Source organism: Macaca fascicularis, chromosome 14 (genome assembly GCF_037993035.2).
Source record: "Macaca fascicularis isolate 582-1 chromosome 14, T2T-MFA8v1.1".
Taxonomy (NCBI): Eukaryota; Metazoa; Chordata; class Mammalia; order Primates; family Cercopithecidae; genus Macaca; species Macaca fascicularis.
Window position 1 is genome coordinate 32,736,126 of NC_088388.1, and position 68,875 is coordinate 32,805,000.

At 38.7% G+C, this 68,875-nt stretch overlaps 3 protein-coding genes across 5 annotated transcripts in view; 2 read left to right on the forward strand and 1 right to left on the reverse strand.

Moving 5' to 3' along the window:
- Window positions 1-307: 307 nt before the first annotated feature.
- PRRG4 (proline rich and Gla domain 4) lies at window positions 308-22,204 on the reverse strand. The gene is made up of 6 exons (XM_005578266.5): window positions 21,820-22,204; window positions 21,366-21,490; window positions 14,873-15,036; window positions 12,539-12,587; window positions 11,139-11,271; window positions 308-878 (listed from the first exon to the last, which is right to left on the reverse strand). Exons 2-6 carry the CDS (start codon window positions 21,466-21,468, stop codon window positions 647-649), a joined length of 681 nt encoding a protein of 226 aa, XP_005578323.1. The 5' UTR covers window positions 21,469-21,490; window positions 21,820-22,204; the 3' UTR covers window positions 308-646.
- Window positions 21,606-33,354, forward strand: LOC135967037 (uncharacterized). 3 transcript variants are annotated; one of them, XR_010580840.2, is made up of 4 exons: window positions 21,606-21,777; window positions 22,894-22,989; window positions 24,293-24,364; window positions 33,137-33,354. XR_010580840.2 is itself a non-coding variant. In XM_074013993.1 (2 exons), exon 1 carries the CDS (start codon window positions 21,735-21,737, stop codon window positions 22,491-22,493), a length of 759 nt encoding a protein of 252 aa, XP_073870094.1. In that variant the 5' UTR covers window positions 21,606-21,734; the 3' UTR covers window positions 22,494-22,556; window positions 22,894-22,963. The 3 variants fall into 3 exon arrangements, 1 of the variants encoding a protein (XP_073870094.1); XM_074013993.1 differs by lacking the exons at window positions 24,293-24,364; window positions 33,137-33,354 and having other exon boundaries at window positions 21,606-22,556; window positions 22,894-22,963; XR_012423346.1 differs by lacking the exons at window positions 21,606-21,777; window positions 22,894-22,989; window positions 24,293-24,364 and adding an exon at window positions 25,524-25,612.
- Window positions 33,355-61,580: 28,226 nt separating this feature from the next.
- CCDC73 (coiled-coil domain containing 73) overlaps window positions 61,581-68,875 on the forward strand; it is a 156,696-nt gene continuing 149,401 nt past the window's right edge. The window contains exon 1 of the mRNA XM_005578269.5: window positions 61,581-61,848. The gene's annotated coding sequence lies outside the window, so the exon portion shown is untranslated. The remainder of the gene's footprint in view (window positions 61,849-68,875) is intronic.

Below are 68,875 nucleotides of genomic sequence, written 5' to 3' on the forward strand. Positions count from 1 at the left end.
TTATCTGTACAAAGGATCCACAGAGTTCACTAATTCTACCTATGCTCTTTATAACAAAGATTTTTTTGAACTATTAAAAAAAATTACAAAAAAGTGCTTTCTTCTTAACTGCAAGGATATAGAGTCAAAAAATCTCTTGTCAAGCTGATAATGGTCAAATTCAGGTCCAAGATGCAGACAGAACTTCTGTGGTATAGTACATGGACTTATTCTTCCTTTATTCCTTGCAGTTTGTCATAAAAAGTTGACTAGTCATGTCTTTTTTGGTTTAGGGAGAACAAACCATTCAAATAACATGAATTTCTCCTTCTTCTTCTTTTTTTTTATTATTTTTTTTAATTTTTGAGATGGAGTCTTGCTCTGTCGCCCAGGCTGGAGTGCAGTGGCGTGATCTCAGCTCACTGCAACCTCTCCGCCTCCCAGGTTCGAGCAATTCTCCTGCCTCAGCTTCCCAAGTAGCTGGGACTACAGGCATGCCCCACCATGCCTAGCTAATTTTTGAATTGTTAGTAGAGAACAGTTTTCACCATGTTGACCAGGCTGATCTTGAACTCCTGGCCTCCCAAAGTACTGGGATTACAGGCATGAGCTACTGTGCCCGGCCTATCAAATAACACAAATTTCTTATACCAAGATGGCAAGGTAGTCAGTGAGATGGGAGAGACATAGATTTTTTAAATACCCTAAATCCTTTTGTGTACCCAGGATATGGAGGTGGTGGTGAAACACTGTGTTTTCGGGTCAGTGCCACTGCCTGTTCATAAGAAGGTAATCCTGCGTCCTCCACAGAAGGCGGCAATGGAGACAAGGCAGCCTCCTCATGTCTTCTGAAAATGATGGAGGGAGTGTGCCTCCCCCTTTCATAGACGGCTGACGAGCTAAGCAGAGAGACAACGTTTAGGTCTAGGAAAGGTAGCATTTTTAGGTTGAGATGATGATATTTAAAAATCCAACTGACTATCTTAATAAACATTAAACACAATGTATTAACACAGCAGTTTTATTTTACCCCCAGACTCTGAAAGTCTTGGTACAGTGGAAAGACCAAGAGCTTTGAAGTCAGACATGGGTTTGAAATCTGATCCTGTCATTTCCCAGCTATGTGACCAAAGGCAAGTTACCAACCTCAATTTTCTCCTCTCTCAAATGGGGCTAATAACAGCTGTCTCCACAGAGTTGGTTTGTGTGGATTGAGCAAGATGCATGGAAAGCTTCTAGCAGTGTCTGGTGCACTAGAATAAGGACTCAAAACAAGTGAATTTCCTTTTCTCTTACTCCTGGATTAAAACTTTTTGAAAGTAGGATGTGAAACCAAAACCAAATTCAGGCTTTGTTGAAAGGTAGCACAGTTCCAGACCAAGGAAATAGATGTCACAGAGGTAATCACAACAGGTTGATGCCTGTCCCTCTCCTCCATTCCCTCCTGCAGTCCTGCTGCCTGGCCAATCCTTCCTAAGCAGTCCTTTCTTCATGTCATTCTTCTCAGAAGCCAAACCCGCAGCGTACTTCCGGCTGAGTCAAGTTCTAAGTCCCGTGCCTTCTCTTCAAAGCCTCTTTTATTGCAGCTGCACCTTATTTTTTACAGCTCTCTGCCCTACCAAGGCAGCTTCTTTACACTCCCCTGTATGGGCGGTAAGTTCTCAGCCCTTCTCTGTGCTTTCACTGGTATCATTCCCTTTCTCGAAATATCTTTTTCTCCCCTCTACTCTAATCTAAGCCTAACACTTAAAAATATATATATGGATTGAGCATGCATCTTAATATATATATATGGATTTCCATGCATCTTGCTCAAGTCTCACCATTTTCACTAAACCTTGTCAGCCAGTGAAATGCAACATGGGTCTGGGGTCTTAAACCTATGGTTTTCCTTTCTCACTTGTGAAGTACAAATTATGATTTAGACATTAATAAATCGATCTATTTAGGCTGTTTATAAAGTATCTATATATACATTAACCTCCTATAGTTATGGCTAATGAAATAATTAAGATGCATAGGGGATGAATAAGCCATTCTCCATGATGTGCTTATTTCACATTGCAGGCCTGTATTAAAACATCTCATGTACCCCATAAATACATATACCTACTATGTACTCCAAAAAAAAGGAAGAAGGGAAAAAATGCATAGATAACCCCTAACTTCTAGTCAATATTTATAATATTCTTCCCATCAAGAAACAGTTTAGCAGGCCCAAAATACTGCCAACTTTTTCAAATTAAATCAGTCAATATGTCTCTTAGAGCACCATTTTTCCTTTTGAGGTAATAATGAGATCTGATTTGGAGGGAAAGAGAGAGAAAAATTGCAGAGAAAGAAGAAAAGCAAAAGGTCTGTGTAAATCCAGGAACTGGATAATCAGCCCTTCAATAGTTGAGAGGTGACTGAGAGGATCACAAGTTTACTTAGAGGGCTCAACACAATTCCTCCTCTGTCAGAAGTCTGGAATGTATTCATGGTAGGCAGTCACTTGCCACATTCATTACCTCATGACGAAAAGTTCTATTTGTTGGCTTACAGGATAAAGGAGGAGACAGATATTTCATCTGAATGAATAAATTTTTCCATGTTGACTTTCAAAATTTAATGTATGGAAACAATGTGATAATTACATCAGTCATTAAATATCTACACAGTGTTTTCTTACACGTCACAATCTCACATGACTGAAATCAGAAAGTATGCACTAATATCATCTCCAACTGGCAACATCCTATGATGCCTGTTTCCCTCCACAAAATATAGGAACTAAGAAATGAAAAGGTCTTGTTTTTAATTTCTTGGCTTATTATTATTATTTTTTTTGCGACTGAATTTCACTCCTGTTGCCCAGGCTGGAGTGCAATGGCATGATCTCAGCTCACTGCAACCTCCACCTCTCGGGTTCAAGTGATTCTCCTGCCTCAGCCTCCTGAATAGATGGGATTACAGGTGCTTGCCACCACACCTGGCTAATTTTTGTTTTTTGTTTTTTGGTTTTTTTTTAGTAGAGACGGGTTTTCACCATGTTGGCCGGGCTAGTTTTGAACTCCTGACCTCAGGTGATCCACCCGTTTCGGCCTCGCTCAAAACTCGTGTTGAAACTTAATCCTCTATGCAACAGTATTAGGAGGTGGGGCCTTTTGGGAGGCTTTTAGGTCACGAGGGTCCTGCCCTCATAAATGGATTAATGTTGCTGTAAGAAAGGGTTGCAGGAGTAGTGCCCTCTCTTTCTTCTGCTCTTCTGCCATGTGAGGAACAATGTTCCTCCCCTCTAGAGGATACGGTGTTCAAGGCACCATCTTGGAAGCAGAGACTGGGTCCTTATAAGACATACAGCCTACTGGTTCGTTGATCTTAGACTTCCCAGCCTCCAGAACTATGAGAGATAAATTTCTGTTCCTTATAAATTACCCAGCCTCAAGTATTCTGCTATAGCAGCACAAATAGACTAAGATATTCCTATCCTCCCAGCCCAAGGTAATCTCTAATCTACTTTTTGTCTCTATGAATTTGCCTATCCTAGATATTGCCTATCCTAGGCATTACATATAAGTGGAATCATACAATAGTTGTTCTTTTGTGTCTGGCTTCTTTCACTTGGTATCATGTTTTCAAGGTTCATCCATATTGTAGCACACATCAGAACTTCATTCTTTTTTATGGCTGAATATTCCATTGCATGGATACACCACATTTTGATGGACACTTGGGCTATTGCCATTAACCCTTTTGTATATTTGAATAATACTACTATGGACATTGGTGTACAAGTATCTGTTTGAGTTCCTGTTTTCAATGCTTTTGAATACAAATCTAGAAGTGAAATTGCTGGGTCATATAGTAATTCTACATTTAACTTTCTGAGGAACTGTCAAACTGATGTCCACAGTGGCTATACCGTTTTACATTCCTACTGGCAATGTGCATATGAGGTTTCAATTTCTCCATATCCTCGCCAATACTTGTTATTTTAAAAATTATTATGCCAACTATTCTGGAATAGCTGGAATTACAGGTGCATGCCACTGCAGCTGACTCTCACTGTGGTTTTGATTTAATTTTCCTTTCCTTAATGTCTAACAATGTTGAACACCTTTCAAGTGCTTGTTGGCTATTCATATATTTTAAGAGAAATGTCCATTCAAGTCCTTCATTAAAAAAATGTGGGTTATTAGTCTCTTTGTTGTTTTATCCTTTCTTGAGCTATCTTTAAAATATAAGCTATTTTGGCCAGGTGCAGTGGCTCACACCTGTAATCCCAGCACTTTGGGAAGCTGAGGCAGGTGGATAACCTAAGGTTAGGAGTTCAAGAGTGGCCTGAACCAACATGGTAAAACCCCGTCTCTACTAAAAATATAAAATCAGCCAGGCATGGTGGTGCATGCCTGTAATCCCAGCTACTTGGGAGGCTGAGGCAGGAGAATTGCTTGAACCCAGGAGGCGGAGGTTGCAGTGAGCGGAGATCGCGCCATTGCACTCCAGCATGAGCAACAAGAGTGAAACTGTCTCAAAAAAATAAATAAAATATGAACCATTTTGTCCTGTCAAATCCAAATTTTGTTTTCTTTCTCCCAGCTTCCATATATATTTCTTCAGCACAGAAGCTTAGGTTCAAGTCATATTCTTCCAACACTCCCAAGTTCTTTTTTTTTTTTTAATTTATTTTTTTTGAGACGGAGTCTCACTCTGTCGCCAGGCTGGAGTGCAGTGGCGTGATCTCGGCTCACTGTAACCTCTGCCTCCCGAGTTCAAGCAATTCTCTTGCCTCAGCGTCCCGAGTAGCTGGGACTATAGGCATGTGCCACCATGCCCAGCTAATTTTTGTATTTTTAGTAGAGACGGGGTTTCACTGTGTTGGCCAGGATGGTCTCAATCTCTTGACCTTGTGATTCGCCCACCTCGGCCTCCCAAAGTGCTGGGATTACAGGTGTGAGCCACCGTGTGCGGCCCCAAGTTCTTTCTAATCAGGCATCAAGTTCTTCAGCTTCTTTTTCCTTGAAGACAGGTCCAAACTCATGACCTCACATCTGAATTACCACACCAACATCCTTGTTGGTTTTCCTCTGTCTTCCAGTTTCTCCCAGCTCTAGTACACATTACTTAAGAAAACCAGAGTATAAGACCCATGGGGGCAGGCACTATGCTTGTTTTACTCACCACTGTGTTCCTAGAACCTAGCATATTATCACATTTTCCAAAACCTTCCCCAAAGGCTATTTTTCCTTTTAATCCTCTGCTTAAGTGGTCCACCTCGTGTCTGGCAACTCAAATGTAAATTCATGGCTGCCATTCCAATGATCCAACAATTTCCCCAGTCACTCACTACTCTTTATCGCAGCTCTTAAATCTCTGGTCAAGGGCTTGGCCCCATGGCTCATGCCTGTAATCCTAGCACTTTGAGAGGCAGAGGCAGGAACACTGCCTGAGGCCAGGAGTTCCAGATCAGCCTGGGCAACATAGTGAGATCCTGTCTCTATAATTATTATTATTATAATTATTATTTTTATTATGAAGACAGGGTCTCTCTCCCAGTGTCCAGGCTGGAGTGTAATGGCATGATCACGACTCACAGTAGCTTCCACTTCCTGGGCTCAGGTGCTCCTCCCACCTAAGCCCGCCTAGTAGTTGGGTATAAAGGCACGCACTACCACACCTGACTAATTTTTGTTTTGTATTTTTAGTAGAGACGGGGTTTTGCCATGTTGCCCAGGCTGATCTCAAACTCATGGGCTCAAGCGATTTTCCTGCCTCGGTCTCCCAAAGCTGGGACTACAGGCACGAGCCACTGTGCCTGGCCTTGGCCTACAATTATTTTTTTAAAAAATCTTTGGTCAAGACTATTTTGCTTATCATCTCCTATATGAGCCTTGGTAGTACCCACTCCTGTGGGTCCACTTTCTTGAAACACCCCTTCCTAGTTAATTCCTCTAAAACCCATGTCTGCCAAAGTGACTAGTTATATCCCACACTTGTGGTATGCCTGCTTGACATTCCTAACCATTTATAAGAAGAGTGTTCTCTATCTTACAAGTTTATATCCAAGTTGCTTTTTTGTTATGTAGTTGTGTCACTCAAATGGTAATCTCTCCATGTAATCTCCTTTATGTGCCATAATACACTATACAAATAGTGAGAGTATTAAAGAGAAGGTAGTGTGAAAGTGGTGTACAGTATATGGTTAGCAACAGCAGGTGATGTGGAAGACGGTTATAAATACAGCTTAGGGAGATTTTTTTCTTTTTGTTTTTTTTTTTTTTTTACAAGATCATAAAGGCCAGGTAAGCTAGGGAGATTTCATATGCCAAATAAAATTTTTGTAGATCTACCAAATTTGAAGAAAACTTATTTGCAATATAATACTTTCTGATTACCTATATTACCTTCTGATAATATGTTTTAATTTTATATGAACACTGGAGAATCTGCAGTTCATTCCCAGTCCAGACATATTTTTAAAGAAATACAAACATTGGATGGGAATACATAAACATTCCAGTGAAAGCTTTTAGAAAAATCTTAGTTTGCAAATTCATAATAATAATAGCTGGGCCTGGTGTGGTGACTCATGTCTGTAATCCCAGCACTTTGGGAGGCCAAGGCAGGAGGATTATTTGAGGTCAGGAGTTCAAGTCCAGTCTGGCCAACATGATGAAACCTCGTCTCTACTAAAAATACAAAAATTAGCTGGGTGTGGTGGCAGGTGCCTGTAATCACAGCTACTTGGGAGGTTGAGACAGAAGAATAGCTTGAACCCAGGAGGCAGAGGTTGCAGTGAGCCAAGATCACACCACTGTACTCCAGCCTGGGTGACAGAGCTAGACTCCATCTCATAATAATAATAATAATAATAATAATAATAATAGCTAACATTTATTGAGTACTTGCTACTCTTGCTACCAAGCACTCTCTTAAGTACTCTTTGTATATCACATCATTTAAATCCCATAAGTCCCTTATGAGATACATACTGTTATTATCTGAGCTACCATATTGCACAAAACCAGGAGGTACCGCTCATACTATAGCCCATGTGAATGACAACTCTCTGGAACTATGTAACGTGGTGGCTCAGATTATTACCTTCAATTTACTCACAGAGAAACTGAGGCAGAGTATAAGTTTAAGTAACATATCCAAAGTCAAATGGCTAGTTAGTGGCGTATCAGGGTTTTGAATCCAGGCAGTCTGGCTCCAGAGCTCACACAGTGAACCACTATACCATATCTATTTCTAGGACAGGGAGAATACACCTTGGTGGTCTCTCCCAGAAACAGGAGCTAGGCTAGGACTAATGTATTTTAGAAAGGAATCACATCTTACTATATTTTAGAATTTTAAAAAACTTCATCAAACATAAATGAAATGCTGCAATAAAACATTCTGAAGAGACTCTATTAATGGTTGAGAATTACTGTGCTAGATAAACCAGTCAAAAATAGACTAATACTGTATGATTCCACTTATATGAGGTGTTATTGTAGTAAAATTCAGAGACAAAAAGTAAAATAGTGGTTGCTAGAGCCTAGGGAGAGGGGAGAATGGGAAACAGTTTGTTCACTGGGCACAGAACTTCACTGTTGCAAAATTAAAAAAAAAAAAAAATAGAAAAACAGGAGATTGGTTACACAACAGTGAATCTACTTAACACTACTGAACTGTATACTTAAAAATGGTTAAGATGGTAAATTTTATGTTACATATATTTTACTATTTTTAAAAAATGTACTGCACTGGAAATATATTTAAACTACATTGTTCAGTGCCAAAGGCAAGTTGCAAAGGAGGACATGTAACAAACATTTCTTTTTAAAACATAAAATATGTTATTAGGTTGGTGCAAAAGCAATTGACATTACTTTAAATGGCAAAAACTGCAATTGCTTTTGCACCAACTGAATAGTAAATGCATAGGAAAAAATCTGGAGTTTTACATACCAAATTCATAATGGTGGTAATTTTTGAAAAGTAGGATTATGAGGACTTTCATTTTTTATATTATATTTTTCTATAACATTTGAATTTTAAAATAATGCATGTATTACTTTTGTAGGCAAAAAACAGGATAAAATCTTTTTAAAGACCTTAGCCTCCATAATCAGCACATTTTCAGATGCTCTTATCACAATGGAAATGATTTTTTAAGCAATTAATACTAGATGAAATGAAACAACCACTTTAAACTTTCTTCTGGCTAGGCGTGGTGGCCCATGCCTGTAATCCCAAAACTTTGGGAGGCTGAAGCAGATGGATTACTTGAAGCCAGGAGTTGGAGACTAGCCTGGTCAACATGATGAAACCCCGTCCTACTAAAAATACACAAATTAGCTGGGTGTGGTGCCACACGTCTGTAATCCCAGCTACTCAGGAGGTTGAAGCAGGGGAATTGCTTGAACCTGGGAGGCAGAGGTTGCAGTGAGTCAAGATCACGCCATTGCACTCCAGCCTGGGCAGCAGAGCAAGACTCTGTCTCAAAATAATAATAATAATAATGATAATGATAATGATACTAAACTTTCTTCAAGAGAAAATATTTTTATTAAATTTTAGAGGAAAATGTATCTTTTATATTTACTAATTTCATTTACATGTGTATATATGTAAAAGTTTCTTTTTAGTTTTTAATTAATTAATTAATTTTTTGAGACAGAGTTTCACTCTTGCTGCCTAGGCTAGAGTGCAATGGCTTGATCTTGGCTCACCAGAACCTCCACTTCCCGGGTTTAAGTGATTCTCCTGCCTCAACCTCCCGGGTAGCTGGGATTACAGGCATGGGCCACCATGCCCAGCTAATTTTGTAGTTTTAGTAGAGACGGGGTTTCTGCATGTTGGTCAGCATGGTCTTGAACTCCCGACCTCAGGTGATCCGCCCAGCTTGGCCTCCCAAAGTGCTGGGATTACAGGTGTGAGCTACTGTATCCGGCCAAGCTTCTTTTTAATAAATAACTTTAAAAACTCTAGTTCTGAGAATATAATCAGGGCAAAAAATTTATTCTCATCTTTGGCAAAATAAAAAAATATTAAGGAACTTTAAGAGGAATCACAGTCTATTCCCTTCATTCCTCTTTTAGATGAGGAAAGATCTTTAAAAAATCAATGAATTTGCTTCAAGCTCCATAAGTAGTGGCAAAATTAATATGAGAGTTTTTGCCTCCAAATTCTGAATTTGGTGCCCTTCCTATACATGTCATTTTATTTTCAATTTATATCTGATACGAAACAATGAAGAAAAACCTTAAACCAATTAAACAGTTATGATTAAAGTCTTCTAGTTTCTTATAGGCCATTTTTATATTGTATTTAGACTTGAATAGTTGCACAATCCTCTCTTAAAATGGACAAAAACTCTATATATTTAACTAATTAAACATAATTTTTGATGCCATGTTGTAATTAGCTTCTGTTTTTTACTGTGACTGCCACAAGAATTTTAGAACCACTACAGAATGAAGTATTTTGAAAAGATCTTCACATAAATTCGGAATATTTAACATTGGTTCATTACTATTATCTAATATGTAGCTATATCCAAATTTTCTCCTAAATTTTCCTTTTTTCTGTTTTTTGTTTTTTGTTGCCCAGGCTGGAGTACAGTGGTGCAATTATGGCTCACTCCAGCCTTGACTCCCCAGGTTCAAATGATCCTCCCACCTCAGCCCCACAAGGGGATGGGACTACAGGCTCAGGCCACCGTGCCCAGCTAATTTTTAATTTTTTTTTTTTATAGAGATAGGAGTCTCACTATGTGGCCCAGGCTGGTTTTGAGTCTTGAACTCCTGGCCTCAAGCGATCCTCTCACTTTGGCTTCCCAAAGTGCTGGGATTATAGGTGTGAGCCACCATGCTGGGCAAATTTTCCTTTTTAGCAATTTATTTTTTTGGTCTAGGATTCAGACCAGGATCACACATTGCATTAATTGTCATGTCATTTACTTTAATTTGGAACAGTTAGTTCTTTAGCCTGTCTGTGTCTTTTATGACACTGACATTTTTCTGAACAATACAGGTCAATTGTTATGTAAAATTTAAATTTTAGTTGATATGAATTGAAAACTATTATTAATTTAGAAGACAAAGAGTCTTCTAATATATATGATAAACAATACTTTCCATTCTTTTGGAGGGATACAAAAACACTGCCCATTTTGCTGAAAAGATAAGTAAAATGATCGTTACCATAAAAAAAAGTACACATGATCGCCACCTTGAGCTTGTTCATAGAATTTGAAAGTGTGAATAGGGATAAATAAGTATCAATTTCTAATAGCCTGTTTAGCATCTGCTGCTTTTTTTTCTTTCTTTTTTTTTTTTTTTAAATAAGATTGTTTCTACACCTACTCAGCCATACTTAACTGGGAAGATAATCAGTACTTTTTATTTCAATAAGGATGCTGAGCTTCTATTATGCAACCAATTATGGCCTTTATGAATCTTTTTGAAGCTTTATCAATGTGCTGTGATCCTCAATTGGTAATCATTTCATTTTATTAACTTCAATTTAAAGTGTTAATAAAAATAGTTGAATTTAAAAGCCAGTTACACTGTTTCTGTTTGGGTAGCCATGTGGATCTGTTAACTCTGTGGCTCAGAGTAAACTACAGGACTTATTGCCTCTGGAAATAATGTGAGGACCCTGGTATCTGCCTCTTGCTTAAGAAGGAAATACTGAAAAATGAAGCTGACATATGTGAAACTTCTTGTATTCTTTCAAAGGACCTTAGAAATAGCATCATTAGGTACTTTATGTAAATGTTAAATTAGGACACCAAACAATTGTCACAGACTAGAGAGGCTGGGAAGACATGACAGCTAAATGCAATGTGGTACCTTGACTGGATCCTGCAACAGAAAGAAAACACCAGTGGGAAAACTGCTGAAATCAAAGTCTGGAGTTTAGTTATATAGTCATGAACCAATGTCATTTTCTTAGTTTTGATAAACCTACTATGGTAATATAAGATATTAACAATGTGGGAAATTGGGTGATGGATATATGGGAATTCTCTGTACTAATCTTTGCAACTTCCCTATACATCTAAAATTCTTCCAAAATAAAAGGCTTATTTAAGAAAATAGGCAGCCATTTGCTTGACCCATTGTTAAAATAATAATATAGAATGTCTAGTAATGAATTAAATAATTTTACTTAGTACTTACTGTGGATGTTGTAGCCTATTACACTTAGTGATACAAAGATAGTAGCCAAGTAATCCAAAAATAACCAAAAATACTCCAGCAGCAATCAATCCAGTCAGAAGGCCCATAACGTCAATTTTCTCTCTGTTGCCATCTTAAAATAAATAATTAAAATAACATAAATATAACCACTATATAGCATCACCTGTGATTTCAACAAATTTAATCCTGGGTCTAAACACATTATACAGCATCTAATCATTGATGTTGACTTCCTTCAATTCTTTGTGCTAGAGAATCTACCTGAAAAAAATTTAAATGTCACTTCTAAAAGCCCTAGTTATGGTTATTCATTTATTTATTAAAATATAAATATATTTTTTTATTTTAAATATGTTTATTTAAATATTTAAAATATACTATTTATGTTTTAATAATATTTAAAATGTACTATTTATGTTTTAATAATATTTAAAAGTTACTATTTATATTTTAATAATATTTAAAAGGTACTATTTATATTTTAATAATATTTAAAAGGTACTATTTATATTTTAATAATATTTAAAAGATACTATTTATATTTTAATAATATTTAAAAGGTACTATTTATATTTTAATAATATTTAAAAGGTACTATTTATATTTTAATAATATTTAAAAGGTACTATTTATATTTTAATAATATTTAAAAGTACTATTTTATTTTAATAATATTCAAAATGTATTTAAGTTTATGTATTTAAAAATTATTTATTTAAAATATTTAAAATATCCATTTATTAAATGAATAATATTCAGCATTAAGTGGGATAAACATATTCGCTGCTCAACTAGACATACTTCGGTATTAACCACTGAGATAATATTTATTAAGCAACTCAGGGTAGCTATGCAGTATAACCTGCCATGGAGGAGGCCCTACCTAAGAGGAATGAAAGAATAGCTGAAAAAAAAAAACACCTGACTAAAATGCAGCTAAAGATGATCAATACAGATGAGATAAAGGATCTCCCCCCTCTACAAGTTACTTAATTCCATCCAACAATCTTAATTTATCTAGCATAAATGTTCCATCTGCCTTTAATGGTAAAAAAGAAAAAAAGGTAAAATAGCTTACATCTTGAAACGAATAGAATCTATTTTTATTCTCTGCAAGTCTTGACTTAGCTGAGCTGTTTAAAACAGCTTTAAGCCCATTATCTCATTTCCCTAGTATCTCACCAAACTTGATTTTCAGTGTGTAAATAGATGAATCTGTCCTTTTCTGTCTGAGATAGCCCAGTGTATAGTTGAGAAATCTCCTTGGGTTTATAAGGTATGTATGTTGAGCAACAATCAAACTCAAACAATAAAACTAAAATGTATTACAATAGAGAGAGGGTGAGAAAAACATTAAATTTGATCAATTCTTGTTTTACCTGATTTTGTGGTTGGTCCTTTAGCTGAATATTTCTGCCAAAATGCGATCTAAAAAAAAGGTAAAATTCCCAAGTTTATTCAATATCTTTATTATCATATTTCATTTGGTCCTAGTGACCTAGACTAGGGGTAGTAAGCTCTTGGCATGTACCATAGGTAGGAGACCAGTTCATTCAAGCTGGAGGGTGTGACTCACTCTAATTAAAGCATTACCACCCACAACTGCCTCTGCCATCTAATTGTCAAGGGATTACTGCCAGTCTCAGCTCTTTACTACTTTGCCTGCTATTTTCCCTTCACCTGACTGAAGCCCCCACTAAGGCACTGGGGGAAATTATTGCATTAGAGAGTAGGTGAAAGTACCAAAGGTAGAAGTTGACGCCGTGGGCCCACTATCAGGTTTGAAAAGGAGACTGAAGTTTTCTATGGGAGGTAAGCCCTCAGTTTGTCTCTGGAGATTTTTTTTTTTTTCTTTTCATACAGATTGCTCTGTTGCCCAAGCTGGAGTGCAGTGGTATGATCATGGCTCACTGCAGCCTTGACCTTCCAGGCTCAAGCAATCCTCCCACCTCAGCCTCCTGAGTAGCTGGAACTACAGGCGCATGCCACCACGCCCAGGTAATTTTTTCTTTTTTGTGGAGATGGGGTTTCATTATGAAGCCCAGGCTGGTGTCGAACAAGCATGAGCCACTGTGCCCTTCTGGGAGATCTTATTGAAAGGTATTTATTGATTTGGGACGACATTGTTGAGACAATTTTAAGTTTAGTGCTACTTGAGAGAATACAAATGAATTTTAAGGAACTATGATAAAATTATAAAAGGTTTGTGGAAAACAGAATAAAATTCCAACAGGCACAACTACACAGTATGTGCTTCGTTTTCCTCCTTAATAGAAACAGCAAATACTTGTAGGGAATGGGAGGGTGGGCACAATTATGGAAAAGTCAACTAGGTTCCATTACCACCTGCATCTGAAGGATGCCTAGGGAGGTTCTTATTAACCAAAAAGTAAAATAGGACTCTTAAGAAAGGGAAAAAGGAGCTAGGGTTATGAAATCTACAAAAGTAAAGAATTTAGGGCCAGGCATGGTGGCTCATGCCTGTAATCCTAGCACTTTGTTAGGCCGATGGGGACGGATTGCCTGAGCTCAGGTGTTTGAGACCAGCCTGGGCAACATGGTGAAACCCTGTCTCTACTAAAATACAAAAAATTAGCCAGGCGTGGTGGCATGTGCCTGTAGTCCCAGCTGTTTGGGAGGCTGAGGCAGGAGAATGGCTTGAACCTGGGAGGTGGAGGTTGCAGTGAGCCAAGATTGCTCCACTGCACTCCAGCCTGGGCGACAGAGCGAGACTCCATCTCCAAATCATCATCATCATCATCATCATCATCATCATCTCAGTTACTTAACATTTTTCAAGACTATGCCAGATTATCACAGGAACAATGCTATCTGTTTTGTACCTTATCAAGATGAACAGAATTTAGTTATATTCTAAGAAAGAACTTTAAAAAATATTTCCCTTAAATTACACTGGTAGACAAAATAATACAAGGGCTATATATTTTGTATCCTCAGTGCCAAGGAGAATACCTGGCACATAGCAGACTTCCAGTAAATACCTCAAATACAAATATGGGTCATCAAAAAAGTAAGGTCACCGATAGGACAAATTACTCAGTCATAAATGATTGAAGCTTGAGTTAGAGCACTAACCACAAAATCTTGGAGTTAAATTCACTTTGCCCCATGATTAATTTTTTTTTTTTTTTTTTTTTTTTGAGATGGAGTCTCGCTCTGTCGCCCAGGCTGGAGTGCAGTGGCCGGATCTCAGCTCACTGCAAGCTCTGCCTCCCAGGTTTATGCCATTCTCCTGCCTCAGCCTCCCGAGTAGCTGGGACTACAGGCGCCTGCCACCTTGCCCAGCTAGTTTTTTGTATTTTTTTTAAGTAGAGACGGGGTTTCACCGTGTTAGCCAGGATGGTCTCGATCTCCTGACCTAGTGATCCGCCCGTCTCGGCCTCCCAAAGTGCTGGGATTACAGGCTTGAGCCACCGCACCCGGCCCCCCATAATTAATTTTAAATATAACAAACATTAAACACACAAAATCACAACAGTCAATAATTTAGTAACTAATATGAATTAGGTGTAAAGTTAATTAGGTGTAGAGCCAAGTCTAAATAGGTTAATTATCATTTTAAGGAAGTAGAAAGAGATAACAGGTACATAATCCTGATTTTGTTTAAGGCACAGCATCGCTAATAACTCAAAGTGCCACTTTCTTAGTACAATTTAACATTTGCAGCCAATTAACATAATCAACCACATTACCGTTTTATCTTCATCCACAAAAATCTCTCTGGCTTCCTCATAATTGCAAAGTTCTTCATTGCACTCTCGTTCTACGTCACCGGGAGTGAAGAGCTCCAGATCAAATCTATTATACAGGAGGCGTCTACGTATGAAAAAGTTTGCTTCTTCTTTTGATGTAAACACTAATAAAGTAATAAAAAAAGACTTAAACATTGATGGAAAATAGTCAAAAAATTCCTGTTTTAATTGTGGAAAAAAGTGAAGAGTTCTCTTGATATGGCTAAATTATACCAAACTTTTTTGTAAAGCTTTAAAATCTAACCCCCCCCCCAAAAAAAAAAGCATCAGTGAAGATCATTTCTGATAAATATGAAATACAAAATTAGCATAATTTCACTGGAGTTGGTTATGTCCAAAATTAGTAGTATAAATAAAAATTATTTAAATATCTCTTTTTCCCTCCAGATAATTATTTTTCCAATCATTGACAGGTCTATTTCTAAAGAATTGGTTCCCTATTATCTTGACTGAGGAAAATTAGTGGGGCATCATGGACAACATATTGAATTGAGAGTTAGAAGACAGATTTTTGGTTCTGATTTAGCTTAAGCTATCAGCTGTGTATTCTGAGATAAGTCACTTATATTCTTTGGGCTACCATTTCCTCATTTATAACATTGGGAATTAAATAATCACTAATATCTCTTTGTTATTAATTATTATTATTATTATTATTGAGACAGGGTCTCACTCTGTTGCCCAGGCTGGAGTGCAATGACATGATCTCAGCCCACTGCAACCTCTGCCTCCCGGGTTCAAGCGATTCTCCTGCCTCAGCCTCCCAAGTAGCTGGGACTGCAGGCACCTGCCACCACGCCCAGTTAATTTTTGAATTTTTAGTAGATATGAGGTTTCACTATTTTGGCCAAGCTGGTCTTGAACTCCTGACCTCATGTTCCACCCACCTCAGCCTCCCAAAGTGCTGGGATTACAGGTGTGAGCCACCGCACCCTGCCAAGTTCTTAAATTACAAATTAATACTTTTATATTAAAATTACTGTATTCAAGTTTACGCTAAAACATACAATTCTAAACTTCTAAATCAATAAAACTATAAGCTAATTATAAGATTCAACTAAAGACATTTAGTCCTTTCCAAAATAGTAGCTCCGTCTACTGTACACCCCAAATATGTGTCTATAATGTTTTATAAGGTTCCTTTTACATTTGACGGGGGAAGATAAACAGTAAACACTACAGGTTAAGAATAGGTTGACACAAAACCAAAGCATCCAACCATGGCAGTATTTTCAAAACCCACAAACTTTAAACTTGTTCTGGTGTCACACAAACAAAGCTTAAGAGATTTTGCTTCAGATCATATTACTGAGACTGGAATTCAGAAACTGAGAACTACATCACAACGCTTAAAAGAATTTAAAAGTGCAGATACTTCTCACTGCTCACCATTTCTAAAGAAAGAATGTATTAACGTAGGCAATTGAAAGACTGTTCATGAGAGATCATGGTCTGGAAAACTCATGCTGATTTGTGAGGGACCTCAAGTTGTTTGGCCCTTTGAGGACAGTCACATTTTGTCCAAGATATTTTTCCCACAAATGAACTGTCTTTCCAAACAGGTCCGAATGTTCTAGAACTATTTTGTCTAATACGATAGCTATTAGCCACAGATGGCTATTGAGCACTTGAAATGTAGGTTGTGGCTGGGAGTGGTGCCTCACGCCTGTGATCCCAGCAGGCTGAGGCAGGTGGAGTAGATCACTTGAGCCCAGGAGTTGGAGACCAGCCTGGGCAACAAAGTGAAAACCCGTCTCTACAAAAAATACAAAACTTAGCCCAGTGTGGTGGTGCATGCCTGTAGTTCCACTACTTGGGAGGCTGAGGTGGGAGGATCACTTGAGGCCAGGAGGCAGAAGTTGCAGTGAGCTGAGATCACACCACTGCCCTCCAGCTTGGGTGACAGAGCAAGATCCTATCTCTAAATAAATAAATAAATAAATAAGAAACGTGGCTTGTCTGAATTGAAATGTGCTGTAAGTGTAAAATACACATAAGGATTTCAAAGACTTAGTGTAAAAAAAAAGAATGTGAAATGTCTCCATAATGTTTTATATTGCTTATATTTTAAAATGGTGATAGTTCAGATACTAGATTAAATTAAATACATTCTTAAAATTAATTTCACCTATTACTTTTTAGTTTTAAAATGTGGCTATTAGAAAAATTTAAATTAGGTAGGTAGTTCACATTATATTTTGGGGGAGCAGCACTATTCTACAGTGTCCATTTTTATGTTATAAATAACAGATATGGGCTATTCGAACCAAGTGGGAAGCTACAATGGGATAATTGGTGATCGTTGTTTTAAAAAGTATTCTAAAAGGTAGATAGAGGGGCTAGTGTGATGAAATATTTCTATTCTGTTTCCTCCTTTGTCTTTTTATAGATTTTATATTACCACTAAATGGAAATAGAATGAAAAATTTTCCAAGCCTCTGTCACCCTTCATTGGGATTCCTACAATGGTCTTCCAAGGGTCTCCTTGCTGCTCTACCGTCTGTTTTTAACATAACAGTCAAAGAGGGCCCTTTAAAAGATAAGATACACTTTGTTCCTACTTTGCTTTTTAAAAACTTTCTAACAGCAATTCCACCTCCTGCAGAGTAAAAGCCAAAGTCATTACAATGGCTTACAAGGCCCTTCTTGGTCTGGTCCCCAAGCCCTTACCCCTCTAACCTCATCTCCTGCCACTATCCCTCACATATTCTGTTGTAGCTATGCTGGCTTCCAACACACCTGGTTCTCTCTGGCCTTTGTACTTACTGTTTCTTCTGAACAAAACTTAATTCTTTCAGTTTGCTCTCTCACATCCTTCAGGATTTTGTTCAATGCTACCTTGAACCCCCATCCCTACCCACCCACCCCTGGCACTCCCTGTCCACACTCTGCCTTTCACCATAGTATTCATCACCATCTGGTTTTCTATATGCTTTACATATTTGTTACCACTCTGTTCTCCTCACTAGAAGGAAAGCTCCATTAAAGCAGGGATGTTGGTTCTTGGCCTATAAAAGGTGCTCAAAAAATTACTTAGTGAATGAACAAACTCAACTTTGCTATAGCGGGAGGAAACTCTTGGACCTAAAGTCTACCAGTTGAAGCAATTCATAGGTATAGTCTGGTGTTTCTCAGCTCAGCATAGGTTTAAAGTATCAAACTATTGATGAAACAACGCATGGCCTGCCTTACTTAGCTATACTTACTTCATGAAATCTAAGTTCAGAATGGAGAATTAGATATCTGCCTCTGCATACTTCTCAAATATGTCCAGATCCTTACATTTTATTGGCTAAAAAGAGCAGTGCCAAATTTCTTATGACAGTCTTCTGTTCCAGTAGGCTGAGTTATTAAAAATACACCCCCATGGAACTCAAAAGCTACTATGATAGGGGAAACAAAAAAAAGGAGAGCCACAAATATTTTTATTTTTCCTGAAATAATATTTATGCCAATATCATAAATATGATATTTATGATTAATCATATTATGATTAATACTGTATTAAATGTGCCTTCCAGGGGCTGCTGTTTGCCACTTCCCTGAGTGTGCAAGTTCTGATTCTGTCACTGACTGACCTTTAGTGCCAGATCAGATTTTTCCCTGCATCCCTTATGATCTCAGGAGAAATACTGTCTTTTGCTACTGGATTCTAAGTAAGCCTGAACTTGCTTTTAATGGAAAGGAAGTGAACTTCCCTGCCCTTGAAACACCCTTGGCTTTCAGCAAGAGCTCCTATTTTCCCCTTGACCATGGCTGGAGGATGCAATGGCCTTGGCTCTGCTTCCTTAGATTCTCTACCCTTCTTTATCTTTCCTGTCTTAGACTATCCTAAGAGGCTGTCTGTGCATTTCGCTGCTATAAATTCACCAACCCAGATATTCCATTCTCCTCCTCTCCTTTATCTCCTCGTGTTTTCTAAATAAGCTCCTTTTTAGTCATTTTAACTCCACCCTCATGCTTTATCAAAATTTAGGGCCAGGCATGGTAGCTCACGCCTGTAATCCCAGCCCTTTGGGAGGCTGAGGTGGGCGGATCACCCGAGGTCAGGAGTTCAAGACCAGCCTGGCTAACATGGTGAAACTCCGTCTCACTAAAAATACAAAATAATTAACTGGGCACAGTGGCACGCACTTGTAAATCCCAGATACTCGGGAGGCTGAGGCAGGAGAATTGATTGAATCCAGGAGGCAGAGGTTGCAGTGAGCTGTGATTGTGCCACTGCACTCCAGCCTGGGAGACAAAGTGAGACTCCATTTCCAGAAAAAAAAAAAAAAAAAAAGAATTTCGCCAAAGGTCCTCTATTTCCAGTTACTCTTCATATCTCCATTTATTATAGCCCATTTGCAGATGGAAGGCATTGACTTCTCTGCCATGCAACTCTCTTGAGGTCGAGTTACTGCTACTCACTCTTTCCTCTGCTCTCAGTTCTCTGTTCTGGCTTCTGTTATACAGTTGATGGAGATCATCTGTTTAATAAACACCCTGCCTCCTGCAACCAGATGAAGATGTCCTCCAGGGCAGAGATTGCAGTCTTTCATTTCTATGTCTCCACCAACAGCATAGGGCCTGGCACTTAGCATGTGTTCATAAAGTGGTGACTGACTGAACAATCTGTCTTTTCAAACGTGTCGGATCCCTCATTCACATTTCCATAGACATCTCCAGCCCTCCACACTCAAGTATGATCTCTAAATTCCTTCCATAGCTTGTGGTGTCCTTGAGACTGTCTTTTATTTATTTATTTATTTATTTATTTATTTATTTATTTTTATATTTTGAGATGGAGTCTCACTCTGTCACCCAGGCTGGAGTGCAGTGGCACGATCTCAGCTCACTGCAGCCTCCGCCTCCCAGGTAGCTGAGATTATAGGTACGTGCCACCACGCAAGGCTAATTTTTGTATTTTTGGTAGAGACGGGGTTTCACTATGTTGGCCAGGCTGGTCTCGAACTCCTGATCACAGGTGATCCACCCACCTCGGCCTCCCAAAGTGCTAGGATTACAGGCATGAGCCACCATGCCGGCGACAGTGTCTCTTATACCTGTGTCATGTGAATGAATGATTGCACTTACAATCATTTTAGGGAAGAGCATCTGAGTATGGAATCTTAAAAGTGCAATATGTCGCCCAGGCTGGAGGGCAGTGGTGCGATCTGGGCTCACTGCAAGCTCCGCCTCCTGGGTTCACCCCATTCTCCTGCCTCAGCCTCCCGAGTAGCTGGGACTACGGGTGCCAGCCACCACGCCCGGTTTTAGTAGAGACGGGGTTTCACTGTGTTAGCCAGGATGGTCTCGATCTCCTGACCTCGTGATCCACCCGCGTCGGCCTCCCAAAGTGCTGGGATTACAGGCGTGAGCCACCGCGCCCGGCCAAAAGTGCAATATTCTAAGTGGACTTACATATACGGTGCAGCTTGAGAGGGACTAAAAAGGATCTTCTTCCAAAATCTTTCCCTATCCCTCTAGCTAGCCTATCCAGTTGCTTAGAATTCTGTCATCAGAGTTTCATACTTTTGGGCTAATGGATTGTTCTATCTCAACACATACACACACACACACACACACACACACACGGCTGTATTAATCATTAATAAAGTCAGTTAGGAGTATTAGTGTAACAGATCCTTCTCAAATGAAAATGAGCTGAGAATCGGATCTGATGAGAAGGGATAAGAGACAGGAACGTGTGGGGACGTGAATCCAGTACTGGCATTGGGTGGGGAAACACCATGAATAGTCAGGGAGAAGGATGCTGAGAGCTAGAGGCTCTTTTTTTTTTTTTTTTTCTTTTCTGGTTTTACGAGGTTAGGCTTTTAAAATATAGGCAGGAAACAAACTGTTAATGATCTGAAACCTAAAAACTGTGGACTTCTAAGTTAGCAAGCCCCAAACCTCATCTTTTCTCAACTAGCTGCTTTTATCTAGACAACTAGACCATCTGAAGTCAAAAAGGACCTCAGAGATCATTTTACGCCCCACCCCCATCACTTTTACAGATGAAGACATTCAAGCCAAACGGGATTAAGTTATCTCGCCCAGGGTCTCACAACAAGTCCAGACTAGATCCTGGACTACCCCGTTCGCCCTTCCAGGAAGAACAAGTAATTACGCTTATTATAATCGCCACACAGCTTCATCTAGAGAAACGTCACTCACTGATTTTCAGAAGCTGAAATAGGTTTTCCGTTCAATTAACCACAAACGAGGTCTTACATATATACTTATTAAAGGAAACTCACAGAAATCAAATTCTACAAATTGCAGTTAAAGAACATAAAAAACCACAACTTTGCCAAATATACCACAAATTAAACTAAAGGATATTTTAGTATTTCTATGATTGATGGGGGTATGTAATTTCAAATACTGCACTTTCTCACTGAGATCTGTGCTACGCGGCTCCAGGTTCCAGGGACGTTTTCGTGCTTACCTTCTTCTCCCGCATGCTTAGAAGCCTTTGGACCTCTTGTGCAATGAGGAAACCCCAGGGTAGCTGTGGGCAGTTGGCTGAGTAGAACCAGAAATGTAAACATAGTCTGGCAACTGTCAAACAGACTAAAACAAACAAAAAAACACATTAAAAAAGGCCCCTAGCTCAGCACTTTGAGTTTCTGTCGAACTGAATCACCAACCTGTTGTACTCAAAACCTAGGCACAAGAGCGCCGGCGCGCAGTTTCGGTCGCCGGGACCCAACGCACGCCCAGAAAGCAGCCCCCGAGAGCGCCTGGGACAAACGCCGCGCCCTGGGACCCTGCCGAGGGCTGATGGGGCACCTGTCGCCGCAGGCAACCCTCGGCTATGTGTTGGAATCCAACCCAGTCCGCCGAGGTGGCCCCTCCCGGTAACCCCCACTCCGCCGAGGTCCCGCCACCAAGCCTCGTACCTGTGTCCCCCTGCACATGCTCCAGCAGCCCCCGGGCCAGAGGCTCGTCTTGGGGCGATTCCTTCGGCCGCCAGGCCCTAGGTCTCCGGCGCCCTCAAATCTCGGCGACGCTCCGGGCCTGGCTCTCCGCAGGGTCTGGGTGGCCTCAGCGCTCAAACCCGGGAAGCGCCTGGGGTCCGCAGAGGGGCGCCCGGGGAAGAAGCGCGGCGCGACGTCCTGCCTCGGTCCGGGGAGGCGGCCGACGGAGGAAGGGAGGAGGCGGCTACCTGGGGACACCTGGCCGCGCCCCACCTCCCGGGGGCCGGGCCTACCTGCGGCGAGCGAGCGGGCAGTGGGCCGGCGTCTCCCCGCAGCCCAGGCTGCGCTCTCAGCCGCCCCAACTTCTGCCCCAGCCCCAGGCGGGCCAGCCGCCTGCCGCCAATTCTGGCCCCGCCTTGGCGGCGCGGGTAGCTGCTTTTCGATTTCTGTCTGCACTCGGCGTTCTCAATGCTCCTAATTCAGGGAGCATTTCGGTTCTCAGTCCTAAGCAGAGCGCCCTCGGCGAGTCCAGGGCTTTTCGCTTTGGGTCCCACTGGGCCAGGAGTCCTGTGGTTACCTTAGGTCAACTGTTCTCAAAAGGGTGGTCCGGGGACGAGGACAAGATATTCATCAGACAAAATACCCTTTATGCGTGATAAGAAATGGGAATGGACTTACAAGTAATTGATTACATTGGTTCTCCAATGGTGGTCTACCAGGTCTGGGATGTCTCCAAGATCTTTTCCAGGGGTCTCTAAGAGCAAAACTATTTCCATTATAGTAACAATACATGATTTGCCATTTTCACTTTCATTCTCTCAAGAGTGTACAGTGGAAATTTCCAGGGACTATTTGACGTGAATAACGTCATCACTCTGTCTCCTAATAGAATACCTGAGTGCGCGTGCTTGTATTTTCTAGTATTTTCCATAGCAGTATGTTTAAAGTATCAGTATGTACATTTTATAGAGATTTATGTAGATTTATAGAGATTAATAAAATTCATTATCAGTACTTCTGAACTTAATTTTTTTCTTTTCTTTTTTTCTTTTTCAGAGTAGGGAGTCTCACTTTGTTGCCCTGACTGGCTCCTTAAACTCCTGGGCTCAAGAGATCCTCCTGTCTCATCCTCCAGAGTAACTGGAACTACAGGTGTCCACCAACTCTCTTGGCTACTGCTTTTGCACTTTGATTAGTTCTCTTTGTTCATATCTACTAGGATAGCTATAACCTCATTTTTCTCAAATAATTATCTTGAAATCTTGATCTTTTCCTTGAGTCTATGCATAAACATAACAAAAAGTATGCTATGTTGTCTTGATTTCAAATAATATTTTGAAAATTTCTCAGTTTTAATGTTAGATAATAAATATCATTAAATGCAATTCACATAAGTGAAAGTTCTTTGGGGTTCTCGATAATGTAAAAGAGTGTAAAAAGGTCTTGATTAAAGACTTCAAGAACTGCTGCATCAAGTAATAAATGCAGCAGGTGGACAGAGGACCTATGCCAGGTGATGGTCACAACCTTCTTTATCCAAAGAACATGCTTAACAATTCTTTGAAACACGATTTATGCTTTGGTCAAAGTGACCTGACACTTGATGGGGGCCAAGGGAAACATTTTTCCTCCTTCAATTTTTTCTTTTTTTTTCTTGAGAGAGAGTCTTGCTCTGTCACCCAGGCTGGAGTACAGTGGCACAATCTCAGCTCACTGTAACCTCCACCTCCTGGGTTCAAGCGATTCTCCTGCCTCAGCCTCCTGAGTAGCTGGGATTACGGGCGTCCACCACCATGCCTGGCTAATTTTTTGTACATTTAGGAGAGAGGGGGTTTCACCATGTTGGCCAGGCTGTTCTCAAATTCGTGACCTCAGGTGATCCGCCCACCTCGGCCTCCCAAAGTGCTGGGTTTACAGGCATGAACCACCGTTCCTGGCCTCAAATTTTGACTAATTCAATTTTTACCAAATTCTGTTTTTCTCCTCCCAAAGGATATTGTCTATTTTATTATGATTATTGATAATCAACTGAATTCTTAAGTTTTCTGCAGAAATTTTGTTTTCACTGATTCCTTCTAGGCAGTGCTTTTCCTTTTCCTTCTTCCAATCCCTCCCTCTTCACTTTCCATTTGTCTGCCTCATGGTCTAAACTATTTCTATGATGGATTCTTCCCTCCCTCTTATTCAAGCAATTGAGATCAGACTATGAAGAGGCCAGACATGGTTTATTGTGGTTGAACACAAGAATAGGAAACATTTTCACTAGAACACCCATTTTCCTGTTTATTCATTGAGTCAAGCTACAGCACTGAGCCCTCCTGGTGGGGAGATGGACACCACAGCCTCTGTTATGGAGGAGAACTTAATCTGGCTGAGACCTGTGTCTGAGAATGTGGGCCTGTAAAATTCTCATCAAGTGCAAGAACTGACTTACTCATTTTTGCATCCTCCATAGTACCCAGGGGAGTGCTTTCTACGTCGTTCATGCTGAATACATTTTAATGGAGAGAAAGCAATTTATTTTCAGGTAAGAAAAGTACTTCATTTCCCACTACTTTGGGGAGAGGCCAATGGTCAAATGCCTCATGCTATGGAATCAGCAGTTGTGAACTTTGATGACATTCCTTGGTAGAATGAGTCCGCCCACATATCTGGATATTTGGACCAAAACAAATGAGGCCTTGTGCTTACATCAAACATCAGAGTTTATAGACAGAGAGGGAGGCAGACAGAGAAATGAAAGTCTGTTTCTCAGTAGTATATTACATCCCTGTGTGTTTCCCTGTAACATTGAGTCCTAGAGAATGTTACAGCATTTGGCAGCATGCACACAAACCTCAGTCACTATGGAGCTGCAAGATATTTTGAGGTTAGATGGCAAAGAGAGAAATGAGAAAAACCAGTAACAACAGTGCCCAAGATAGCTGATTTCTTCTATTATTTCCTTGCTGTATTCATTTTATTTTGTGCCATCTGCTATTTAAAGTTATAATATTCTTGGTCGGGCATGGTGGCTCACACCTGTAACCCCAGAACTTTGGGAGGCCTAGGCGGGCAGATCATGAGGTCAGGAGTTCGAGACCAGCCTGGCCAACATAGTGAAACCCCGTCTCTACTAAAAATACAAAAAAATTAGCTGGGCATGGTGGTGGGCACCTGTAATTCCAGCTACTCGGGAGGCTGAGGCAGGAGAATCGCTTGAACCTGGGAGGCAGAGGTTGCAGAGCGCCATTGCACTCCAGCCTGGGCAACAAGAACAAAACTCCATCTCAACAATAATAATAATAATAATAATAATAATAATAATAATAATGTTATAATATTCTTATGCCTTTCTTCCAAAGCATTTTTAGTGTTCTCACAGATAGTGTTTTTCTTATTCTGGTTACCTGTGGAGTTGGGCTAGATATTATAATTCTCATTTTACAAAGAGGGATACTGAAGCATGAAGTAAATGAATAGTCATCGGCCAAGTAGTAGCCTGGTTCTTGACTCCAGTGCCTTTTTTTTTCTTTTTTCTTTTTGAGTTGTTATCAAGCGATAAAGGGCAGCAGGTAAAGACTTACTTAGTTTCAGAGGAAAGAAGAAAAAAATCAGAGCAATGAGATTAATGGACTTGGATTAATGTGATAATGCATCTCTGAATTTGAGCACATACCCACCCACTTACCTGTGTGAATTCAAGAATGAAATGAAAACTCATTTTACTGTGTGGGCATGAGGGTGGACTCAAGGACTGTGACAGGAGATGTTAAGGTTGCAGCCATGAAGCTCTGTAAGTAAAGTCACATCCACATCCTTAAAGACACATCGATGACTATCATTAGCCTCTTCAGGAGATGCAACTTTATTGAACTTGCTGTTTCCGTGACATTTTAGCCTTGACATTTCAACATTAAAACATCAATTGTTTGCTGTTTTAGTTTATCTCAGTATACTCAGCAAGTGAGAAATGAAAGACTCCTACTGTTCCAGGTTGATTATATATCTATATGCAGGTATTTTCAGATTCAACAAATCGGTAAAGGGGTTAAGAATTTTATTTTAAACATTTGCTTAAAGCCCTTTAAGGACACTTTTGAACAGAACTTTTATTTAATTCTACCATTTAAGAACAATGATTGTTAACAATGAAAAAATTAAATAAAAGAACACTGTGAGGGATCATCTGATTTCATGTCACACTGTGAGTAATAATAAGGCCTACGTGTCATGCTGAAAATATAGTAATCTTCATAGCTCTTTGAGTGCACTGGAGCTGCCCCCAGGGACCTGTGACAGGGACTTGTGTCATGGCTGGCCACAGAACTGTCACTCTGTACTGATGTTGGCATTTTTACACCTATTATACACTTATCAGCCTTATTTTCTCATCATAGTCTTGCTTTCTGAGTGCCACACAATTTTTGGCCTATTTTTTTGTAAACTCATATTCAGGTAATCATGATATTCTAAGCAAAGATTATTTGGCATCAATTGCAAAACCGTACTTTCCAAACACAACATGTGAAAAAGAAGTTTAAACAAATTATGCATTTCTAGCCATGCAATTGACAGTGTTTAAGAATCATTGATTAATTCTGCATCAGAGGCCGAGCGTGGTAGCTCATGCCTGTAATCCCAGCACTTTTGGAGGCGAGGAAGGCGGATTACCTGAGGTCGGGAGTTCGAGACCATCCTGGCCAACATGGAGAAACCCTATCTCTACTAAAAATACAAAATTAGCTGGGCGTGGTGGCGCATGCCTATAATCCCAGCTACTTGGGTGACTGAGGCAGGAGAATTGCTTGAACCTGGAAGGTGGAGGTTGTGGTGAGTCGAGATGGCACCATTGCACTCCAGCCTGTGCAACAAGAATGAAACTCCATCTCAGAAAAAAAAAAAAATCTGCATCAGAGAAAGACAATAATGAAGTGTTAATGTTGTTGGTACTGACTGAAAGACACACATTACATGGAAGTTCTATTAGGAAATATACCAACCAGGATCTGTGTATCCTCCTTTGGTGAAGGATTCTCCTTTATTATTTTATGTACTGCCCTGGCTTGACACTCTCAAATGAAGTGTGAACTGAGAGTTTTGTTTTGTTTTGCTTTTTTGGAGACAGGGTCTCACTCTATCGCCGAGGCTGGAGTGTAGTGGCAGTTTCATGGCTCACTGCAGCCTTAACCTCCTGGGCTCAAATGATCCTCCTGCCTCAGCCTTCAGAGTAGCTGGGACCTCAGGCATATGCCATCACACCTGGCTAATTTTTGTATTGTTTGTAGAGACAGGGGTTTTGCCATGTTGCTCAGGCTGGCCTGGAATTCCTGGGTTCAAGTGATCTTCCTGCCTTGACCTCCCCAAGTGCTGGGATTACAGGCATGAGCCACGGCACCAGGCTTAACTGACTTTTGAAGTATAAAATGTGGATTTTAAAGCATGGTTTCTTTTACTGATGCTTACTGATGGCTTTAGTAAAGTTTATGGATGTTCCTTACCCACCGTCGACATTTCAATCCTGACAGTCCCTTGAGAGCCAAGGAGCGAAATTTACCCATGTTTGTATTTTTGCTGCTTAGTACCTCACTTGGCTGGCATGTAGCAGGACTTCCTGATTGTTAAGTGAATGAAACAATAAATAAGTTCTAATCCTAAGTCTGCTTCTCTCTAACTAGATGACTTTGAACAAGTCACTTCTCTGAATTCTCTCTGCCTCTTCTGAGACATTGTGAGTTTGGTCTGCATGAACTCTAAGATTCCTTCCTGTTCTAAAATTCTATTTACGTAATGTTCTAATTATTCTTTCTCACTCTGGATAGTCTTGAATTACTTGCTTTTTATATAATTTGTATGTTATATAAAAGGAAATCAGTCATATAAAAATAAAAATTTTAGAATTTATCTTAAACACAAATTATATATTTTATAAATTGCTCACTCACAATTATATAAAATGGGAAGTTAATGGGAAATCTCTATGTGACAAAAGAGATATGAAAACATTTTTAGGGGCCAGGCACGGTGGTTCATGCCTGTAATCCTAACACTTTAGGAATCTGAAGCAGGCGGATCACTTGAGGTCAGGAGTTCGAGACCAGACTGGTCAAAATGGTGAAACCCCATCTCCACTAAAAATACAAAAATTAGCTGGGCGTGGTAATGCATGCTTGTAATCCCAGCTACTCTGGAGGCTGAGGCAGGAGAATCACGTGAACCTGGGAGGTGGAGGTTGCAGTGAGCCGAGATTGTGCCACTGCACTCTAGTCTGGGCAACAGAGCTGGACTGTCTCAAAACAAAACAAAGCAAAACAAAAACAAACAAACAAAATTTTCAGATTCAACAAGAAGAGCTAACTATCCTAAATATATATGCACCCAATACAGGAGCACCCAGATTCATAAAGCAGGTCCTTAGAGACCTACAAAGAGACTTAGACTCCCACACAATAATAATGGGAGACTTTAACACCCCACTGTCAACATTAGACAGATCAACGAGTCAGAAAGTTAACAAGGATATCCAGGAATTGAACTCAACTCTGCACCAAGTGGACCTAATAGACATCTACAGAACTCTCCACCCCAAATCAACAGAATATACATTCTTCTCAGCATTGCATCACACTTATTTCAAAATTGACCACATAGTTGGAAGTAAAGCACTCCTCAGCAAATGTAAAAGAACAGAAATTATAACAAACTGTCTCTCAGACCACAGTGCAATCAAACTAGAACTCAGGATTAAGAAACTCACTCAAAACTGCTCAACTACATGGAAACTGAACAACCTGCTCCTGAATGACTACTGGGTACATAACGAAATGAAGGCAGAAATAAAGATGTTCTTTAAAACCAATAAGAACAAAGATACAATGTACCGGAATCTCTGGGACACATTTAAAGTAGTGTATAGATGGAAATGTATAGCACTAAATGCCCACAAGAGAAAGCAGGAAAGATCTAAAATTGACACCCTAACATCACAATTAAAAGAACTAGAGAAGCAAGAGCACACACATTCAAAAGCTAGCAGAAGACAAGAAATAACTAAGATCACAGCAGAACTGAAGGAGATAGAGATATAAAACACCTTCCAAAGAATCAACGAATCCAGGAACTGTTTTTTTTAAAAAAAGATCAACAAAATTGATAGACCACTAGCAAGACTAATAAAGAAGAAAAGAGAGAAGAACCAAATAGACACAATAAAAAATGATAAAGGGGATATCACCACCGATCCCACAGAAATACAAACTACCATCAGAGAATACTATAAACACCTCTATGCAAATAAACTAGAAAATCTAGAAGAAATGGATAAATTATTGGACACGTACACACTCCCAAAAATAAACCAGGAAGAAGCTGAATCCCTGAATAGACCAACAACAGGTTCTGAAATTGAGGCAATAATTAATAGCCTACCAACCAAAAAAAGTCCAGGACCAGAAGGATTCACAGCCGAATTCTACCAGAGGTACAAAGAGGAGCTGGTACCATTCCTTCTGAAACTATTCCAATCAATAGAAAAAGAGGGAATCCTCCCTAACTCATGTTATGAGGCCAACATCATCCTGATACCAAAGGCTGGCAGAGACACAACAAAAAAAGAGAATTTTAGACCAATATCCCTGATGAACATCGATGCAAAAATCCTCAATAAAATACTGGCAAACTGAATCCAGCAGCACATCAAAAAACTTATCCACCATGATCAAGTGGGCTTCATCCCTGGGATGCAAGGCTGGTTCAACATATGCAAATCAATAAATATAAGCCATCATATAAACAGAACCAAAGACAAAAACCACATGATTATCTCAATAGATGCAGAAAATGCCTTTGACAAAATTCAACAGCCCTTCATGCTAAAAACTCAATAAATTAGGTATTGATGGGACGTATCTCAAAATAATAAGAGGTATTTATGACAAACCCACAGCCAATATCATACTGAATGGGGAAAAACTGGAAGCATTCCCTTTGAAAACTGGCACAAGACAGGGATGCCCTCTCTCACCACTCCTATTCAACATAGTGTTGGAAGTTCTGGCCAGGGCAATCAGGCAGGAGAAAGAAATAAAGGGTATTCAATTAGGAAAAGAGGAAGTCAAATTGTCCCTGTTTGCGGATGACATGATTGCATATTTAGAAAAACCCATCATCTCAGCCCAAAATCTCCTTAAGCTGATGAGCAACTTCAGCAAAGTCTCAGGATACAAATCAATGTGCAAAAATCACAAGCATTCCTATACACCAATAACAGACAAACAGAGAGCCAAATCATGAGTGAACTCCCATTCACAATTGCTTCAAAGAGAATAAAATACCTAGGAATCTAACTTACAAGGGATGTGAAGGACCTCTTCAAGAAGAACTACAAACCACTGCTCAACAAAATAAAAGAGGACACAAACAAATGGAAGAACATTCCATGCTCATGGATAGAAAGAATCAATCTCATGAAAATGGTCTTACTGCCCAAGGTAATTTATAGATTCAGTGCCATCCCCATCAAGCTACCAATGACTTTCTTCACAGAACTGGAAAAACTACTTTAAAGTTCATGTGGAACCAAAAAAGAGCCCTCATTGGCAAAACAATCCTAAGCAAAAAGAACAAAGCTGGAGGCATCACGCTACCTGACTTCAAACTATACTACAAGGCTACCGTAACCAAAACAGCATGGTACTGGTACCAAAACAGAGATAAAGACCAATGCAACAGAACAGAGCCCTAAGAAGTAATACCACACATCTACAACCATCTGATCTTTGACAAACCTGACAAAAACAAGAAATGGGGAAAGGATTCCTATTTAATAAATGGTGCTGGGAAAACTGGCTAGCCATATGTAGAAAGCTGAAACTGGATCCCTTCCTTACACCTTATACAAAAATTAATTCAAGATGGATTAAAGACCTAAATGTTAGACCTAAAACCACAAAAACCCTAGAAGAAAACCTAGGCAATACCATTCAGGACATAGGCATGGGCAAGGACTTCATGTCTAAAACACCAAAAACAATGGCAACAAAAGCCAAAATTGACAAATGGGATCTAATTAAACTGAAGAGCTTCTGCACAGCAAAAGAAACTACCATCAGAGTGAACAGGTAACCTACAGAATGGGAGAAAAGTTTTACAATCTACCCATCTGACAAAGGGCTAATATCTAGAATCTACAAAGAACTTAAACAAATTTACAAGAAAAAATCAAACAACCCCATCAAAAAGTGGGCAAAGGATAGAACAGACATTTCTCAAAAGAAGACATTCATACAGCCAACAAACACATGAAAAAATGCTCATCATCACTGGCCATCAGAGAAATGCAAATCAAAACCACAATGAGATACCATCTCACACCAGTTAGAATGGCAATCATTAAAAGATCAGGAAACAGCAGGAGCTGGAGAGGATGTGGAGAAATAGGAATGCTTTTACACTGTTGGTGGATCTGTAAACTAGTTCAACCATTGTGGAAGACAGTGTGGCAATTTCTCAAGGATCTAGAACAAGAAATACCATTTGACCCAGCCATCCCATTACTGGGCATATACCCAAAGGATTATAAATCATGCTGCTATAAAGACACATGCACACCTATGTTTATTGTGGCACTATTCACAATAGCAAAGACTTGGAACCAACTCAAATGTCCGTCAATGATAGACTGGATTAAGAAAATGTGGCACATATACACCATGGAATACTATGTAGCCATAAAAAAAGGATGAGTTCATGTCCTGTGTAGGTACATGAATGAAGCTGGAAACCATCATTCTGAGTAAACTATCACAAGGACAGAAAACCAAACACCTTATGTTCTCACTCATAGGAGGGAACTGAACAATGAAAACACTTGGACACAGGATGGGGAACATCACACACTGGGGCCTGACGTGGGGTGGGGAGAGGGGGGAGGGATAGCATTAGGAGATATACCTAATGTAAATGACGAATTAATGGGTGCAGCACACCAACATGGCAGATGTATACATATGTAAAAAACCTGCATGTTGTGCACATGCACCCTAGAACTTAAAGTATAATAATAATAATAATAAAGAAAATATGTTAAATGGTTTGCAACATCCATAATTATAATTGTCCTGGGCAGATAATAAATACTCAGGCATTAGTTTATAAATTTAAATGTTAGAATAAAAAAGTAAACTGTTTTCCAATGGGATTGCCTCATTGCAAAGGCAACAATTTGGACTAAAATGTTTGTAAGTTGAAAACTTCTATATATTCCTGGGCATGGTATGATTTATATTCAAATTTTGTTTACTCATTTGTTTACTTTTTCCTTCGAGTTTCTAAGTTGCTGTAATTTGGGGTGGGTGTAATTTAGAAGAATTTTGTTAAATTGTGTGATGAACCTTTGCTTGAGATTTAAATAAATATACACATAAAATGTTATAAAATGGTTTAAAATACCTTCTGTTTATTATTGTAATTACTAACACTTGTAAAATAATTATAAAATAAATGCACTACTACTCTAAAAAAAAAAAAGAAAAAAACATTTTCAGGGAGGCTGAGGTGGGAGGATCACTTGGGCCCAGGAGGTCAGGGTTGCACTGAGTTATGATTGCACCACTGCACTCCAGCTTGGGCGATAGAGCAAGATTCTGTTTTAAAAAGGTTTTTTTTTTTTTTTTTTTTTTTTAGATTTACCATAATTGGCCTCTGTACGCTGATAATTTGATTTGATTTCTGTGTTATCAGGTGACATTATTGCAGAATTTTTCTGTTATCAGAACTTCTACTTTATTTCTTTCTAATTTTGCTATGTTTTTCTTGGGTTTGTATTGAATTTATACATCTTTCTTGTAGTATATCTACTATTATTTCCCTGTTTTAGCTCTGCCACTGCCTCAATTTTTTTTTAATTTTCTCTTTATCTTCAGAATTTATTTATTTATTTATTTTTGAGACAGAGTCTCGCTCTGTTGTCAAGGCTGGAATGTAATGGCATGATCTTGGCTCACTGCTACCTCCACCTCCTGGGTTCAAGTGATTCTCCTGCCTTAGCCCCCCAGGTAGCTGGGATTACAGATGCCCACCACCATGCCTGGCTAATTTTTGTATTTTTAGTAGAGATGGGGTTTTGCCATGTTGGTCAGGCTGGTCTCGAATTCCTGATCTCAGGTGATCCACCCGCCTTGGCCTCCCAAAGTGCTGGGATTACAGGCATGAGGCACTATGCCCAGCCTATCTTCTGAGGCACTATTGTCTGAGGCACTATGCCCAGACAAATATTGATTTGTCTTTCATCCTTTTTTCTTTTTCTTTTTTTCTTTTTTAGAGACAAGGTTTCACCATGTTGGACAGGCTGGCCTCAAACACCTGGCTTCAAGTGATCCTCCCAACTTGGCCTCCCAAAGTGCTGGAATTACAGACATGAGCCACCATGCCTAGCCCTGTTTTTCATCTTTAAAGAGAACGATGCCTTTTCTTTATTTTGAGGGATGTATTGAATCTACTGTGAGATTGTTTATATAGACACAATAAATACTGAATAAATTAAATTAATTCTTAATATGGTACCAGTTTTTATCGTTATATGCTTTTCTTATTTTCTTCTATTTTTGTTTGTATGTTCCTTTTTTCCTATTTCACAATTTTATGTTTCTGTCTCTTTTCCTTCCCTCTTATTTCTTCTAAGTCATTACTTCAAATTTTTTTTTTTCTTATGATTCTCAACGTTTTCTTGTTTTCTTTCCGTAAGAAGTTTCTATAATTTTCTTAGGTTTAATCATATGAAATTGTCACTTATGTAAATAAAAAAACAGCCAAATATCAGCAATTTCATATGGTTCAACATAATTGCTTTCCTCAGGACCTGGCAGATGCTAAATTAATACTTACTGAATGAATTAATAAATAAATCCTCCTATTCATCATTTTTGGTCAAACTATTCCAGGACATTTATATTGCAGAGCCCAAGGGCCTAGATAGCGTTGGGCAAAAGGCTCCTTACCAACTGTGGACTCAGAAGTCTTTAGTCATAAATGATCTTCCTAAATGTGCTGATTACCTGATTCTGTTAGTCCATGTCATCAACATGCTACAGATAAACCTGATGATACATACTCTTGTGAGCAAGCATGTGGTTACCTACATCAATGTTATTCTGTATGTATTTGCATGAATGTTAGTAACATCAATTTACGGAGTATGCATCTTTTTGTGAGCATTTCTGTATACAGTTAACATCTCAAGAAGCTAAACTATGGAAAAAGAGAAAAGAAAGTTTGTTCAGACATTGTGGAAATTGAAAGGAAGGTTAAGTTTCTTAAAATACATTTCTATTTCAATCTCATTAGCAGTAAAATGACATATGTGTTATTCCCAAACCATTTACCTCTGGTATTCCCCTCCCTTCAATGGGCCTTTGAGAATTTATGCACACTGAAATAACAGCTGAGCTCTGAAGAAGAGATATATTAATTAAGGAAACATTTCGGGTTTCCTGAGTTACAAGGAAATTTAGTAAGTGAATCAGGAGGAGCACTGCAACTGAGGTTTCTGGTTTCTATCCAATAGGATTTCCACTTTACCCCTTAGTATTTGAATTTACTTAATCATTCAGTAACTGCACTTATGATTCATACCCTATGACTTATGAAGAGATTCTTTTGTTCTCTTTCAGTCATGAAAAGGTGAAATTCAAGATCTGACTCTGACATATAGTATCACCTTTTCAGGAAATAAAAGGTATACTTTTTTCTTTCTTTTTAAAAAAGAAAATTGCAATTTTTAAATAGCAGTGCAATTTGTACCCTTGTAAGACATCCAAATAATATAGAAGTTTATTAGTAAAATAAGTAAAAGGACTTTTTAAAACTGTTAACGTAAGTTTGCACAAAGCCCAAGACTTTTAAAAATGAACTCTGTAGAATCGTTTAAATACTTATGTCAGGAAATTCTGTTGTATTAAGTTAATGATTTTTTTGGACACATTTAATATTGCGAATATTTTCTTTGTATAGAGTCTGTTATAATGTATAATGTTGTAAAACTACATTTTAAAAAGTTTGTTGCCACTCTCACATCTTACTTACAAAATAAATTCCAGATGACTTTAAGAATTAAATGAAAAAATGACCCTACAAAAGAACGAGAAGAAAATATGTGTGGATAATATCTTCTCCTGGAGTGAAGAAGAAGTCTCTAATAACAAAAGCAAAAGAAAAATTATACATGTAGAGATGGATAAATTTGACCTTATCAAAATTAAACATTTTCAGACATGGTAAGACACTATTAAAGCAAATGACAAATTGGGAAAATATTTGCAACATATATGACAGATAAAGGATAGAGATCTTTACTCTTTAAAGTACTAAAACAAATCAACAAGAAAAAAGATCAGTTAAAAAACAGATATAAGACATAGATGATTCACAAAAGAAGAAATAAAAATAGCCAATTAGTAAACCTCAGAAAATGTTCAGCTTCACTAGCAATCAAAATGATAAAAATTTAAATAAGTTTTTTTGTTTTGTTTTGTTTTGTTTTGTCAGTTAGATTGACAAAGTGAAAAAAATAATGACACATTCAGTGCTGGGAAGGGTATGGTGAAAAGGGCACTTTCTGCTCACTACCGGAATAACCATTTTAGAAGGCAATTTAGTAATAATTCACTTCAATAAGTGTGGAGACTCTGTTCTTAAACTTTTTTTTTTTTTTTTTTTTTTTTTTGAGACAGAGTCTCGCTCTGTCGCCCGGGCTGGAGTGCAGTGGCCGGATCTCAGCTCACTGCAAGCTCCGCCTCCCGGGTTCCCGCCATTCTCCTGCCTCAGCCTCCCGAGTAGCTGGGACTACAGGCGCCCACCACCTCGCCCGGCTAATTTTTTGTATTTTTTAGTAGAGACGGGGTTTCACCGTGTTAACCAGGATGGTCTCGATCTCCTGACCTCGTGATCCGCCCGTCTCGGCCTCCCAAAGTGCTGGGATTACAGGCTTGAGCCACCGCGCCCGGCTCTGTTCTTAAACTTAAGAGATTATTGCCTCATCCATTTTCAGGAACTTAACTATTGCACTTTCGTGTTGCTGATTTATAAAGATATTTCATGATCATTCTCTAATTACATATTTAATGCCTCTTCAGTTATTTCTGTATTTTACTTATCATTTTCTACATATATCAAAAAAGTTAAGGATGAGTGTGGTGGCTCACACCTGTAATCCCACCACTTTGGGAGGCTGAGGCATGAGGATTGCTTGATACCAGGAGTTCGAGACCAACCTAGGCAACATAGTGAGACTCTCATCTCTACAAAAAAAAACAGAAAAATTAGTGGGACATGGTGTCACATGCCTATAGTTCCAGCTACTTGGGAGACTGAGGTGGGAGGATTGCTTGAGCCTGGGAGATCGAGGCTGCAGTGAGTGCGCACGCCACTGCACTCCAGCCTGAGTGACAGAGTGAGACTCTGTCTCAAAAAAAGTTCCAGTTTATTCTTCGGTTTTTAAAAAATAACAAGTTGACTTCAACAAAGTGAACTGACTCCCCCTCTACTTTCAAATGACTTTTTGAAAAGTTAAGAAATACTTCTATTATTTTCCATTACAAAAGCAATATTTATATTTATTATAGAAAAATTAGGAGATAAGGAAAGAGAAGAAAAATGCCTAATTCCACTTCCTAGTTCACCACTTGCAGTACATCATTCCAGGCCTTCTCCCATCCATACACATATGTATGTATTATACAGGTTATCAAATGATCTTCCAGAAAGGATTATAAATGTATATGTCCACCTCCATATAATGATAAATCACAAGCATTGTCCCTTTTCAAATAGTGGACATAAACATTTTAAGAAAATGGTTTAAAAATAGCCTCTTGGTTATGTGTAGTGGTTCATGCCTGTAATCCCAGCACTTTGGGAGGCTGAGGCAAGGGGATCACTTGAGCCCAGATGTTCAAGACCAGCCTGGGCAACATGACGAAACTCTGTCTCTACAAAATACAAAAATTAGTCAGGTGTGGTGGCACACACCTGTTGTCTCAGCTACTTGGGAGGCTGAGATGGGAGGATTGTTTGAGTCCAGGAGGTCAAGGATGCAGTGAACTGTGTTCCAGCCACTGCACTCCAGCCTCGGTGACAGAGTGAGACCCTATGTCAAAAAAAAAAAAAAAAAGGAACCCCTTATTTTTTTAATTAGCATATTTTTGCACACTCATTGGCTATTTGTAGTTCTTTTTTTAAGTTCCCCATTTCTGTTTTTTGCTGAGTTGCATTTCAGCCAAGTGTAATCCCAAGATTGTGAAAACTCTTGTTTTTATTTGGGCCTAGTCTATTCTTGGAATTTCTACAGAAAAATAATCATTTTATCTATGGTTTGTCCTGTATGGAAATCGTAATCATGATAATTTGAATAACAGAGGTTACTCAAATGTTTCCTCTTTGCATTTAAGACCATATTACATATCTTTTCCTGAAAAAAAAAAAAATCACTGTCCTAATGATATCTCCTTAAGTGCTCTGGGGGACATAAGAATGAATGGTAATATAAAAAACATCTTTTAACTGAGATAAAATTTACATAACAAAATTTACCATATTAACCATTTTAAAGGGTACAACACAGGAACTTACAGTATATTTACAATGTTGTGCAACCAACACCACTATCTAATTATAGAACATTTTCATGGCCCCCAAAAGAAGCCCTGTACTCACTAAGTAGTCACTCCCCATTTCCCATTCCCCCAGCCCCTGTCAACCACTAACCTACTTTCTGTCTCTATGGATTTGCCTATTCTGGACATTTCATATAAATGGAATCATACAATATGTAGTCTTTTGTGACTGGCTTGTTTCTTTTAATATAATGTTTTCAAAGTTCATCTTTATTGTAGCATGTATCAGTACACACTCCTTTTTATGGTTAAATAATAATCCATTGTGTGGATATACGGCATTTTGTTCAACCTTCATTAGCTGATAGACATTTGGGCTGTTTCCAATTTTTGGCTATTATGAATAATGCTGCTATGAACATTCATGTACAAGTTTTTGTGTGAACCTATATTTTCCATTTTCTTGAGCATATACACCTAGGAGTGGAACTGCTGGGCCATATGGTAACTCTATGTTTATGTTTTGAGAAATATGTAACATTTTTAAGACTAAATATGTGTGTGGCACTTGGCTAAGCACTTGACTCCCATTTTCTTATAGAATTCTCACAACTTTCTGCAGTAGATCCAATTATTATGCCCATTTTACAGATGAGGGCACTATAGCTCAAAGATATTAAACAACTTGCTCAAGGGCTGACAGCTAGTTAGGACAGAGCCAGGATTTGAGCTAATGTAGTCTGGCTCTAGAATCTGAACTCTTTACTACTTTTGCTGCCTTAATACACTTATGACCCAAAAGGGCAGAGGACAGCACACAAGTAACCAAACGAGGCCAAATGAAGTAGAATTGTAAGAGCCATGTAATGTACTTAGAAAATTTCATGTGGAAAGTGCAACAGAGGAGGGAGCATTTGAAGTGAACCTCAATTGGTGGGAACAAATTCAAGAAGAGAGGACCTGGAGTAAAGGCCAACTAGGTGAAAGGACTATTACAGGATTGGCAAGTTAGTTTCACCGTAAGTGCCAGTTCCAGTTTATTGGTAGTGGCAGTGAGTAGCACTATGTAGAGATACTGTATGCCAGCTCAGTGGGAAAGTCTGTGATGATTAATTAACAAGATCTGCCATGGGCAGGGGAGGGGAGATCTGTAGCACTCATGATATGAATTTTCATCACTGGACTATTATGACATGGAGATGAGAAATTGTGGGTCATATTTTGGAAAGCAATGACTGTATGATTTTGACTGGATCATAGGGCATGTGTAGGGAAAGTGGAGGCTTAAATAAGATTAGCAATATGCGGTGAGGCTGTATGGCAGAGTGTTTTAAATGACAGACTGAAGAATTTGTACATGAGTCAGTAGGTAGTGAGGAGTCATGGAAAATTTTTAAACAGGAGAGTAGTGTCATAGGAGCCCTACTCTAAGAAGATTAATCTGGCAGGGGCATACAGAATGAATTGATGTAGTGAATGAGTGGAGACAAAGAGACTGTTCAAGGCAATGTTAAAAAATTTAGTGGATGATACCTGGTCAAAACAGGGGACAACCACTTTTTCCCATTAATTTGATAAAGATTAAAATGTAGGTATGAGGAAATGAATACTTAAATAGTCTACTGGTGATACATTGGTTCAACTTTTCTGGAGGGCCATTTGGCAACACATGTAAAAAGCCTTAAAAATGATTCAGTCCTTTTAACCCAGTATTTAGCAACTTATGCTACCGAAGTAAGCCTGGATGTATGCAAAGATGTAGCTCTGAAGATGTTCATTGCATTGCCATTTTAAAAAAATAAATGTAGCTCAGATACTGGCTGTGCAGTTTCTCTTCTCGTCACCTGCTGACCTGAATCACGACTTGGCAATTACTTACATTCACCATAGAGAACTCACTATATGAAAACCATTTAGGGCTGAGCATGGTGGGTCACGCCTGTAATCCCAACACTTTGGGAGGCAGAGGCAGGCAGATTACTTGAGGTCAGGAGTTCGAGACCAACCTGGCCAACATGGTGAAACGCCATCTCTACTAAAAATACAAAAACTTAGCCAGGCTTGGTGGCAGGTGTCTGTAGTTCCAGTTACTCTGGAGGCTGAGGTAGGAGAATCACTTGAACCTGGGAGACAGAGGTTGCAGTGAGCCGGGATTGCCCCATTGCACTCCAGCCTCGGCAACAAGAGTGAAACTCGATATCAAATAAAATAAAATAAAAAAGAAGGAAAACCATTTAGTCAGCAATGTAGAATGTACTAAAGATTACATAGGGGAGATGTAAAAGAGGCTTTAATAACATTGAAAAGTGCTCAGTACACAACTTGAAGAAGTTCCTTAGACGTGTCTTCCCTCTCCACAGCACTGAGCTGGAATCCTCTTCGCTGTGACCCTTCTCCCCACAGTACTTAGCCCTTATCCTTCTTTTCTTCTCTCTCTCACTGTACAGTTACTTTTTCCCACTTGACTTTGGGCATCAGAGTCTATTCTGAACAGGCCTCTTTTTTAAAGAAGCTGGTTTCTCTTTAGAAAAAATTATTATAAATATTTGTGGAAAATATAAAAATTACTCATGAGTTTCACAAAACACTGGGAACAGTTATATGTTAGAAGAAGAGGAGAGATTTGTTAAATACATTTTGGTACAACTTGTTACTACCTAAAACTTGTTTGGCTCTCGTGGGCAACATGAGAATCCCTAAGTAATTGTGATCATTTCCATGGTTTCAAATATGACTAATGTGTTGACAACTTTCAAATTTACATGTCTAGCACAAATCTTTCCTCTGTGTTCCAGACATATTACCTCACTTTAGGTTAATATATCTATACTTGATGTCTCATAGATACCTGGAACTTACCGCATTAAACCTAATCGTCATCTTCTTCCCTCCAGTCTTCCCAAACTCAGAAAATGGCAGTACCATCTGAAAAGTTACTAAAGTCAGAAGCTTAGTAGGCATCCTTGGTTCTTTCCTTCTTTTGCACTTCTTTCCATATCCAACTGATTAACAAGTCTGTTAGCACTGCCTCCAAAATACAGTCATCCACCTCTTTTCATACCCATTCCTCACTCCACTCCAGAAGAAGTTTCCATGCAGAAAGGATAGCATGTATAAAAGCATAGAGATCTAAAAGAGATGGATTGTCTGGGGAAACTGCAGGTGTGTAAGGTTGGTAAGTCTACGTGGTTTCAGGGAGATGAGGCTGGAAAAAATGTTCCTTAGAAAATGGGAGAAGATGGGATTCAAGAGTTAAGGTGGCAGGTTTGGGTGAGAACCTATGTAGAGATCTGGCGCAAACACTTACCATCTCTTTTCCAAAATTCTAGCAAAGGAAAGATGATACCAACCAAAGGAAACATAAAACACAGTTTTAATAAGCAAAAAGAGGTAACAAACATTTTTCCTTCTCACCCAGAAGAATAGGTCTTGCTAAGTGTACATTACCAAAAGTATTACGGTTGTGAATAGGCTGGGCGCCTATTAGAAAAGCAAAATAGGCTGGGCGCAGTGGCTCACGCCTGTAAATCCCAGCACTTTGGGAGGCTGAGGCAGGAGGATCACTTGAGGCTAGGAGTTTGGGGTTACAATGAGTTATGATTGTGCCTCTGCACTCCAGCCTGCGCAACAAAGTGAGACTCTGTCTCAAAAAAAAAAAAAAAGCAAAAATAATATAACCACACATGTTCACTTTTAGTTATGAGTGAATTTTTTTAATCTCAAAGGCTTTATGTTGGCAGATTTTAACGTTGGAGGAACACCCAACATATACTTGCTTTCTTTTTTCTTCTCCTTTTCTATGTTAAAAATTTAAGATATAAATCATACGCCATAAAATTCATCTTTTTACACGTACAATTCAGTGATTTTAGTATTTTCATAAGGTTGTAAAACTATCACAACTATGTAATTCCAGAACATTTTTGTCATCTTCAAAATATAACCCCCACTCATTAGCAGTCATTCACCATTCTCTCTCTCTCTCCAGAAGTCCCTATTAACTACTTTAATCACCTTTCTGTCTCTGGGGATTTGGCTATTCTGAACATTTCATGTAAATGAAATCATACAATATGTGGTCTTTTGTGATTGGCTTCTTTCACTTAGCATGGTGTTTTCAAGGTTCATCCACACTGTAGCATGCATCGGTACTTCATTCCTTTATATGGCTAAATAATATTTTATTTTGTGGATATACTACCTCTTATCTATCCATTCATCACTGATGGACATTTGGGCTGTTTTCATTTTTTGACTGTTATGAATAATGTCATTATGGACAATTGTTTACAAGTTTTTATATGGATGTATACTTTCATTTCTCTTGGATATATACCTACAAGGGGACTTGCTAGGTCATATGATAACTCTGTGTTTAACTTTTTATGGAACTGCCGAGCTATTTTTCCAAAGTGGCTGCACGATTTTACATTCCCATTAGCCATGGATTCTAATTTCTCCACATCCTTGCCAACACTTGTTATTGTCTGTTTTGTGTTGTTGTTGTGGCCATCTCAGGGGCTTTCTTTCTTTTCTGCTCTCTGAAGTCCTACCTCACTTGCTGGTTGAAACCTAGTATTTCACTTTTCAGTCTCTATTTTAAATAATCTGAGGGTGATTGAAACTGGCAGGCTGCACAGTGTTTTAAGAATCCGGAAATTTCTAGCTCACCTGGAATATTTGGAAGTTCTGGTAACATCGGGCAACAATTGGTTGGAAATCAGTAGGGCCCTTCAATGTTCACCATCTTCCACTGTCTTACACCTGAGCTGCTTTTTATGTTTATCTTTTTTACCTGGCTCCATAGATAACTGAATTTGAGGCTCCTGGTTAAAGCCATCTGACATAATTGTCAATGTTGAATCTCAGGGCAATAAATAAGGTACTCTAAAAATATCTAACTAAGGAGTCAGGCATATAAACTTTATGAGGAAAATTATTAAAACTTTACTGAAAGAGATCAAAGAAGACCTAAATAAATGAACGGAAATAACATGTTCAAGGATAGGAAGATTCAATTCTCCTTAACATAATCTAAATCAGTATAATACAGTCAAAATTTCAACAGAACTACTCATGGAAATTTGACAAAATAATTCTAAAATTGATTGGAAAAGTGAAAGGCTAAGAATAACCTAAGACACTCCTGAAGAAGAATATGGTTGAGGGAGAGTTGCTCTACCAGATAATCACATGATTTGCAAAGCTATAGTGATTAAGATGGTGTGATATTAGACTAATAATCAGTGGAACAGAATATAGAAGCTGGTAACAGAAACATGGACAATTTATAATTTACATATGAATAGATTTGGCATTGCAAATTATAAGTATTAAAGAATTGTTCAAGAAATCATCCTGGGACAATTTGTTATCCATATGGGAAAAAATTCAGTCCTCATATGATATAAAAAAATAAATTTTAGGCTGCTTAGAGACCTCCTGTAGGCCAAAGCACAGTGACTCATACCTGTAATTCCAGCACTTTGGGAGGCCAAAGTGGGAGGACTGCTTGAGGCCAGGAGTTCAAGACCAGCCTGAGCAATATAGTGGGACTCCATCTCTATAAAAAATTAAAAAAATCATTGCATGTAGTGGTGCACCCCTGTTGTCCCAGCTACTCAGAAGGCTGAGGTGGGAGGATTGCTTGAGCTCAGGAGATTGAGGCTGCAGGAAAAAAAAGAGACTTCATGTGAAAAGCAAAACTTTAAAACATTTAGAAACAAATATACAAGAATATTTATAAATTCATATATGACATCAAGGGAAGAAGGAATTTTTAAAACACTAAAAACATGTTCTCAATGAAAAATATTGATAAATTATATTTTTTCAGCAAAGGACAAACTGAAAAAATTGAAAAGACAATTCGCAAAAAGAAAGAAATAGTTTCAAAACAGAAAATTGGCAAACAATGATGTTCAAAATATATAAAGAACTACAAATCAATAAAAAGACAAACTACCTAATTAAAATATTCAGAGGAAAATTCAGAATGGCCAATAAATATATAAAAACATGCTAAATGTTATTATTCCTTATTATTCCTTTTTTCTAAATGGGATTTTCTTTGGTGACAAAGCCATAGGTATTCGACTGTGGTTTGTTGCCTACATTCATAAGTGAAAGATTTGTTAAATTTCAGTTACAGTTTTTTTTTTTTTTCTTTTTCTTTTTTTGAGACAGGCTCTTTCTCTGTTGCCCAGGCTGGAGTGCAGTGGCACAATGTTGGCTCACTGCAAACTCCACTTGCAGGCTCAGGCAATCCTCCCACCTTAGCCTCCTGAGTAGCTGGGACTACAGGCATGCGCCACCATGCCTGATTAATTTTTGTATTTTTGGTAGAGATGGAGTTTCACCATGTTGCTCAAGCTGGTCTCGAACTCTTGGCCTCAAGTGATCCTCCCACCTTGGCCTTGCAAAGTGCTAGTCGTGAGCCACCGCACCCTGCCATTCATTAGATCAATGTATTAATAAAATAAAACTACTGTTGATTAGAAGAAATGAAAAAATCTGACACTTCCAAGTATTAACAAGGACATAGGCCAATGGGAACTAAAAATCACTGCTAAGTGGAGCAAAATTGTTAAAAATATATCCAGAAAACCATTTGTCATGATTTCAAATTTGAAGATGCCCATAACTTACCACTCAGCAACTGGAGCACTCACACCTCCTTCAGTAGGAGACAGGTACAAAAATATTCTGGCAGCATTGTTTGTAATACCAAAAAAAAAAAAAAAAAAAAAAAAAGTCAACCGTTACCATCAACAGAAGAATGGAAATAGAATAGAATATATTTTGGTAGATTCATCTGATATGGTTTACATGTTTTGTCCCCTACAAATCTCTTGTTAAAATGTAATCTGCAATGCTGGAGGTAGGCCTAGTGGGAGATGTTTGGGTTATGAGGGTGGATCCCTCATGAATGGCTTGGTGCTGTCCTCATAGTAATGAGTTCTCATTCTATGTGTTCATGTGAGATCTGGTTGTTTAAAAGAGTCTAGCACCTCCTCCCTGTGTCTCCTGCTTGCTCTTGCCTCATGATATGCCGGCTGCCCCTTTGCCTCCTGACATAATTTTAAGTTTCCTGAGGCCTCACCTGAAGCAGATGCTGGTGCCATGCTGTTTGGATAGCCTGCCTAACCATGAGCCAAATAAACCTCTTTTCTTTATAAATTACCCAGTCTAAGGTATTCCTTTACGGCAATGCAAACAGACTAACACACATCTAATGGCACGCAATACAGTACTGAAAACAAATATGCTAAGGCAGTATGCATCAATGTATATAACAATTCTTAACAAATGAAATATTCAGTGAAAATGGAAGTTCAGAACATGTATGTTTATGCCAATATTATGTAAAGTTTGAAAGCATGCACAAACTAAACAATGTATTGATTAGGAATGCATGCACATGTAATAAAACTGTAAGGACAAGCAAAAAAATGATAGAAAAGAAATTACAGGAGAGTGACTAGTTAACTTCTGAGCAAGGGAGAGAAGATGTAATCAGGGAAAGATAAAGAAGAGGCTCCAATGTTATGCTTTATTTCCTTAAAAAATGGGTTGTGGGTACATCTACATGTGTGTGTATGCATCACATATACTTAAAGTAGTAAATAAAATCTCAGAAGAGGTTTTTTTTTTTTTTTTTTTGAGACAGTCTTGCTCTGTCATTCTGTCCCATGTAGCTGGGATTACAGGGGCATGCCACTGTGCCACCATGCCTAGCTAATTTTTGCATTCTTAGTAGAGATGGGGTTTCACCATGTTGGCCAGGCTGGTCTCAAACTCCTGATTTCAAGTGATCCCCCCGCCTCAGCCTCCCCAAGTGCTGGGATTATAGGCGTGAGCTACTGCGCCTGGCCTCAGAAGAGTTTTAATGAAGAAGGATGCTGGGAGAGGAATGAGTTAACAGGGAATTGGGGCTGTGTAGGAGTATAAAATGGAGAAGGGGGGAGTTAAAGAAAGACTTGACTTAAGGGTTGTATCCAAAGTTGGCCATTTCTAAGATAGTGGCTCTATTTCTTTCCACTTGAATCCCACAAAAAGAAAATCAGGCAAAGTTACATATTTTCTCTTATTATTCTATATTAGGGGTTTCTACTCCTCAGGGCATAGAAACTAAAAGTGAAAACGATAATAAAGTAATTTATTTTTGCCCTCTTTAAAGGGCGTGCTGAATTAGAAAGAGCACTGGGTTAAGAGTCAGGAACCCAATTTACTAGTTTTGCTCTGTTTTTAATGAATTGTGTGACTTTGGGTAAATAATTTAGCCTAATTGAACCTCAGTTTTCTAAAAAGATGATTTCTAAAGCTTGGCTTTAAGTTCAGTTATTCCATGAGTTAGAGAGTCTCTCAACCAAAAAGCAAGTAGTCATGTACATTCATCATTTTAATAAAGATATATTCTATTAATTTGGAAAAGCTGAAGACAGTATTAATTTTCCTCCCACAGTCTTAATGAAGAAATAAAGAAACTAATTTTCCATTACCATTCAAGGGGCAATCCACTCCTTCACAGATTGTGAAATTAATGTAACAGATCCAACCAACTGAACAATCTATGCATCTTTCTTCCCCTCTCCAATTGCAATCCTTGGAACTGTATTTTACATTAAAAAGTTTAAAAGTTAACTAAAAATTAATACAGTTTTAAGACTGCAGCTTACATACAATATAATGAAGTTAGAGCAAAATATCTGCAGTGTCCAATATCTTTGAGTAAGTAACATTTATTATTATCTATGTCTGAAGCACAGCAGATGTTGTGATCTTTACTAATTATAATTTCCCTAATTAAAATAACTTGTACCTACGATGCATGCTTTTCCTAAGGTATTCAGGATGGTAAGCAGATATTAAATCATTTATCTTTACAACATATCAATGAAGCTAGTAGGAGCAAGTATTGTTCTTATTATTTAAAGGAGAAGATTAAAAGTCAAGGATTAGGTCATGATCACACAGTAATTCTTTTGTCATGAATATTAAGACGAGAACCAAAGAAATGTATATATTCCTCCCATCCACCTTCCTTCCTATTTAGGGGCAGTTCTCTGTTGTGTTTAACTCTAGTGGGATGCAGGGTCTGCCTTCCACTACTGAAACCAAAGAGTGGTGATGTTTCTTTTCCCTGGTTTGTGGCAGCAAGGGTAAGGGCACCTTATCTAGGCACCAGGATCTGGAAACTCCAACCCAGGGATTGACATACAGATGCAGAAAGAATTCAGGAATTACTTGTAATGCTCAAGACAGCAAGTCTACAGTCCAGTCCTGTGTGTGACCCCTCTCTGCCCCCTAGCGTCCTAACCAGACTCTTCCTCTATTATTGTCTGGGTTGTGGCTCTTGCTGCTCAGGCTCATTTAGCTTCTGCCATTTTCTGGATCTATTCCTCCAGCCTTCTTATTTTGTGAGCTCACAATATCCTTCCAATAAATTCTCTTCTGCTTATGTTAGCCAGAGCTGATTTCAGTTGCTTGCATACAAGAACGCACGTTCCCTTAACCTTACTTCTGTTGAAGTCATCATATTTTATCCCTAAATTGTCCTGGATGCTTATAATGTTTAAGTTTTGCATTACATTTAAATGTTTCTCTACCATATTAGTTGAAGTTTAGCTGCAAAATCATAATGAGCCTGTAAATATAGCCTTTAGGAGAATGTCAAACACATATTTTTTACTGGGCCTAATTAATAAGGTTAAAATGGAATTCTATCTATTATATGATGCAAGAAAAAGCAAGATACAAGGCAGTATGTATAGAATGATTTCCATTTTATAGACCTATATGTGAATAGAAAAAAGTACTGGCAGAATAGATAATGAAAATATTAATAGGAGTAATGTCTGAGTAGTAGGATTATAAATTAGAGTTTTGTGTACTTTATTTGGCATTAAACAATTAACATATATTATTTCATAATTACGGAAAACCATAATACTTTAGAAGTTTTTTTCTTAGATAAACTTACAAAGGTAGAAAAATATTTCTTATCTTATAAAAGCAGGAAGAATAGTATTCATCGCTTGGCTTCAACAATTATCAATTCATGGCCTTTTTTTTTTTTTTTTTTTTTTTGGACGGAGTCTCACTCTGTCTCCTAGGCTGCAGTACGATGGCACAATCTTGGCTCACTGCAACGTCCGCCTCCCAGGTTCAAGCAATTCTCCTGCCTTAGCCTCCTGAATAGCTGGGACTACAGGCACATGCCACCACGCCTGGCTAATTTTTGTATTTTTAGTAGAGACTGGGTTTCACCATGTTGGCCAGGCTGGTCTTGAAGTGATCTCAAGTGATCTGTTCGCCTTGGCCTCCCAAAGTGTTGGGATTACAGGCTTGAGCCACTGCGCCCGGCCCACATGGCCTATCTTGTTTTATCCAACGTGTTCCCTACTCCCCACTCATGCTAAATTATCAGCATAGAAAGACTTTTTTTTCTTATAATTGGTTATTCCTTCTTTTCTGTATATTATTTTCCCTTTTAGGAATTCTTATTCAACGACTTTTTCATCCATTTTAATTTCTTCCATCCAAAATTATTCTCATATGTTTTTTTCCTTTATCCTTTCTTTAATTTGGTTAAATTTCTGAGTTGCCTTCTGATCTACTAATTCTGCTTCCAACTGTTGTACACATGCTTTTAATTTTGGGAATCATGGTTTAAATCCAATCTTTTCTGTTCTCAAATTGTTTCATTTTTATAAATGTTTATTTCGTTCTCATAAATGCAATTTATTATTGGATCTTATTGAGAAAAAGAATCAGAACATTTTCTAAACTTTTCTCTAAACATGCTTTTCTAGTGAATTTATTTTAGAGGGAAACATTCTTCTGATTATTCTTGGTCAGGGCAGACAAACTAAAGTTGCCTGTTTTTGCACTAAGTTTTATTGTAATATAGCCACATCCATTCATTTACATAGTACCTGTGGCTACTTTTGCACAATTCAGGCTACAGTAGTTGCTTTCTTGCCAGAAAGCAGGACAGAGTTGTGACACAGGATATATGGCAGGGGTGTCCAATCTTTTGACTTCCCTGGGTCACACTGGAACAAGAAGAATTATTTTGGACCATACATAAAATACACTAACGCTAACAATAACTTCTGAGCTAAAATAAAAAGTTGCAAAAAAAAAAAATCCCATCATGTTGTAAGAAAGTTTATGAATTTGTGTTGGGCCACATTCAAAGCTGTCCTGGGCCGCATGCAGCCTGCAAGCCATGGGTTGGACAAGCTTTATATATGGCATGCAAAACCTAAATATTTACTATCTGGCCCTTTCCAGAAAAACTTTTTTGGCCTAATTTCTAGGTAGCTCTTACTCTTCAATTTCAGAATGTTTTCCACGGGTCTAGAGATTTTCCTTTATTTCCTTTCATTATCAGCAGGGGTTAGTGTTGCAAGTCGAAAGAGTGAGGGTTGTGATCAACTCAGTATACCACCGGAAGCTATATGAGTAAACAGCAAACTGTTTTCATAAATGTAGGATGTTGGCAAACTGACAAACTGCGTCCGCTCCCCAGAAGGAATGCTGAGGGCAGTCACGCCCAAGCGCAGTGTTTCTTGTGATTAGGTATATTTGAAGCCTGTTAGCAATAATGTGAACTTGTGATCAATCAAGCAGCTGACCAGTCATTACCGCCTCCTCCCTGCTCTTTCTACCCAATAAATACAAAGGGCTGTAGAAGCTCAGGGTGGCTGCCCTTGCTCACTAGAAGTAGGGAGTCCTTTTCTTCCCTGAACCCCTTCTTTAAAACAAATTATTTTGTCTTAAGTTTTCATTTCTGCGTTCGTCTCCTTCACTCAGTCCCGTAGTAACTGTGGCAAACCGTGGCAGCTTAGTACCAGAATCAAACAGATGCTTTTTCAAATTCTGTCTGCCTGGGGCCCATGTTAGACCTATCAGATCAGAATTCTTAACTGTGCTGGCCTTTTACCTCACATAATCCTGACTAAGAATTTCCTAACCATTTTGCCTTTAAGGCCAGCTCTGTGATTTGGACCTGGGGAGGCTAACCACCTGAAAAAAGGCTGCTTAGAAGACTTTTCTCTTGCTTCTTTCTTTCTTTCTCTCCTTTTTTTTTTTTTTTTTTTTTTTTGTGACAGGTCTTGTCTGTCACCTAGGCTGCCAGGATAGAGTGCAGTGGCATGATCTCGGCTCACTGCAACCTCTGCCTCCCAGGATCAAGCAATCCTCCCTCCTCAGCCTCCCGAGTAGCTGGGATTACAAGTGTGCACCACCTCGCCTGGATAATTTTTATATTTTATGTAGAGATGGGGTTTCCATGTTGCCCAGGCAGGTCTTGAACTCCTGGGCTCAAGGGATGCCCCCCTGCCTCAGCCTCCCAAAGTGCTGGGATTATAGGGGTGAGCCACCGTGCCTGGCCAGTGACTAGCTTTTTTCTCCATGATTTTTCCTGTGTCTCCTTTGTGTCAACACAAATCAACAGGAATCTAAGTGATATTTTAAGAGGTTTGGCTTTCACAAAAATAGCTACAACCAATAATGGAAATAAACTTGGATTTTTAACCTCCTTTAACTAGTTTTCTGCTTACAGCAAAGATTATACACATATTAGGAAATTCACATAGGGCAATGTGAGTTAAACCTATTATTATCTTGGGTCAAATTAGTTTACTACTTCATAACAAGAAAAGAGGACTTTCCAAAAATGGGTCGTAGATCCCGCAAAGGCCACAAAATGAACCACGGATTTGGAATTAGTTATAGCTTGTTTAACTTTGGGAAAAGTATTTGAAATCTTTGCGCTTTAATTATTGGCATTGTAGTTTGGATTGAGAATTTTATTTCCTTCTGGCTCTAAAATGCTTTAATGCTATACTTCAGTATAGGCCTGTCACTGGTCAGCTCCAGTTGAGTCTCCACAGAGAAGCACTTGGTGGCTCAGAGGGCTGATCGGGAGCAATGGGGAGAGGCATAAATATGTGGAAATTAACTGAAAAACAATACCATAGCTTTCCCAAGACTGGTCTAGGTCTCTCTTGCTATGTCTTGTGAAATTTTTAACTGACTTCATATGGGTATTTCAAGCCGCATTTAGCCAAAATATCAATTTGTATGGTAGATAAATCTGATCTGAAGAATGTTCTTCAGAAAATTACCTCAAGTTGGCTTTGTGTTTTATATTTTTGTTTAACTTAGACCCACATTTTGGAAACAGTTTCTTACACTTGACTCACTGAACTCTCTGAATAAAGGGGCCCAGCAAGCATTTTAGTATATTTTATAGCAGTATAAGTTTTAAGAGCTCTTTCATCCTTTTCTTACTTATGTGGAATGCTTATTAATGTCACAGGGATTTACTATGATTGAAATAAAGGGAGTCTGTGACCTTGGAAAGTTTGTAAGCAATCTTTAGGTATATAAATGGTATTACTTGTTTATGAACATCAAATAAAAGTTCAAATAGCATTAACATGAAAAGCAGAAAATAAGATGTGGAAGATATGTCTATATCATTAATTGAAGAGAACTGAAAGGGAAATTGAATTAATTATCTGGGAAACTGCCTCATTTTTTCACTCTCAAGGCCGGGACACTATTGTTAGTAACTCACTCTATTCAGGCTGAGTAATGGAAGAGCCTTCTTTGAGATATAAGATTCTGTATGTTCGAATTAGTGTATCAATGATTGCAGAGATGGAACTACTTTCTGATGACTTTTTTTCTGTTCTCTTAAGGTGGGTTGTCTCTATACCCACTCCTTTATTCTGCAGTTTGAGTCAGGGAAAGAACAGGTAAGTGTTTAATCTATATTCTGAACTAATTTTAGAGGAAGAAGCAGGTGAAGGTTGGGCAGAGGATGAACATTCACTACATACTTTGGCATTAGTGGAGTCTCTTTTTAATCGCAATGTAAATACTCAATGAGGAATATTCCTACTTTGAATCAAAAGCATCCAAACAGAGCTTAAGTAAACCTTTGTTTTGAGGTTATAGACTAAATCTTGTTTGTTTGTTTTTACATTAGAGACTATCATAAAACAAATGGACTACAGCTTTAACCACAGTGTGAAAATAAGAAGAAGGAAGAGAATATGGAAGGCTCAGGGCAACCCGTTCACTATCTCTGGGAAAAACTTGTCTTATTGCACAAAGGAATAGTTCAGTATTTGAAATAGGCAAAAGGTAGGGTCAGTTGGCTATTAATGTGAAAACTGAGCTAATTCAAATCTCCTGGTCACCCCTAGTGTTTTAAGCACTCACTTCTAGTTTGTAAAGAAAACTCTTGACTATGAAAAGTTACTAGAAATTATATCTTTGGCTGGCACCAGTGGCTCACACCTGTAATCCCAGCACTGTTGGAGGCTGAGGCAGGCAGATCACCTGAGTCCAGGAGTTCGAGACCTGCTTGGGTGAAACCCTGTATCTACTAAAAATACAAAAATTAGCGGAGTGTGGTGGTGTGCGCCTGTAGTCCCAGCTACTCAGGAGGCTGAGGCAGGAGAATCGCTTGATCTTGGGAGGCAGAGGTTGCAGTGAGCTGTGATTGTGTCACTGCACCCCAGCCTGGGCAACAGAGTGAGATATTGTCTCAAAAAAAAAAAAAAAAAAAAAAAGAAAAAGAAAAACGGAAAAGAAATGATGTCTTCAATTGACAAGAATACCAGGTTTAGGCTGGGTGTAGTGGCTCAAGCCTGTAATCCCAGCACTTTGGGAGGCGAGGTGGGTGGATCACTTGAGGTCGGGAGTTTGAGACTAGCCTGGTCAACATGGTGAAACCCTGTCTCTACTAAAAAAAACCAATTAGCTGGGTGCTGTGGCATACGCCTGTAGTCTCAGCTATTCAGGAGGCTAAGGCAGAAGAATCGCTTGAGCCTGGGATGGGGAGGTAGCAATGAGCTGAGATTGTGCCACTGGACTCTAGCCTGGGTGACAGAGCAAGACTCTGTCTCAAAAAAACAAAAACAAAAACAAAAACAAAACAAAACAAAAAAAACCAGGTTTAATAAATTACCCACAAAATAATTACATACTGCCCTTTTAGATCATAACTTAGTTAAAGATATCCAGACATGATTAGCAGTCTAATATTCAAATATAAAGAAAAATCTATAGCATTATGTCACATTATACTATCTAGGATAATTGATTAACGCATACTATTTCCGGCATGGCAATATAGGATAGCTGCAATTTCATGGCACTATACAAAGTTCAAGATCTAGTCAAGCTAAAGGTATAAAAATTCAATTTTATATGTTCCCTTATGGAATTGACTAAATAATTGAATCCTATGAACTAAACTGATAAGTGATTTGTTAATATTTAATAAAAGGTGCATGCTGTTTAGTACATTAGTTATTAGTGAAGACAAACTAGTATCAAAAATTATGGTAAATACTGGCCAGGTGCGGTGGCTCACGCCTGTAATACCAGCACTTTGGGAGGCCGAGGCAAGTGGATCACCTGAGGTCAGGAGTTTGAAAACAGCCTGGCCAATATGGTGAAGGCCCATGTCTACTAAAAATATAAAAATTAGCCAGATGTGGTGGCATGCATCTATAATCCCAGCTCTACAGGAGGCTGAGGCAAGAGAATCGTTTGAACCTGGGAGGAGGAGTTTGCAGTGAGCCGAGATCACGCTACTGCACTCCAACCTGGGTGACAGAGCAAGACTCCATCTCAAAACAAAACAAACAAAAAACAAACAGAAAAACCTTCTTGGTAAATACCATGGCTCAGGTCTGTAATCCCAGCACTTTGGGAGACCCAGGCTGGCAGATCACTTGAAGCCAGGAATTTGAGACCAGGCTGGCTATCATGGTGCAACTCTGTTTCTACTAAAAATCCAAAAAAAAAAAAAAAAGAAAAATTAGCTGGGCATGGTGGTGCGCACCTGTGGTCTCAGCTACTTGGGAGGCTGAAGCACGAGAATTGCTTGAACCTGGGAGGCAGAGGCTTCAGTGAGCCTGAGATCATGCCACTGCACTCGAGCTGAGATCATGCCACTGCACTCCAGCCTGGGCAACAGAGCAAGACTCTGTCTCAAAAAAAAAAAATTATGGTAAATAGTTTCAGAAAACAGCTTCAGATTAGAAGCTGTGATAGCCAGGTACAAGAGGTTCTCCTCCATAGCAGTAGTTATTAGTGAGTGGTTCACACACTTTAGTGTAATAATCACCAGGAATTGCTTGTTAGAACAATCTTTAAATTATGATGTAGGATGAGATTTTGTTAGGAAGAATTCTGTATACAGTATATGTAAGCCCATCAATTGCTTGTTGATGCTTGTAACTTGCTTTTATATTTTGGTATACAGCTTTTTCCTTGATCATCTATCACTTTACAGAAGTGTACAATCTTAGCAAAATGGTGTCATGTCATATTAACCAATATTCTCACAACTGGTGATACTAATGAAGACTCTGAGGGATGAGAAGATAACAAAATTTTTGATTCACTAAGATTAAATTATGGTTGGTGTGTTTTTATATTTTAAGAACATTTTCTTGTGTTTTTTGGTCATGCCTTCATGATACTAGTAACTTTTTATAAATAAAACTTTGAATTAATTAGACATTTCATATCGTAATAATACCAGAAAAAAAGAGAATGAGAGAACAACAAATGTTAGTGCTGTAGGCAGTCATCTATGAAGTATGACATTTGGAAGGACCTACCTGATAGAAAATATCTTTTTTATAGGCTGTTACTGTGACTGAAATTTGGCTATCAGAGATATTGATTTGCATATGATTAACAGATAATGAATTTTCACTGTGTATCTAGTGCTTTATATTCATTGACTCAACTGACTCTCATAATAATCCAATAAAACATATAATGTTTTATCTCTGATTTAAAGATGAATAATTTAAGGTCCTCTTCTCTATGTTTTCTTCCTGGGTGATCTAACCTAGTTCCATGGTTTAAACACATTATGTTATTCACTTCCAAATTTGTATTTCTAGCTGAGACCCTTCTTTAAGCCTCAGACTCAACATTTCCAGTTGCCTTTTTGACTTTTCCATGTGGATGTCGCATAGATACCTTAAACTTGACATCTGCAAAAATAGAACCACTGATTTTTGTAGCAGATGCTATTGGTTGTCTATTTAACTCAATTTTCTCCTTCTTTGTTATTGGCAGAGTTATAATTTTTTTGTTTTTTGTTTTTGAGATGGAGTCTTGCTCTGTTGCCCAGGCTGGAGTGCAGTGGTGTGATCTCTGCTTACCACAACCTCTGCCTCCCAGGTTCAAGCGATTCTCCTGCCTCAGCCTCCCAAGTAGCTGGGCTACAGGTGTGTGCCACCACAGCTGGCTAATTTCTGTATTTTTAGTAGAGATGGGGTTTCACTATGTTGGCCAGGCTGGTCTCGAACTCCTCACCTCATGATCTGCCCGCCTCGGCCTCCCAAAGTGCTGGGATTATAGGTGTGAACCACTGCACCCAGCCAGTTAAGTTTTCTATACCCCTACTCACCATGTAGATTGGGGAAGACGGCTCTGTCTCCAGCTCTAGGAGTAAATCTTGATTTATATAAGCCAGTCATGGATATCCCATTCCTTTTGACAGTGATTGGTTTAAGATAGGCATGTGAATGAGTTTGAGCCGATGAGATATGAGCAGATGTCTGCTGGGAAGTTTCTGGAAAGATTTTTCTCCCTTTTAAGTAGTCACTAGACTACTCAGCCTTCTTTTTCCTTTTTATGTTGTTGTGTATGAATGAGATGCTCAGAACTAAAAGCAATCTCACTGCCTAGGTGAGGATGGAGCCAACACTGGAAGAGGGCAAAACAAAAAGACTAAGGAATAGAGCAAATTATTTCACAAACCACATCAGGAATCCTCCATCTCTTGACTTCCTAGTATCTGAGATAATAACTTTGTTGACAACCCAATTTAAGTTGAATATTTCTGTTACTTGCAGCCAAAGGCATCCTGATAACAATTTTTGCCCCTAAAGTGTTGACTTTCCTTCTCAATTTTATTAAATGATGATACTATCTACCCAAGTGCTTAAGTAGGAACCCCAGGACTCATTACTTCACTGTTCTTCTCCTACTTCATCCAAAATCCTTGACTAGGCCTACAACTTGGAGGAGAGGAATAACAGAGAGGGAAAGAGAAGTATACTATTACTCTGAAGTTTCCATCTTAATTAACTGAAAGGATGGTGCCATCATTAACATAAGTAAAGGGGTCCAGAAGAGGAGTTAATTGAGGGGGCCAAAAAAGATAAATTTTATAAATGTGTTGAGTTTGTTTCATTGTTTTTCATTAAATTTTGGATTAGAAACCCAAAAGAAAACCTATTCTATTAGGAAAAAAGCAAAAGTCTTATTAAGAGTATGCCTACTCCCAATTTTATAATAAGAATAACTTTTTAAAATATATAGATGAAGTCTCACTGTGTTGCCCAGGCTGAAGTGCAGTGGCTTGATCATAGCCCACTACAACTTTGAATTCAACAATAACGTTTTTTTCTCCCATGTACATTATATCTAAAATAAGGTTAAATAAAATAAATCACAAGTTCACATAAAACCTCTCCCATGGTGTATGTAGTACATCTTCTAGATAATTATTTGTAGTTGATTAATCCATCATACTAATATTGACACTTAAAATTCAATAGCTAATTGACATGTTACTATATTATATACAAAGTAAAAACTAGAGTGAAAATTCAGTACATACAACAAATTTCAGAAAGATTTCAACTACAATTTGTGGTGCTACCGATTATTATATGAAAAATTTAAAGTTATATGCTACTCTGACTATAAATATTTATGCATTAATATTTATTAAATGTATGTTATGTGCCAAGCACTGTGCTGAGGTTATAGATACAAAGATGAATATGATACATTCTCTGCCCACAAGCATGGAAAGAAATAACTATAATGAAATGTGGTAAGTGCTGTAACTATAACAAGTTATAAGCACTCACTTGTTTTTACTCTAGCATTTAAGTAGGCTGCAGAAACCTATTCATTTACGTCATGTATATAAGTTATTCTTTGATGTAGATATTATGTTATTCTCCTAGGGAGTCACTGTGCTTATTCACAACCAATTCTAACTAGCTCTAGATCTAATAGTGTAGGATATGAAAACTGTGATTATAGAGAACCTAGTATGGGAGACATGTAAATGTGCTTACTCCCTTTACTACATCAAGTAAAAATGACATACTTTCACTCTGATGATTATGGTTAGGACTGGATTAAGACAGTCTGAGGCTTTAATCTATGTTAAGTGTAAAAATAATTCCAAATTGTAATACAGATTCACATTCTATTCATTAAAAAACTCACAGGTCGGGCATGGTGGTTTATGCTCAGGAGTTCGAGACTAGGCCAGGAAATACGACAAAACCCTGTCTATACAAAAAAATACAAAAAATGGGGCCAGGCATGGTGGCTAATGCCTGTAATCCAAGCACTTTGGGAGGGTGAGGTGGGCAGATCAGTTGAGGTCAGGAGTTCGAGACTAGCCTGGCCAACATATTGAAACCCCATTTCTACTAAAAATACAAAAATTAACCAAGCATGGTGGCACAGGCCTGTAATCCCAGCTACACAGGAAGCTGAGGCAGGAGAATCACTTGAACCTGGGAGGCGGAGGTTGCAGTAAGCTGAGATTGTGCCACTGTATTCCAGCCTGGGTGACAGAGTAAAACTCTGTCTCGGAAAAAAAAAAAAAAATTAGTCAGGTGTGGTGGTGCACTCCTGTGGTCCCAGCTACTTGTGGGGCTGAGGAGGGAGGATCACTTGAGACCAGGAGGTAAGTCTGCGGTGAGCCGAGATTGCACCACTGCACTCCAGCCTAAGTGACAAAATGAGACCCTGTCTCAAACCCCCACAAAACAAACAAACAAAAACCCAAAAAGCAAAAACCAAAACACAAACCCACAGACTTTGTAGTGGAAAAAAAGCATTTAATTTGCATATATGTAAAGTTACATTAGATTAACTAAGAGGGAAAAGTGGGGACAGAAAAAAGGGAAAGAAGAGAGCAAGTGGTAGAAAGAGGAAGAACTTCCCATTACCTGTGCTTGGAACTAGATGCCTGATTAGCCACTGAAAATATCTTTGTTTACTCATTCATGAATTCATTTAACCAATTTATACATACTGAGTTCCTAAAAATTGTGATGACAATAATAATGAATAATAATAATAAGGTCGGGCACAGTGGTTCACGCCTGTAATCCCAGCACTTTGGGAGGTCAAGGCAGAAGGATCGCTTGAGCCCATGAGTTTGAGACTAGCCTGAGCAACACAGGGAGACCCCTGTCTCTACAAACAAACAAAATAGCTGGTCATGGTGGCATGCGCCTGTGGTCCCAGCTACTCAGAAGACTGAAGTGGCGATCACTGGGGCCCAGAACCCCTGGGGCCCAGGAGGGTGAGGTTGCAGTTAGTGGTGATTGTGCCACTACACTCCAGCCTGGGTGGCGAGCAAGACCTTTCTAAAATACTAATATTAATACAACAGCTCATACTTTTTGAATGCTTACTATCGGCGAAGCACAGTGCTATGCACTTTGTGCACCTTATCTGTCATATTTATATCTTAGAGGTAGGTACTACAGGTTGGGTATCCTTTCTCCAAAATGCTTTGGTGTTTCAGATTTCAGGGTTTTGGGATTTTGAAATATTTGAACATACACAATGGGATATGTCGGGTTAGAGACCCAAATTTAAACACAAAATTCATTTATGTTTCCTATGCACCTTATGCACATAGCCTGATGGTGATTTTATGCAGTGTTTTTAATAACTTTGTGCATGAAACAAAGTTTTGACGGCAGTCTGTCATATCAAGTCCAGTGTGGAATTTTCCATTTGTAGCATCACGTTGGTGCTCAAAAAGTTTCAGATTTTAGAATATTTAGGATTGCAGATTTTTGGATTAGGGATGATCATACTGTATCATTATTCCCATTTTACCAATGTGGATTTTGAGGCACAGAGAGGTCAAATGCCTTGCCCAATGTCCTGAGATAGTACATGGCAGAGTCAGGATTTGCACCAAGCCATTTGCTCTTAATCTCTATGCTATGTGCCATTTACTGTGCTAGCCGTTGGGGATTTAAAAGTAAATATGACAAAGTCCCTGTCCTCAAAAAGTTCACAGTCTATTAGGAGAGAGGAAGTGTATACAGACAATTGCAAGGGCCTATGATAAATACTACAATAAAGATATGTAGAGTCGAGTGATTGTACCAAGCAGGGAATGATTAGTTCTACTTAGATGGGAGTGGAGAGTTGATGAAATTTCAAAGAGAGAACCTGTGAACTGGAATTTAAAGGATCAGAAAGTGTTTTTAGATAGGCCTAGTGACAGTAAAGAGCATCCAGGCAGAGGAAGCAGCATGTACAAAGAATCGTGAAGGGAACTGCTGGTTGTGGCAGAGTCAGGATATGCCAGGCAAGTGGAGGAAGATGTACAGAGTTCTAAACTTGTTTTTTGTTTTTTGAGACAAGGTCTCTCTCTATCACCCAGGCTGGAGTGCAGTAGCGCAATCACAGCTCACTGTAGTCTCAAATTCCTGGGCTTAAGTGATCCTTCTGCCTCAGCCTCCAAAGCAACTGGGACTATAGATGTGTGCCACCATTCCTGGCTCATATATGCAGTTTCTAACTACTGATAGAAACAGTTAGGTTTCTTTAAATATTCACATGTACCATGACTTGAAAGTGATATCCCCAAAGTGAAAATAATGGTTAAGTCCTTTAACTTTTAAAGTTTTTAAGTTGTTACTTTTTTTTTTTTTTTTTTTTTGAGGCTGTCTCAGTCTGTCACCCAGGCTGGAGTGCAGTGGTGCAATCTTGGCTCACTGCAACCTCTGCCTCCTGGGTTCAAGTGATTCTTATGCCTCAGCCTCCTGAGCAGCTGGGATTACACAGGCACTTGCCACCATGCCTGGCTCATTTTTGCATTTTTAGTATAGACAAGGTTTCTCTATGTTGGCCAGGCTGGTCACGAATTCCCGACCTCAAGTGATCCACTCACCTTGGCCTCCTAAAGTATTGGGATTACAGGCGTGAGCCACCACAGCTGGCTGAAAACCCTTTTATAAGGGCATCAAATCCTATTCTCCCCTCATGACTCAATCATCTCCTAAAGGCCACACCTCATAACACAGTTGCTTTGGAGATTAAGTTTCGACATGAATTGTGGACAGGACAAAAACATTCAAACCATAGCACTGATCATTAGGGAAATTGCATAGAGTTAGAAGGTCATTCAGAGGTGATTACGTTCAACTCATTAGCCTCTCTACGCCTTAGTTTTCTAATATGCAAAAAGTACATAGTAATAGGATTGTTGTGGAGACTAAGAGGAGATGATGTATGTAAAAACACTTAGCTCATTGTCTGGCACATAGTAAATTATCATAAATATTAGTTATTATTAGAGTATAGCTGTTATGGTTAGTAAATACCAGATTGAAAGGCCATAGTCTGTTCACTCAGTCATTTGAATTTATTTGGCATTTGCATGCCAGGCATTGTGCTAGAATCTGGTAAGCTAGTGAACAAAATTTATCTGTTTTCACGAAGCTTGTGTCCTAGGATACAGTTAATAAATATACCAGATGAGATGGTGATTGTGCTATGGAGAATAAAACAAGGTGGGGTTAAAGTATGAGATGTGCATGGGTGTTACTATGGAGTAGTCAGGAATGTTCTCCCTAAAAAGGTGACATCTGGGCAAAGGCCTGGAGAAAGGGAAGGAGTAAAAAGAATTTCAGACAGATTTTTACTGGAAAACATGGTTAAAAATTTGAGGCCGGGGGGCTGGGTGTGGTGGCTCATGCCTGTAATCCCAGCACTTTGGGAGGCCGAGGCAGGTGGATCACCTGAGGTCAAGAGTTTGAGACCAGGCTGGCCAACATGGTGAAACCCTGTCTCCTAAAAATACAAAAATTAGCCAGGCGTGGAGGCAGACGCCTGTAATCCCAGTTACTCGGGAGGTTGAGGCAGGAGAATCGCTTGAACCCGGGAGGTGGAGGTTGCAGTGAGCCGAGATTGTGCCATTGCACTCCAGCCTGGGGGACAAGAAAGAGATTTTGTCTCAAAAAAAAAAAAAAAAAAAAAAAAAAAAAAAAAAAATTTGAGGGTAGGGAACAGTTCTTTCACATTTTGGCAGCATGCAAAAACAATGTGGGCCTGAAACATATTACATTCGTATTGAATAACTATTCAACACAACATACTGAAACATATCATTAGTTAGGTGCTTAAAATAGGTGTGATTATCAGTATAACTGGAACTACAGCCTTTTTTTCTAATATTTCACTTTAAAAATTAAGCAACTTTTTTTTTTTTTTTTTTTTTTTTGTGACAGTTTTGCTCCATTACCCAGGCTGGAGTGCAGTGGTGCCATCTCGGGTCACTGCAGCCTTGACCTCCCAGGCTCAATCCATTCTCTTGCCTCAGCCTCCCAAGTAACTGGGATTACAGCCGCACACCACCATGCCCGGCTAATTTTTGTTCGGTAGAGTTGGGGGGGGTCTTACCATGTTGCCCAGGCTGGTATCAAACTCCTGACCTCAAGTAATCCTCCTGCCTCAGCCTCCCAAATTGTTGGGGTTACAGGCATGAGCCAGTGAACCCTCACACCCGGCCAATATTTACTTTTTGAATTAATAACACATTCACATGAAGCTATTCAGTGAAGTCTCCCTCCCTCTCCTGTTCTCATGCACATGCTTCCCGTTGCTCTCCACAGGTAACACTTACTCGTTTTTCTTTCATCTTTCCAAAGACTTTTTTGAAAAAACGAATATATCGGGAGGCTGAGGCAGGAGAATGGCGTGAAAACCCGGGAGGTGGAGCTTGCAGTGAGCCAAGATCGCACCGCTGCACTCCAGCCTGGGCGACAGAGCAAGGCTCCGTCTCAAAACAAACAAACAACGACAACAACAAAACCGGAATATATAAGCCAATACATGCTATACTTAAACAAGGAAAAACATCAAATATCCAGGGATCTTTTCCGAAGCTTGTATTTAAAAAGAAAATAAAATCAATCATATTTTGCCCCAGATGCTCAAGATGACCCACCTATCTTAGGCTCATGACCTTCAAGCCGGAAGTGTCCTAGCGCGGGAAAAGGTGAACCGGAAGGGCTGACAGGCGCTAGAGGCGCGCTTCACTGAGGTAACTCGGAGCAGTCAAAAGCGTGTAGTTGGGCTGTTTAGGAAGCAGCCCTAATCTTTTCACCCTGGGTCCACTTACGGGTTTGCCCTGCACCTCCACCTGCCTAACCTACCCTTCCTTGCTCTCATTGCCAAGGGTCTGCTTTGGCCTGGAGCCTCCTGACTTTTGGGCTGTGTCTAGAATCTTCCGCGCTCCCTACCCAGGAGAAGCAGCCACCCTCAGGCCTCCATCCGGATCTCTGCTTGGGCAGGATTGAGACTGTGGGTGAGTCATGAGGGTCTTGTCTGTTCATCGTGGAGAAGCGCCTTCTGCACATGTGCCTTGCGTGGTGGTGGTTTTTGTTTTAAACCTCATGTTTGCCTTATGAATGCAATGTAGTAATGTCGATTGTTCTTGTGCAAATTTTCAAACAACTCTGACGGCTCAGAGTTGGCAACATTTGGAACTGTTATTGGTGAATCTCGAGTTTTTCCTTGGTGAACCTTACTTTGCAGAATGTTTTAAGTATAGTGCGAAAGTTCTAGTGCAGTTGCAGAAGTGTGTAAATTCCCAAGGACATTTCTCGATTTTTTTCTTCATTCTGCTGGTAATTTTGTTTCCCCCAAAGTGCCTTGCACGAGCAAATTTAAATGGAATCTCACTGGGAATGAGATGACTGCCATGCTAATACTGATAATGCTGAATTATAAATATAAATTATTTGGTCGGGGCGGTGGCTCACGCCTGTAGTCCCAGCACTTTGGGAGGCCGAGGTGGGCAGATCTCCTGAGGTCAGGAGTTTGAGACCAGCCTGGTCAACATGGCAAAGCACCGGCTCTACTAAAAATACAAAAATTAGCCAGGCGAGGTGGCGGGCGCCTGTAATCCCAGCTCCTCAGGAGGTTGAGGCAGGAAAATCGCTTGAACCCGGGAGGCGGAGGTTGCAGTGAGCTGAGATCACACCACTGCACTCCAGCCTGGGCGACAGAGCGAGACTCTGTCTAAAAAATAAAATAAAATAAATTACTCATGTCATTGCTGCAATCTTCCACTTCACTTTGGTTTGAAAATAAGTGACAACCCTTAAGTCAGTTATGGGAACCTTTACGGTCACTGCACTTCTTTTAGAAAGAAAATGTGAAGATTCCACAGAGTCTTCTGTTTACATTGAGATCCTCGAACTGGTGATTATTGGTTATTTTGCTTTAGTTGTGATAAATTCCAATGGCTGTCTTTGTATTATACCTTGAAGAAAAAACCTATACTGACATGCCCCAACCTGAGAATCAGCAAATACTCTGTGGGTGGAGTTTCCTCTGTAGTCCTTCACTGGTGTCTTTTCTCAGCCATTTCTTCGGCCAATTTGAGTCTTTACAACCCTCCCTGGTTTCAGGGTTGTCTTGGGGTAGTTGTTTAGTTTTGGAAAATTAGATTCCCCATTTTGCTGATTTATAAAATGTGTTAATGCAGCTTGAGAAAACGTTTTAATTTCCATACGACTTCATATCGTAGTGTCAGGAAGGAAGCGAATGACAGATTTTAAAATTCCGAGTGTCCACTAGGCGGCAGCATAGTGTTTTTAGTTTCTTTCGCTCTGGCCGTGTATCCCGTAATAACTGTACAGGTGCGGCGATAGTGTTATTCTAATAGCAATAGATATCATATGTGGAATGCTTATTACACGCCAGGGGCTGGAGATTATCTCATTTAATCCTAAGAAAACAAACCCCAAACCCTGTACCGTAGGTATTCCCAGTATTCTCCTTACACAGAAAACCATGGGAAATAGATTAAATAACAATGCAAGGCTGATTACACAGCCAAGTGGTGGAGCTAGAATTGAAACCCAGGTGCTTAACCACCACTTCATGCTAACTAAATTAAAGTTATTGCAAGTTTGACCAAATTGTGAAGGATGCTATAAGATGAGAAGTCTGATGGTGTGTTTTCTGAAGGAGGTGAAAAGTGGGCACTGTTATTTATATAGTGTACCTCAAGACAGTTGGAGGTACACCATTTCCAAAACGCAGTATTTCCTAAATTGTGTTCTGGGGAGCACTAGTCCTGTGAGATGCTTCAATAAAAAAAGGTTTCTGTGGCCAGAAATACTCTTGGAATTCACTTAAGGGCTCTAAAATGTCCTGCGGTAAAGGAACTTGTTTAACCTAACTTTTTTGAATGTTCTTAAACCTCTCTGATTACCGCCGACATTAAGAGTCAATACTTACCTTTACTATATGAGTAAATACTTACACATGAGTCAATACTTACCTTTACCATAAGCAGTGTACACTTATGTTTTTTATTTTATTTTTTACTAGTCCAGCCTTTCCTTTAAAAAAAATTCTGGTCAAGACCCATTCTATTGATTTTTTTGACTCATGAATGAGTCACAGTCTACAGTTTTACTGCACTAGACCATGGGGTCCTCTTTTTTTGTGCTGTGCTTATTAATGGAACACACTTTGGGAAACTGTGTTAGGTCTATAGTTGAAATAAGTCATTGATGCAATGGTAAATGTCTTTGTTGATGGATTATGTTCTTTTATCAGCCCTGGTAACAGTTGAATGAGAACAGTGGTGGGGATTTTGTGTGTGTGTGTGTGTGTGTGTGTGTGTGTGTGTGTGTGTGTGTGTTTGAGACAGGATGTGGCTCTGTTGCCCAGGCTGGAGTGCAGTGGCGTAGTGTTGGCTTACTGCAACCTCCACTTCCTGGGCTCAAGTGATTCTCCCACCTCAGCCTCATGAATAGCTGGGACTACAGGAGCACACTACCGCAAGTGTATACTTTTTGTTTTTGTGTTTTGTTAGAGATAGGATTTCACCATGTTGCTCAGTCTGGTCTTGAGCTCCTGAGCTCAAGCAATTGCACTGCCTCAGCTTCCCAAAGTGCTGGGATTGCAGGCATGAGCCACCACACCTGTCTGAGAATGGTGTTTTTTAATTGGAAATTATTCTTTACAATCAGTTTAGGCCACTAATGAAGGAAGAACATATAACAATTTTGTAGATTAGAATTTTCCAAAGTATGTTCTTTGGAATACACGTTCCCCAGAATACTGGCTTGTCTTCTGAATTATGAAAAAAAGTGTTTCATGGTCAAGGTAAACTTGGGAAATATGGATTAAAGTTAAACAGGCTCTAACAAAGCTAATGGGACTGCTTATCTCTGAAATGGGTAGTGTATGGGATTTCCCAGATTTATTTGACTGTGGAACCTTTTTTTAGAAATGTATCTTGTGGGCCTTGTGCCCCTTAGAACATACTTTGGGAAATAATCATGTAGCTAATTAAGGCAGAAATGTTTTTGTTGTAATGCACATTTAGGTGAAAATTTTTATTGTAAATTATTCATGTCATTTTCCTAATTCATTTATTTGCTAATGTTGACATGACAGAGAAACACATCGGAAGTCATTCAGCTTTCTTAATTTCTTGATGACCTATGGAAATTTTCTGTTAGTAACAAGAAAAACCTTTATGAGATTTTATGGCACTGATTAATTTCATATAAAACTAAAACTTATTTTCAGTTAAGTTTAATGAGCAGTATATTTGTAGCTGTGTTGGAATCAACTTTTATTAAGCTATTTGGCAATTCTTGTTTCATATTTTTAAAAAATGGAGTTTAGTTTAGTTAAAAGTTGTAAGTGTTTTATAAAATCCTTAAAGGAATTTTCCTAAGTTTTATTTATAAGGTGGCCAAAATTAGTGTTTATGTACTTGATCCAAAGGTCTCTAGTATATTGCCTTAGATTGTTTGAATTTACAGTACATTTAGTAGCTTATTTTATGTTATGGTTTCATAATGATCTTTGTGGACAGAATATCCAATTCTCTCAATCTCTTCACACATATCATACAGTTAATGTTTTGTTTATTTCTAAATTTCTACAATTTATATATATAATCTTCCCTTTGTTTCTTAAAACAAGGAACAATTTGGTAAAGATTTTAGTATGAATAGAGAATGTTTTACTCATAATAGTGTAAATATTTTAAGAAACTAAAAGTGGTTTTTGTAATTTTATGTAATTTATATCAATTTAATAAAGTGTTTATCAAGTATTCACTATGCTCTCAAGGTTTTTCCCTACTTGGAGGTTAATAAGCCTTCTTCAAACATGAAGCAGTTAATGAAAAAGTAACATTATTTATGGTCAGTATTATAAATGGATAAAATAAAGTGCAAAATTATGTGGAATAGACAATAACAGAATGGGGCAATATACACAATAAAGTGCTAACCATATGATCTGACAGTAAGTATAGTTCAGAAAAGGAGAAATTGGTGTGAATGGGATTTGTAAGAAAATCTTCACAGAGGAGATGGAATTTGATCTGATTTTAAAATATGTTTAAACAGAGAATATGTGGCAAGGCATTTGGTATAATAGAGCAGAATATGTGATGGTATTAGTTCAGCCTCCTTAACATGACATAAAAGACCCCCTAAGACTTGCCTGCTTCTCAAGCCTCATCTCATCTTCTTTCAGCCTTACCTGTTAGACTTCAATCTCCCTATGCTACTTTTAGTTCTTCATTTAAAATGATGTTTCTTCCATCTGTGCCTTTACTTATGCTGTTTTTCCCTCTAAAATACTGTTATCTAATTTTTCATTTTACTAATGTCTTGTCTGTTAAGATTTTAAGTCTCAGCCCAGAAGTCCCCTTCCTCAGGCTGACTGGCCTTCCCAAGCCACCCCTGATTTTCTCATACTGGGTGTCCATCTTCACACATGATCACATTGTATTATAATTATTTTGTATATCTGTATCTTTCTACTAGAGTTCCTTGAGAAAAAGGTGTCTGCGTTTATTTTTTGTTGAGACAGGGTCTCATTCTGTCACACAGGCTGGAGTGTATTGGTGCGATCATAGCTAGTTATAGCCTCTACCTCCCTGGCTCAAGCCATCCTCCCACCTCAGCCTCCTGAGTAGCTGAGACTACAGGTGTGCACCACCATGCCCAGGTAATTTTTCTGTTTTTTGTAGAGACGTGGGTCTCACTATGTTGTCTAGGCTGATCTCGAACTCTTGGCCTCAAGCGATCCTCCTGCCTTAGCCGCCCAAAGTGCTGGGATTACAGAACTGAGCCAACACCTCCAGCCTGGATGTCTGTATTTTTTAAAAAATCAATTACATTTTGAATATAGAAGAGACTAATAAACATTTGTTAAATGAACAAATACATCTTTCTTTGTTTCCTTTATTTACTTACATTAATATTTTCAGGATTTAAGTTTCTTCTTAGTTCTGGTATTTTGAAATTTATTTAACAAGGTCAGGTTTACACTTGATTTTATAATTGATCTCTTTGGAAACTCAGTGATTTTTGTATTTTGGCCCTTTCACCTTATCCTTCACTGTACTCACTAAGAAAGAGAGGAGTATTATTCTCTTTTTTTCCCCTAAGGCTAAGCGTTCAATCTTTATATTTCTAAAACTCCTTCCCCATTAACTGTTTTTGGAATTATAGGTAGCCTAAAATCTAGTCTCCATAGGTTAATTAGATCAGAATTTGACAGCTAGAATTGCACTAGATATTATCTTATCTAATTTGCTGTTGAAATTATGACTATTTTTGCAATGGGATAGTATGTTTAAAAATTAACAATACAAAAATTAAACTTAGTTTAGCATTCTTATTTTAGAGATAAAGTGAATAAGGCTTGGGCACCGTGACTTTGAACTCTTTGAACACTTATAGCACCCTTTTTTGTTTATCTACCATGTCTTTTATATTATGCCTGGTGTTACCATGCCTTGAGTTAAACTTATTTGTATATGTGCTTTATCAATTTTTCTAGATTTTAAATACCTGGAGATTAAGATTAACTTGGCCAAGCACAGTAGCTCATACCTGTAATCTAGCACTTTGGGAGGCTGAGGTGGGAGGACTGCTTGAGCCCAGACTAGCCTGGGCAAACATAGTGAGACTCTCCGTCTCTACAAAAAGTACAAAAATTAGCTGGATGTTGTGGCATGTGCCTGCAGTCCCAGCTACTTGGGAGGCTGAGGTGGGAGGATCTCATGAGCTCAGGAGGTCGGAGCCACAGTGAGCTGTGATCACACCACTGCACTCCAGCCTTCATGACAGAGCGAGACCCTGTCTCAAAAAAAAAAAAAAAAAGATTTGTACCATCAAATTTGTACCATCTGTAGTTCCTTAAACAGAAAGATTTATTGAATTACATCATTGTTATTCTTTATTGCCTGTATATGAGAAGTCTAATTAATTTTTTAAAATCCGTATATGGATGCTCTTCCTTTATTGCTCTTCTCTAGGTCTTTCTAGCTTTGTAATATCCTTCTAAAAGTTTATCTATCACAGTTATAGGGAACACTTTGACTGTATATGCTACCTTCTTTGATTCATGGTTTTCAAGTATCCTTCTCTTGCCTTTTCCAAAGGATATGAGTGATGTATTCAATTCAGTGTAATATGCAATGCAACAAAAATTAATTTAGTTCCTACCTTTTAAAATTATTATATCTGGCAGTATGAGAATACAAATGTGTGTAAGACTTGGTCATTGGTCAAGGAATTTGCAATATAATGGATAAGGCAACTTTTGCTATTACAAGATAGAATCTGATGAGTGTAAATGTAATCAGTTCCAGCTTGGCACTTGTGCTATGTGGGACATAAAAGATCTTTCAGTTCTTTACCTTAGGAAATGTAATAGTTATAATTCTATTGGGTTTTAAAAGGTCCTGATGGAGTTAAGGAGATTCTCAATGAATCTTGTAGCAATCTAAGATCATATAATTCATGTTTATATGTTTTTAGATCATATTTTGATTTTTCTGAATCTTTTTTACTCTACACATACACGAGCTTGTGTATTATTAATGGGTATAATTTTGCACACAAAGGTTCACTTTTTGTGACAAATGCCATCCATATTTTACATTTACATACTAAATTAATAATTACATATGAAGGAGGTAGGCTTATTGGACTAATTTGCCATTCTTTTCAAGTTATAAGAGTATTCACAAGAATGAAAGACAATATGATGAAACTAAATTATGTGATATTTAAGAAAAAAGCAACTTGAAACTTATGGTTCTTTGCCAAAATTTTTTTTGTGAAAAATATTTTAGTTACTGAAAAATCAAAAATTTTTTTTATATTTGTAAATATAAAAAAGACAATTGTGTTTATATTCTTTGAATGTTTTAGCTAATGTCAAAGCCTACTGGTTGTTATTATGTGAAATGATAGTGTGAAATTGATGCTGTTATAGTATAACAATAAGGACGTGACTCATGTATTTTATGTACACATGCATTCAACTGTAGTGAC

What these genes read in the sequence shown, in the direction of transcription:
- PRRG4 (XM_005578266.5), bottom strand. Translation starts at nt 21,468, where the DNA reads ATGTTTACATTTCTGGTTCTACTCAGCCAACTGCCCACAGCTACCCTG. An exon ending in TAAGCATGCGGGAGAAGAAG is followed by an intron (nt 15,037 to 21,365) that starts GTAAGCACGAAA and finishes TTACTTTATTAG; the next exon opens with TGTTTACATCAAAAGAAGAA. An exon ending in AGGACCAACCACAAAATCAG is followed by an intron (nt 11,272 to 12,538) that starts GTAAAACAAGAA and finishes ATTTATTTTAAG; the next exon opens with ATGGCAACAGAGAGAAAATT.
- LOC135967037 (XM_074013993.1), top strand. Translation starts at nt 21,735, where the DNA reads ATGTGTTGGAATCCAACCCAGTCCGCCGAGGTGGCCCCTCCCGGTAAC.